The sequence below is a fragment of the Patella vulgata genome, chromosome 1 (genome assembly GCF_932274485.2).
Source record: "Patella vulgata chromosome 1, xgPatVulg1.2, whole genome shotgun sequence".
Lineage (NCBI taxonomy): Eukaryota > Metazoa > Mollusca > Gastropoda > Patellidae > Patella > Patella vulgata.
Genome location: NC_065879.2, coordinates 88,868,056 through 88,929,003, shown reverse-complemented (window position 1 = coordinate 88,929,003; position 60,948 = coordinate 88,868,056). Strand labels below are relative to the sequence as shown.

At 37.1% G+C, this 60,948-nt stretch overlaps 2 protein-coding genes across 2 annotated transcripts; one reads left to right on the top strand and one right to left on the bottom strand.

The window, feature by feature from the left end:
- Window positions 1–16,642: 16,642 nt before the first annotated feature.
- On the bottom strand, window positions 16,643–19,782 carry LOC126813656 (zinc finger protein OZF). Its single transcript, XM_050539171.2, has 2 exons — window positions 19,504–19,782; window positions 16,643–17,885 (listed from the first exon to the last, which is right to left on the bottom strand). Exons 1-2 carry the CDS (start codon window positions 19,504–19,506, stop codon window positions 16,794–16,796), a joined length of 1,095 nt encoding a protein of 364 aa, XP_050395128.1. The 5' UTR covers window positions 19,507–19,782; the 3' UTR covers window positions 16,643–16,793.
- Window positions 19,783–20,549: 767 nt separating this feature from the next.
- LOC130014015 (zinc finger protein ZFP2-like) lies at window positions 20,550–27,263 on the top strand. The gene is made up of 2 exons (XM_056102771.1): window positions 20,550–20,897; window positions 23,944–27,263. The coding sequence occupies exons 1-2, from the start codon at window positions 20,895–20,897 to the stop codon at window positions 25,708–25,710; spliced, it is 1,770 nt and encodes a 589-aa protein (XP_055958746.1). The 5' UTR covers window positions 20,550–20,894; the 3' UTR covers window positions 25,711–27,263.
- The last annotated feature ends 33,685 nt before the right edge of the window (window positions 27,264–60,948 follow it).

Here is a 60,948-nt window from a genome sequence, read left to right as displayed (position 1 = left end):
GTAAATAACTTAATTATATCATAATATCATATCAAATGTACTGGACGTTAAATTTGTTATAAACAACAACAATTAATGAATATTAGTAGGTGAAGGATGGTTGAACTGGTTTTCAGTTAGAGAATCAAATACAATTGGGCAACAACACGCAGGGTCTGGCGGGGACAGTGTACACGTTGGCGTGCATGTAAAACAATACAGACGGACAAAATGAACAAAATATTGAACAAATGGGCGTAAATCTTATTAACAAAACATGTAGCTCCACCCATACCCTTATTTACAATATATGTAGTTCCACCCATTCCCTTATTAACATGTAGCTCCATCCACTCCCTTATTAACAATATATGTAGCTCCACCCATTCCCTTATTAACATGTAGCTCCACCCACTCCCTTATTAATAATAAATGTAGCCCCACCCGCTCCCCTATTAACATGTAGCTCCATCCACTCCCTTATTAACAATAAATGTAGCTCCACCCACTCCCTTATTAACATGTAGCTCAATCCACTCCCTTATTAACCCTCGTCCCAGTAAGACCCCATATGGCGTCCCACGCCCATCCTCCCCTGTCCACCCCTTACCACGCCCACCCCCTAACCACGCCCCACCCCTTACCAAGCTATACCAGTACGAGTAAATATACGTTTATCAGTAGGTGGAGCATAGGTAAAAGCGGGTGGAATGGAACCTGGTATAGTATCCGTTGTATCATAAAAAGTGAGTCGAGGTCTGTTCTTGGTTGCTCTGATGGGAGGCAATGGTAGACGAGCTGTCAATGGTGGGTTGGCATCCAGTGTTACTATGGTAACCTTTCTGTTCTTGTGTTGGCTGACTTTGATTAGATAACACAGCAGCCCAATCACTAGAGATATAAAAAAGAGAACGCCCACAACTATGCCAATTATTTCACCCACGCTGAGCCCAGTATAAAGAAATGGGTTGTGTAAAGTGGCTGAAAAGATAAAAATAATATACATTGGTTAAAAAATATTTCATAAAAAGGCTACACCGTGATAGAAGGGCGGGACGATTTACCCAATACTACCCAATACTACCCAATACCACCCCAATACCACCTTATTATCACCACATACAACATAATGATAAAAAATAAATAAATCGATTAAAAATCGTTCATAAAAGGGTCACACGGTTATAGAGGGGCGAGACGATTTACCCAATACTACCCAATACCACCCCAATACCAACCAATATTACCCAATACCACCCCAATACGTGTGACCGGTGCTATATGATGTCACGTCACACGAGACATATACTGCACGTCACCAGAAAAGTCAGTGATTTTGTACCGTGTTAAAAGAGAGAGAGAGAGAGAAATGGGGTTTAACGTCCACTCGACACAAACTAGGTCATTTCGGGACTAGGTGTTAAAAGAAGGCCTTCGCATAACCGCCATGAACAGTTTGGTGAAACGTTTTTCTTTTTATATTATACTTACCATGAATTCTAAATTGAAATCCACGATCTTGAATGGTGTTATCCGTGATAAATCTAAGCGTCAGGTTGCTGGTCTCCGTGAAGAAACTTTGTGGGCTGCTTGTACAATATGTTCCTCTAAACACGCCACCTGTAGATTGCATAGATATATCATCATATATTTCATCAAACTGATCAGCAGTGAATTTGTCGCTAGGCCGCTACAATCACTGATAAGGATGACATCGATGCGACTTAATGAGCCAGAAATATTAACTTTATTCTTCCGACAAATTAAATTTTATGTATTAGAAATATAAATAAAGGCGTTTGAAGTATTTGTAGCTAAAAATTATTTCCTATTTAGTGTAAATGGGTATTAAAATGACTAAAAGGCAGCATTCCGCCCGAAGCAGTAATGTCTTATGTAAACAATGCACGCGCCATTCAGCCAATGATTGACGCCGAATGCTGTGACGGCACGTGTTAAGGTAGTCATCTTTGACAGAGATATTAGAAGACTTTCGTAATTCTCTGTGAAACAGATTGATATTTCATAACAAATATTTCACAACAAATATTTCACACAGTGGCTAAGTGGGTAAAACGCTGATTCGCTAGCCTGGAGGTCGGGTGTTCGATCCCTGCTTTGATCAAGAAAGTCATCGGGATTATACGACGTGGTTTCCCCTTGTCAATGGTCAGGCCCGAACCAGTCGTTCGGAAGGGATAAAAAAACTGAGGCCCCCTGTATACATTGGCATGTATGTAAAAGATCCCTTGGCAGTTGGGTTTCGATATAAGAGTAGACCATAGTGCCGCTGCCATGGCAAAATTTCCCTCATAACAAACTGTATGGCATATGCCCGTCTTGATTAGCCCAGTTGGAGCAGAACGGTAAGACGTTAAAACCCATTTCATTTTATTTTACAACAAAGACAGAGAGTAAAAAATGAAATGAAATGAGGTTTAATGTCCTACTGTTCTTCTCCTACTGGGCTAATGAAGACGTGTATACGCCATACACCGTGCTATGAGAGAAATTTTGGCCAGATAGCGGCGCTATGGCCTGCTCTTATATCGAAATTCAACTGCCAAGGGATATTTTACATGCACTCCAATGTATACACGGAATCTCGGTTTTTCGTCCATCCGAACGGCTAGACAGTTGTCCTTGTCAGGCCCTCCATCCTGCATTATTGACAAGGGGAAACCACGCATGAAAATCCCGATGAACTTTCTAGGCCAACACCGGGAGCGAACTCTCGATCCCCAGATTAGCGGGCCAGCGCCTTACCCACTGAGCCACCGTGACTCAACACACAAAGAAAGAGAGCAATGGTATTCGGTGTTTAACAAGTCACTGTCACAAAAGTGTTGAGTAAAATATTTTCATGTTCCTCTTTTTAAAGTAGCTAAATCTCTAACTCGATATCATCCAAAGTCTTCTACAGTGAAAACAAGAATTATTTGTCAATTTAAATCAACATTGATGTTGTGATCTGACCGGGAAAAGATGGGCTTCATATATCCAATATTTAAGACAAAATAAACATTTTACCATTGGTACACGAATCGTGTACCATAGTGCATTTCAGCGCCATTTGTAACAAGGGACTCGAAGAACGAGGTTAGATATATTTCATACGTCATGTCAAACGGTGGCCTCATATTCTTATCTGCAGAGCATGCGCAATACATACTATCGATACAGAGTGGAATAACCAGACACTAGCGACTTCTGGCGTATTTCTCCGAACATAACTGATTAGAAATTACAGTAAAACAGAAACGATTGTACGTAAATTAGTTTATATACATTCATATTACATTATTATATGCGTTGTGACCCATTTGTGTCATTTTCATATCCAACATATTAGCGATTTAGCTCCTTTAAATTAATTGGTTTATTATTTAAATGTTAAAAACTTAATTTCACTATATTTTAGATTATATATTTTCCGAAAGATACAAATAATGACCATCGGAATAATTTGTGTGAAACTCATTCCACAAACTCATTTCACAATCTACAGTGTTTAAACTAGCAGCCATTAGGATACAAAAGAGAAAATCAATCAATTGGAATGAAATCTAACGTTCTACTCTTCTGCTCCATTGGAACTAATGAAAATGGGCATATGTCGTACAGTGCGCTATTTTCTCCTTGACATATACTATTCAAAAAAAGTAGGGGATATTTGATTTTTAAGTGTTATTAAAGTCACCTAATAAAACTGACGAAGAAACAAATGACAAAATGAAATGAAGTTCACATTCATCGATTTATTCCAAATGATCGTTAGACTAAGTAAGGCACAGACTGACCATTATAAGGGTAAAATGATACCCGGGGTCAAACAGCAAAGTTACCACAGCATCACAACCAAGTCAGTAACGGGTAAATCCTCCTCTGTTTGCCAAACAAGCATTGATCCGACGTGGCATACTCCTAATGAGACGTCTAAGGTCATTTTGGTCCAGATTGTCCCATTCCTGTTGCAACGCAGCAGCAAGTTCTTGGACATTGGCAGGACGTTGTTGACGTTGACGTAACCTCTGTCCAAGCATGTCCCAGACATGCTCGATGGGGGAGAGGTCGGGACTCAGTGCTGGCCAAGGTAATGTGGTGATGTTTTGTTGTTGGAGGTAACCTGTAACGATCCTGGCCCTGTGACATCTTGCGTTGTCATCCTGGAAGATGAAACGGCGGCCATGATGTCGTGCGAACGGCACAACATGGACTGCCAAGATGTTGTCCCGGTAGTACTGGCCTGTAACACGCCCTGCAACAACATGTAAAGCCGTTCTTCCAGCAATAGTGATGCCTCCCCACACCATAACAGAACCACCCCCAAATCGATCATGTCTGATGACGTTAACGTCTTGGAAGCGCTCGTTTCGACGACGCCACACCCTCCTACGTCTGTCCAAAAAATCAACAGTGAACCTTGACTCATCTGAAAACATCACATTGCTCCAGCGTCGATTATCCCAGTGTTGACGATCCCTACACCAACGACGTCTTGCCTGAATGTGATGATCTCTCAAACAAGGGATCACGCGAGGACGTCGGGCGCGAAGGTGGCCCCTATGCAGTCGATTCCGAATCGTCTGGCCACTCACTCTCACACCAGTGTCTGTTTGAAGACGAGCGCTGATCTGATTTGCTGTGATGACACGATTTCTCAAGGCCAAGGTACGGATAAATCGATCCTGGGCTTGAGTTGTCGCCCTTGGTCGACCTGAGCGTGGTCTGTCCTGTACAGATTGTGTATCACGGTATCTGGACCATAGCCTGCTTATGACAGACTGAGAAACATTCATCGTCCGCGCCACAACCGCCTGTGTTGTGCCGATCTGTAGCATGCCAAGGGCACGTAACCTTTCATTTTGGGTAAGCCGACGCATATCAAAATTTGTTTTCTGGTCACTAAAACAATTAAACTGATGTTTCCACCCTGGAATTCAATGCCACAATGACTGTAACATTCAAAGTCAGAGTCGTGCAAATCTTGGGTTGGACCCCCATGATGATCCCAAGCATCACCTGCATTCCATGCGGTAGCTATTGGTGCGTTTGGGCGTCACATGTAACTGGAAATGTTTCTTCTGTTAGATTCTATAGTGACTTTTTTCGTAGTCATTTGCATATTTTAGTATTATGCCCCCAAAATCAAATATCCCCTACTTTTTTTGAATAGTATATATATATAGACTCACTACAAATGAATTGTGGTCTGAATCCACATGACACACTGATAAATGTAGTTTTCTCCCCTTAACTGTATCGTTCATGGGCGCGTTAATTGTCGCCGTTTAGCGTCCTACTTTTCTCTAGCAATATCTAGCCCTACATTACTAACAAGGGGAAAGTACGCAACTCCCCGATATATTCGAATAAATACCTCAATCATGCCTTCATATATTTATAATGTCAATACGTGTATTACTAAGTTTATCATCATAATGATAATAATAATGATAATATCGTCATTTATAAAGCGCGTTAATACTGAAGAAAACAGTTTCTAAAGTCGCTGTTGGTTTTTATATTCACTGATTATTTACAGATCAGGGTTTTGAAATAACAACGTTTTGAGTTGAGATTTGAAATGGCCCGCAGACGGTGATTGTTTTATTGATTGTGGTAGTCTATTCCATAGAAAAGGACCAGCATAAGAAAAGGCACGTTTTCCAAGTTGTAAGTTAATGGCTGGAGATTTTAGAAGATGTTTTTTCTGAGAACGGAGATTTCTGCTGGTAGTATAGGGTTCTACAAGACTTTTTATATAAGATGGAGCTTGGCCGTTTAACGCTTTGAAGACGAAGAGGAGTAACTTGAACTTAATTCTTTGCTGAATTGGGAGCCAATGTAAAGATAGCAATACAGGGGAGATGTGTTGATATTTTCTAGTTTTAGTGAGGAGTCGAGCTGCTGAATTTTGAACATGTTGTAGTTTGTTAATCTGATAGTCTGGCAAGCCGTATAGTAAACCATTGTGGTAATCTAGTTTAGTTGAGATGAATGCGTGAATGAGGTTTTCTTTATTTTCATAATTGAGATAGCGTTGGATCTTTCCAATTCGATGTATATAATAGAAGGCAGCGGAGCAAATACTTTGTATATGATCTTCAAACGATAGGTTCGAGTCTAATATAGCACCAATATTTCGAGCTTTATGGGTTAATAATGTTAATATATACGTATTACTTACTATCAACGATCGTAATTTTATCATAATGTTAATACATGTATTACCTTCCATCAGAGATCATAATTTTATCATAATGTATCACTTACCATCATGAATCATAAGTTTATCATAGGCACAGAAGTTACTATCTTCAAATTGGAAATCTAAAACCTCGACAGCGAGACGATATGAAGGATCAAAGGTTGTTATTTGCCATTTTGTGTCCAGGTTACTAAAATACAAAAGACAATAGAAACTTTTGACAAAAATAATATATAAGTGGTAGCGTGTGGTCTTTATTAAGGGTATCACTTGGTCTTTATCAGGGGTATCGTGTGATCTTTATAAGTGGTAGCATGTGGTCTTTATAAGAGGTTTCGTGTGGTCTTTATAAGTGGTATCGTGTGGTCTTTATTAGGGTATCATGTGGTCTTTGTTGGGGGTATCGTTTGGTCTTTATAAGTGGTATCGTGTGGTCTTTATAAATGGTAACGTGTGGTCTTTATAAGAGGTTTGGCGTGGTCTTTATTACGGGGTATCGTGTGGTCTTTATCAGGGTATCATGTGGTCGTTATTAGGGGTATCATGTGGTCTTTATAAGGGATATCGTGTGGTCTTTATAAGAGGTTTCGTGTGGTCTTCAGAAGTGGTATCGTTAGGTCTTTAGAAGTGATATCATATGGTATTTATAAGTGGTATCGTGTGGTCTTTATAAGTGGTAGCATGTGGTCTTTATAAGTGGCTTCGCGCGGTTTTTATAAGTGGTATCACGTGGTTTTTATAAGAGGTATCGTGTGGTCTTTATAAGTGGTATAGTGTTGTCTTTATAAATGGAATCCTGCATGTTCTGAAAAACCGCGATTATAAACCTTTAAATCTACGCGGCATGGTAGATGTCAAAGAACGTTAAACCCCATATCATTTAAATTTTAACTCTACTTGTAAACGCATTATAATCATGTTGATAATTTTAGACAATAAGACAACAATCTCATTAAAACACAGATTCTATTTTGTTTCCTTTTTTCATAGTTCAAAATTTCGTTTTACTTGTCTTTACTACGCTAGGATCTGGAAGAATTGTTATATAACCCGCGTTCTGGTTAGTGTGAGGGATTAACCAATGAAACGGTCTGTATGGGAAGTTTTTGGCGTGTGTTGCACGGAACTAGCCAATGAAACGGTTTGTTACGGGGAGCTTTATTTGTGTTTTGCACGGAACTGTGGGTAACCCAGTAAAAACATCAACACTGATTGGTTAATCAAATGTCTGATCTTCAAGTATTGTAGGCCATCGAAAATATAAAAAAGAAACGAAACGAAATATAAATCTGTATTTTAATCAGATTGAATGAAATGAAATGAAATGGGGTTTAACGTCCTACTGTTTTGCTCCGAACTGGGCTAATGAAGACGGGCATACGCCATCCAGTGTGCTATGAGGGTAATTTTGCCCGGACAGTGGCACCACGGCCTACTCTTATATCGAATTCCAACTGTCAAGGGATCTTTTACGTGCACGCCAATGTGTACACGGGACCTCGGTTTTTTCGTCTCATCCGAATGACTAGACAGCTGTCCTTGTCAGGCCCTCCGTCCTGCATCACTGACAAGGGGGAACCACGTTGGAAAATCTGGATGAACTTTCTCGGCCAATGCAGGGATCGAATAATCAGATGGTATAATTTTATACAATAAGACAAATGCTTACTATGGGTAGCTGTCTGGATAATTTGGTGACGAAAGGATCTGTTTCTCAGTCGAGACGTTCACCGGAATAACAACCAGGGCTTCAATTCCTGTGAACAAAAATAAACAGGAACGAACCTTCTTCACAGAAAACGTAAAATACAGGGTGCGACAAAAATCTGATCGTACATTACTTTTTTTTTTAAATGTGAATACTTTAATAATTTGTTTCCTTGTCACGTACAACCGGGGATTCGAAACCACGCCAGTTGACTCAATAACAGGCCTTATCATACAGCGCGCACGTGCTAACCATTCGATCCCCCCACCACCACCACCACCCCTTCAGAAAATGTCACAGAACCATGAACTATTTCTGAACACGGTTCAATCCATGCACCTCATCTCAGAATGGGTAACATCCCCCGCCCCCTCCTCCCCGGCCCCCTGTATAATATTTTCAAAATATATAACTATTTTCGTGAACACGTCACATATATGATTATAGAAACAAGAGGGGGAGAGGGAAATGAGGTGTTAATGTCAACTCGACACAAACTAGATCATTTCGGGAATAACATATTGTTCAATTTCACTTCAATAATTCACGTAGGGATCTTTAGCAATGGGAGGAAACTGGAGGACCCGGAGAAAACCCACGGGGTTGAACATGCTACCCTCCTCCTTGTCACGCCACTTGATTCAATGACAGACCTTATGATGCAACGCAGGCCTGGCACCAGTAAGAAACAAGATGCAGTGGCAATTTTAGAGGTGTGGGCACGCAGGCGACCCTACTCTTTGTCACGTAAAAACGGGGAGTCAAAACCACGCCACTTGACAAACCTTATGATTTCACGCGCACGCGTTAAACCACTAGACAATCCATCCACCCTCCCCCCGCCCATTCAACAGCGAAAGACAAAATAACCCAAAGTGTAAAATTAAAGAGATTGCCCAAAACATGGGATACATTAATATAATATACTTGATTTGCAATCGGATACAGATAGACTTACCTACGTCAATCAATGTCAACAGAATCAGGCGATGTAATAATCTGTCCATCATAAATATTATTAAATCTGAAACATAAATAGGAAATTGTATGGTTTAATGTCCGGCTTCACAGAAACCTTTAACACGTCTTCGAGGGTCGCCTGTCCAACCTCGTGGGTTTTCTCCGGGTCCTCCGGTTTCCTCCCACTGCTAAAGACCCCTACGCGCAAGCGAATTATGTAAATAAAATTAAACCATATGTTAGTCCCGAAATGACCTAGTTTGTGTCGAGTGGACGTTAAACCCCATTTCTCTCTCTCTCTTTAACACGTCTTCGTCTCTCTATAAACAGTGGAAGAGCTACGGTGGTGTGTAAGATGCAGGCTCGCTAGCCTGGAGGTCGCGTATTCAGTCCCTGCATTGGCCGAGAAGGTTCAACGTAATTTTCCCCCTTGCCAGTGGTGCAGGACGGAGGGCCTGACATGGACAGCTGTCTAGTCGTTCGGGTGGGACGAAAAATCGAGGTCCCGTGTATACATTGGTATGCACGTTTAAGATACCTTGAGAGTTGAAATTCGATATAAGAGTAGGCCATAGTGCCGCTGCCCGGGCAAAATGTTCCTCGTAGCGCACTGTATGGTGTATACTCGTCTTCATCAGCCCAGTTGGAGCAGAACCGTAAGACGTTAAAGTAGCTAAGTATCTAACTCAATATCATCCAAATTCTTCGACATTGAAAACACAATTATTTGTCAATTTAAATCAACATTGATGCCATGATCTTACCGGGCAACGATGGACTTCTGATATCCAATATTTAAGATAAAATAATCATTTTACGATTGGTACTCGAATCGTGTACCATAATGCGTTTCAGCGCTGTTTATCATAAGGGACTCGAAAAACGAGGCTAGACATATTCCACAAGTCATGTCAAACGGTGACGCCATATTCTTATCTGGAGAGCATGCGCAATAAATATTATCGGTGTAGACTGGAATAATCAAACGTTAGAAATTGACATTCGATTGAGACTTCTGGCGTATTTCGCCGAACATAACTGTTTAGAAATTACAGTAAAAACAGAAACGGTTGAATGTAAATCAGTTTAAATACATTCATATTACATTATTATATGCGTTGCGACCCTTTTATGTCAATCTCTAGGTCCCAAATATTAGCGATTTAGCCCCTTTAAACCCCATTTCATTTCATTTTATTATATTAAGCCTGTTTCTGGAAAGTTCTACAAGTATTCTGTAGTCTATTAAGGGAACAGTGACTTGAATCTGTAGTATCTCCATACTAATAAATTATCTGATTTGCATTTAAAACTGAGCTGCTTGACAACAACCGCAGAATCGGAGACAAAATGTCGCTTAGTGTGAAATAGTAACTTTATAGAAATGTCGCTTAGTACTAAATTGTAACTGTATTTAAAAATGAAATGAAATGGGGTTTAAAGTCCTATACTTTTCTGTGCCGACTGGCCAGATCATTTGCTTGGTATCCTCGTCGAAGCGTCAAATAGTACTAAACTCTGTTTAATTACGTCTAAATAAAAACACAAAGTTGGTAATGAACATACCAGATACTTACTAAAAACCTGTATGTTAATACTGCTATCCGCTATGTTCCAGGTTATAGAAATAGACTAAACCAATTTGTTAATAGCCGGTGGTTGCCCCGTGGATTAATGACGTTGGGTATGGCAAGTTATCAACTAACCCCAATGAAATCATGCCGTATTAAAGGCGATTATCTCCAGGTGTGATCGACTCGACATAGCATGTTATATCACGTTATTTCACCTGGATAAACACGTTATGTTCCGTTTTATGGACAATATAAGTCAATTAAAATCATATTTAAAGATAAACTCTCGCTTTGCAAAAAAAAAAAGAAAAAGAACCAAAGAAAAGCAGAAAAAGCAAAAAAAGAAACATAGCATATGGAAAAAATCGCTGCTTTGTACACATGTAGGATGACGCTTCTACAGGTGTTCTCTTGCCGTTATCAAGCTTGGGGTCGAAACTACGCCACTCGGAGCAATTTCAAACCATCCGAACGAGAGAGAGAGAGGGAGAGAGAGAGACAGACAGATGTCGTTTAACGTCCACTCGACACAAACTAAGTCACTTCGGGACTAACATAATGGTTCAATTTTATTTAGTTCGGATTGTCAGAAAATTCCAGATCCATCCAATAACACACTGGGGCGCGCGTTAAAGAACCCTTGGGTGTAGGCTGAAACGTCTTTGTCCGGGCGGGGGGTTGGATGGCTGAATGGTTTGCGTGTGCGCGCTGTATCATAAAGTCTGTCATTAGTTTCGTATCCCCGGTTGTGCGTGACAAGGAGTAGGGTCGCCTGTCCAACCTCGTGGGTTTTCTCCGGGTCCTCCGGTTTCCACCCACTGCTAAAGACCCCTACGCGCAAATAAAATTAAACCATATGTTAGTCCCGAAATGACCTAGTTTGTGTCGAGTGGGCGTTAAACCCCATTTCTCTCTCTCTCTCTCTCTCTCTCTCTCTCTCTTTGTCCGGGCAAAACTCCACGTTTAACCATATGTTAGTCTCGAGGTGATCAGGCTTTAAACACTCTGTTTCAATATTATAACAAAACAAAATTGAATATTACCGTAAAGAAAGAGAATTCTTCAATAATATGATAAAAATAAAATTACTGTAAATTCTGACTTTGCCCCCCCCCCCACCCACACCCACACACCCACAAACACGCGCGCGCGCGCTTAAAAAACCTGATTACCATCCAGAATCGAAATATCTAGAATAACTTGGTCTCGTATATGCTCCGCGTGGGAGAACCGAGCCCCTCCCCCTTGAGCCACTGGACTGTAGAAGGTTAATATAAACCAGTTTGACTTGATCTTGTATACTATTCTTAATGCTGTTAAATTATACTATACTAACGTAATTAATACTGTATTAAACAGAAAAAGTACGAAACAATGGTTTGATCAGCTTAAATACAATAGACCATGATTAACCTATCAAACAACCAGATTATGTCGTCACCCCACTCTTATACGTCATGAAAGTGACGCCATTTTCTGCCACAATCGAAGCATGCCATTCGATAAATTATGAGATTTTAAGTTTGTGGTTGCTATTCAAAATGTAACTTTTGTTTAGAATGAAATTGGTGGCATAAAATAATTATTTGAACTTTCTATAAAAACTGCAATTTTCGAGAAGTCTAAACAACCTCGTAATATGTGCACGGGTGTGCCCGAGAAATAAAATGGCATAGCCACTTTATTGTCAAGGATATATGTGGCCTTCTCCTGCTGGGGGATAGGTCAATTTTGCCGAGTGGGGGATAGGTTAATGAGAGTGGTTGTCTTACACAAAAGGCCAACAAGTACATCTTTGATCTTTGATTGTCGCCAAAACATATTACTTTTCAGAGATCAGACATCGGTTTCACAAAGCATACTCACGTGTGACATAGCTTTATTTAACGTCCCCTTCCACGGAGGTGAAATCGCAGCCAATGCTTTCTCAGACTTAAGTTAAGAATTTACGTCACTTTCAATCAATGTTTATAAGAAATATCTTTGATTCAGGAACACCAAACTTTGCACATAGTTTTTTTATTGATGCATTTGATATATTGATAACAAAAAATTTATAAATAAAAGGGCCATATTTTAGTTAGAATACGGCAAACAATTTTGATTAAATTTTGAGAATGTTTTATGAAACCGGGCCCTGGTGACCAACTATAAGAACTGTCGGGAAGATTTTCTCTTAGTTACTAGACTTTGAATTTATCAGTCAATATTTTAAATTGTTGCTATATTTTAGAATTACATTCTTGACATGACATTACATGGAACTTAAACATGCATTATGACGTCACATTAATAATGATGTCATTGTATTAATCATATTAAACATGCATTATGCAAGAGCAAAATCTGCTTATTACAAGTCTTTCTTTAGGCCTGAAATGTTATCTAAATTATCAATTAGACATTAATTAACTTATCCGGGCCATAATAAACTCTCGATGTGAAGGCTAGCCTTCGATGTTGGCTGGATTAGATTCCTGTATGCCGCTAACGGCTATTGATAATTAATCAATAAAAATGGATAATCGAGACTATGCTGTTTATATTAATGATTTTAGTAATGATGACCGAGACTATGCAAAAATTTCAGCCGCTTCTTTCTCGGCTCAAAGTGGATCAATTTGACTGAAATTTTCAGCAAATTACCTTTACACTATCTAGTTTTTAACTATTATAGCGAGAACTGCCATCTCTTTATCTTATCTCCCATAATGTATCTTTAAGTAGATTTCATCTAACTAATTCAATAGGAGTCATTAGATTTTGGTCATACAAAAGATAAAAAAAAACTTGCTTCACACCTCGTTTTAGCTCTATAATGATTCCCATTGATGCTTATAGACTTATTATATAACATTGTACACCCATAAATGATCACCTCAGATGTTATCTTATAATTTCATTATCAACTTTTGTTACAATAATACAATAAAATCTTATCTTATTAAAGGCTACACAAAATTGTATGCCTACCACCCCCGCCCCTTGCATTTACAAGAAGTTAGAGACAAAAATAAATAATTTAAAAAAAAAAAAAACAACAAAAAAAAAAACATTTGCACTGTACCTGAAATCCAACACTATGCACTGCCCTCTGTGAAACAAATAACGACCTGCGTACCGTAAACATAAACTGAACATACAAACAAAATTCAGAATCATCAAGAAAGTTATTAACCTATTATTTCTAAAAGAATTCCAATATCTCATTTTCTCAAAACATATAAAGGCACAAGGCTGTTGAGAGCCTCATCCGCATTTTAGAATTTTGTACTCAAAAAAAACCAAGTCTAGACTAAAAATCTAATTTATTCATAATTATCAATCTGCTTTTAATGACCTGATGAGTGACCTTCCCTCTAAAGTACAGAATGGATAATGAGGACAGCCTACTCTTATTCTGAAATTCAGTGGTCAAGGGATGTTTTACGTACATGTCAATATGGTCATGCGAGATAGAGAAAATCAATAGCCTTCTTCGTCTCATGAACTTAAACAATGTGTATCACTGTATAAATTTAAAGTCAATCGGATATTAACTTTAGCCCCGAGAGCGTCTACAAGATTTTTCAAAGTGATCAAGGCCCATAACTCTGGCAGTAATTATCGTAAATCGGTTAAAATCAATAGGCTTCTTCGTCTCATGACCTTAAACACTCTGTATAAATTTGAAATCAATCGGATATTAACTTTAGCCTCTAGAGCTTCTATAAGATTTTTCAAAGTGATCAAGGGCCATAACTCTGGCAGTAATTATTGGAAATCGGTTAAAATCAATAGGCTTCTTCGTCTCATGACCTTAAGCACTGTGTATAAATTTAAAGTCAATCGGATATTACATGTAACTTTAGCCTCTAGAGCATCTACAAACAATTGTGGACACCGGATGGACGGGGTCGACGACAATTAAAAAACGAAAAGAAATATAGATCTGTATTTTAATCAGATTTATTCCTGCTGTCCCAAAATATTTACACATTTCAATTAGTAGCCTATTTAATGTTGAAACCAGCAAAAAAGATACAAAACATAGAATTTTTACTAGCTTTCTATGGCAGGGGGGTGGTGAGGGCGTTGACTCTTTATCAATACGCGGGGAGACGAAAGGAACAGTGTTGAGTCTTTGGGATTATGATAAAAAAAAAACAGTCTTTCCTACATGTTGGCATGCATGTGAAAATAATATACCCGTGAAAATCGATAAAGAGAGAGAAATGGGTTTAACGTCCATTCAACAGAAACTAATTCACTTGCGCGAAGGAGTCTTGAGCAGTCAGAGGAAATCAGACACATACAAGCGGTGAATCAATGACAAACCTTATGATTTCATGCACACGCGTTAACTACTAGACCATCCATCACCCATCCCCTCCACCAACTGTTAAATTATATGGAGAGGAAACCGAAGGATCCAGAGAAAACCCATGGGGTTGGAAAGGCTAACTTACTGCTTGTCACATACAAGCAGTGAGTTGAAACCAATGACAGACCTTTTGATTTCATGTGCACGCGTTAAACCACTAAACCACCCCTCGCCAAGTAAAAGACCTGAAATTTTATTCAGGATGTTTTAAGTGGATCTGAACTTGCCAGGGGTGGTATGAGTACCTGCAAGGCTGGCAAGTAAAATGTCCCTAGTTGTTCGGATAGATTAAAAACTATAATCATGAACACATCAGCATTCTTGACTAAAATAGTCCAGTTTCAAACACCAGCGCAGGTCAAAAAGACCCTCTCATACTAAACTTAAACTGTCGATTAACTCCTCTTGAGAACAGACACTAAGCTACGTGACGGACATTTTAATTCCTAAATCTACGATTTTAGTCAAAAACACTTTGTAGTTTGTACATGTACATGTATAGTTTGAGAATTTTGAAAAGTATTTATTACGCTTCCATTTAATAAAATTAAAAAGATTTATTCAGTCTTTTGTGTATATAAAACAGTATACTAATTTTTGGATATGGCGGCCATTCAGGGCAGGGATATGGCGGCCATTCAGGGCAGGGATTTATTCTGTGTAGAATGCAAATATCTACTTTTGTTGCTTTACACAGATAATTTGATTGGTCAGTTAGATCATGTGATTTGACAATTTGATTAAAATACAGGGGCGGTATTTATAAAAATTCTAAGAGTTGGAACCAACTCTTAACTGTCAAAAATTACTCCTAACTTTGTAGATTTTCATAAGACCTATTTATAAAACATTTTACTTTAAGAATTACTCCTAACTATGACACATATTTAGGAGTCCTCCTGTAGCACTCCTAACTTGTTAAAAGTACTCTTATCTTGGTTAACATGGCCGTCCGTGTACGCCGCCTAAGAGAGTTTAAAACAAGAAGAGATTTCTTAGTGGAGTACAACAATGACGAGTTGATAAGGAGATATCGAATGGACATGGGTGGGATTCTTTTTGTGACAGATTTAGTTCGGCATCTACTTACGAGTCCTACTAAACGAAATTTCTCAATCGACGCTGAGATGAAGATCGCCATTACGCTTCGTTTCCTAGCTACTGGTAAAATGCAACTGTTTAGTGGTGACGATTTCGGCGTCAGTCAACCTACAGTGAGTAGAGTGATTGCATGACATCAATCCCCGGATTTCCCATGGTTACATCGCTAAGAGTTTGGTTAGAACCCAAGTCCTACATTTAGTTAAAAGTAACTCTAAGACCCTTTATAAATATTTCTAAAGAGTAACTTTTAACTAAATGTTGCTTTAGGAAGTCTTAGAGTAAAAGTTATGAAAACTCTAAGAATTTTTATAAATACGGCCCCAGATCTTTATTTCATTTTGTTTGTTACAACTTTTGGTGGCCTCCACTACACGAAGATCTGACCAGTTGTAATGGGAGGTCACATCAGGGGTTATGCTAGTGGCATTTGACCCTATGATGTCAGAGGTTTGATTAACCAATCAGCGTTGATGTTTCTTTCTAGTAGGATACCCACAGTTTCGTGCAACACATGCCAAGAACTGTTTCAGTTTCATGGCTAATCCCTCACTTCAACAAGTGTAGTAAAGACAAATGAAATTAAATTTTGAATTATAAAAAACAAAATGAAATAAGATCCGTGTTTTAATCAGATTGGTGGTTTTAATGTCGAAGTCTAAGACAAAGAAATACCTCAATTAAGTACAACAACAGATATAAAATAAAACAAAATTTATATCAGATAATTTGATTGGTAGGCTAGATCACATGACATCTGATTTATAAGATATCTGTAAATGTATCTGTTATGCTTGTTCACATGGAGGTCGCGAGTTTTGGTTTCAACTGTAATAATAACACGCACTTTAAAAATCACTACCGAACATTTGATTAGTCAGTTAGGTCACATAACATCTAAACACCAGCATGGATTTTCATGTGTGTCTGCAGGTTACCGTTCCGCGGAAACGATTTACTACAAACATCACATTTATAAGGGTTTTCTACAGTGTGCGTTCTCATGTGTGTTTTTAACGTACTGTTCACACTGAATGCTCTATTACAAACATCACATTTATAAGGGTTTTCACCCGTATGACTTCTCACATGGGTCAACAGACTGGCGCTCTGAGCGTACGATTTACCACAAACATCGCATCTAAAGGGTTTCTCTTCCGCGTGAACTCCACTGTGCGATCGCAAACCACCGAGTTGACTAAATGCCTTTCCGCAGATCTCGCATTTGTGAGGTTTCGCTCCAGTGCGTGTGTGAGTTCTCGTGTGTTTGTTGAGATTACCTCGATCAATGAACGCCTTGTCGCAGTAATCACACGCAAAGGGTTTTTCGCCGGAGTGAATTTTCATGTGTCGGACTAAATTACTTTTGTCGTTGAACGATCTGGTACAAAGTCCGCATTCGTAGGGCTTCTCCCCTGTGTGACTTTTCATATGTTTATTTAGCGTACTGTTATCAATGAATGATTTACCACAAACATCACATTCATAAGGTTTTTCACCCGTATGGGTTCTGATATGTTTCAACAAATGAAACTTTCCACTGAATGACTTCCCACATAACGCGCACTTAAAAGGTTTGTCTTCAGAATGAGTCCACATGTGTTGTTGTAGGTAGTCAAGACGACCAAATGATTTACCACAAACATCACATTTAAAAGCTTTCTTCCCAGAATGAAGAACCATGTGAGCCTTAAGATTACTATTTTTATTAAATGATCTACTACAGATATCACATTCAAAACTTTTTTCCGATTTCGATCGAATTTTGGTCTCTTTTTCAAGAACATGGTCCTCTGCTTCATTATTTTTAACTTTTTGACCAACGACCACATCACATTTGTCCTGTTCTTCAAAACCTATTCGACAATAATCATCTTCAGCTTTCTCTTCTTTAACGTGTATTTTGCTATGGTGTTCAAGGTCTTCAAATTTCTTGAAAATCTCATCACATACCATACATTGATACAACCTGTTTACATCATCAGTTTCCTGTAATATACAAAAGTTTTATAACTTCCTGTAATATAAAAAAGTTATAGTTTCCTGTAATATATAAAAGTTTCATTGGTTTCCTGGAATATATCAAAATCATAATACCACTTCTTGGCGGTTATCTGTGTTTTGAACACGAGGGAAAGAGAGATGGGGTTTAACGTCCACTCGACACAAACTAGGTCATTTCGGGACTAACACATGGTTCAATTTTATTTCCATAATTTGCTTGCGAGTAGGGGTCTTTAGCAGTGGGAGGAAACCGGAGGACCCAGAGAAAACCCACGAGGTTGGACAGGCGACCCTACTCCTTGTCACGTACAACCGGGGAATCGAAACCACGCCAGTTGGCTCAATCACTTCTTGGCAGTTATCTGATCAACCATAGGAATATAATAAACTTCCAGATTTACAGACCTCTCCACATTCTAACTCAAAGATCATTGAATGAACAGACTTTTCTTCCATAAATGAAATGAAATGGGATTTAACGTCCTACTGTTCTGCTCCGAATTGGACTAATGAAGACGAGCATACTCAATACACTGTGCTATGAGGAAAATTTTGCCCGGACAGTGGCACTACGGCCTACTCTTATATCCAATTCCAACTGTCAAGGGATCTTTTACATGCACACCAATGTATACACAGGACCTCGATTTTTCGGCCCAGCCGAACAACTAGACAACTGTCCTTGTCAGACCTTCCATCCTGCATCACTGACAAGGTGGAACCACGCCAGAACATCTGGATGAACTTTCTCTGCCAATGCAGGGTAGCGAGCCAGCGTCTTACCCACTTAGCCACCGTGATCACCCATACCCAGCAGGCAGAGTAAAGCCCGGAGAGGGAGAAATGGGGTTTAGCATATACTCCACTCAATGAAAATTGTTGTTATTATTATAAACTGGGGTGTTGGCAAGGAAGCTCAGTGTGTAGGAAGCCATAGTATAAAAATCTAAATAATTACTTTGGTGGAAGCTGACGTTAAATAAAGCTATTTCACACACAACAGCAAATAAACAAAATAGGGATTTCCAAGAAATCTTGAGACAATTTGAAAAGTAAATGGTTTGTTAAATATATGATTATTTATCCAATCAGCTGAAAAGCCATTAAAGTAAAGGCTCAATACAACTCTTGTTGTAACTGAATAATGTGTCCCAATCTTTATTCTGGTCAACAAATTGTACTATTTTACAATATTCCAATTAATTAATGATACAAATTGCATCTTAACACACCTAATTTAAAAAATTGGAAAAATTCAACTAAATGATTTGAAAAGCCTGATGTAAAGCTTTTCAAATGTGACTTGGATTTAAAAATATTTTTGAACCCTCTGGACAAGTAAAATAGGATTTAATGGATAATTTACACAACAGGTAAGACACTAACACATCTAGTACTTAGAATAAGGCTATTTTTTTATTTTCTGGAGCTGTCAAGCCAGCAAGAGTGTTATTGTCCCTTTAAAGTGTAGTGTGATGTTTTGAGTAAATCTATGGACTGCTTTAATCAAGTGTCCAGTCTACAATCACAGGAAGTGGTTGTGGTTTGAAAGTGCAAATAACAGAAAAACGTTTCTTTTCTCTAATTTTATAAATGATCTCACCATTATTATCCTTTTATTTACTGAAAGCTTTCATTCAGTACTTTTACTTTAGTCTTAAAAAAAAAGACTCGTTTTTATTAATCCTCGCCGTCGGGAGTCAATAATACCTCCCGATTCTAAGCCCTTTCTCTTGTGTGAGATACACAATAACTTGCCAAAGAGAAAAGGACCCAAATTATTTGTATGTGGGCGGATATTGGTAAAAATATCAATATTCAGAAGAATAAATGTTATTTTTTATATAACCAAAACATGGGAAGGTAATGAAAAATGGCAACACTTTCATTTCCGGTGGGATGTGCGTTAAGGTTGTTCGTAATATCAGACGTGGATCTAATCGACCTGAATAGCCCATAACCCAAGTCTTAATATAGCACACACGCAATTTATTTACCCAAAACTCCCCAAATCCAAACAAATCTACCCAATCCACCAATATTTCAAACCATATCACAATAATGTATATCGATAATATACTGCTCCCTATGCTAAATTGTCATCTTTGATTTAAAATCGTATGAATTGTTCGTTTGGAAGTCGTATAAATGTATCCAAATCCACCATTATTTCAACATATTACATCACAATCACTTATTTATTCTGTTTCTAATTTTTTTTTTTTTTTTTGGCGGGAGGGGGGGGGGGGGATATTTACCACGATTCCTTTAGCTAAATATGTCATATGTATGACACGAATGTATGACAACTCATCCCAAAGACCCCAGTCTTCTTGTGGCAATACATGTTTGCCTGGTCGTGTATAACTCGTGTATATCCTAGTTCTTCCAGTTTTAAATTCACTGCATCCGAGTCTCGCTAAGGACAGAAAGAGTATGTACTCTAAAACACACAAGTCTTACAAAAAATGTATTACTAGCAATATTTGGTGAAATCCGCCACCCTTGATAAGATCTGCAAAAGAGGTTTATTTTTCGATTTACGAATTACTCGCGTTATGTAGGTCCATTTTGAAAAATAATATACAATTACAACTATAACCAATCAAGCGACGCCAAACTCACCAACAGCGCCACCTAGAGCTGTGACCCTGATTTAGAATTAGCGGAAACGCTTTCAAGAAGTCAATGAATTATTCGACCACTATTACTCAAAAAAATTCTTCGTAGAGATTACAGAATCTTTCTACTACTATTTTAGATAATATACCAATGGCGAACTAATCCCGTTGTTCAGTGTAGGACAGACTATGAATTCTAATTAATTCGTTGATATCCATTGACCATGCCTAGTTCCGTATGATTGATGATCTCATTCAATCATTGAGTTGACGAAGTCACATTGTTGTAACATTTACATTGTTGTAGACAGAGACAGGAAGTATTACATTTTACTACTTGTACAAGCTACAGTACTACATGTAACCACAAACAATGGTGAGTATATAATCCAGGGAATAAGTCCTGTGTATGAAAGATTTTGAATTGTCAGTATTAGTAGGTTTGGGGATCGATATTAGGATATATTGTTTTTTCGGTATATCGTCACTTTATCGTGATAACCAAAATTATCGCTATGTGATAATTATCGTAACCCAAATTGATTATAATACACGTGCTATCATCTTCTATAAACAAGTGATGCTGTAGTGCACAGTAAGCCTACAAAGTCAAAATGGCAATGCGAGATGTCATGATTGATGCCAGGACTCGTAATCGTTGAACACTTAGTTGTTTGGCAAGGTCAAGGTTGGACAGTATTTACCCCAGATGAACTGTCCCTGTCTTGTAAATATCAAAAAGTAGATTTGAGAACCCTGCCAGTTACATGTATGTTTACATAATATTTTACTTTGACTAACTTGGATGACAATCTATTAATAGAATTGAATTCAACACTAAAAACCGCATTATTAAAGCTGAACTCCGGTTACAAAAATACCGAACTAATTAAATAAAAAAAAAAGTTAACACCCCCAAGCCGCCATACTTGTTTCCAATTTATGAAATAAATATGGCGGACATTGAGGCTTATGACCTGGAAAGGTTAGCTGATCTCACTTCCAGTTTGTTTCTTGTCAGCCAGCTGTACACATCCGGTTTTATTCTCTACACACACTTCACCGAATGCTCTATATTTTCCCAACAGTATACCAACACACACTATTGTTAACTTTTTTTTATTTAATTATTTCGGTATTTTTGTAACCGGAGTTCAGCTTTAAGTACCAGGGGCCTGTTTTATGAATTTTAACTAAGATAAAATCCAAATTTTAATAATTTGATTGGATAATATTAGATTGATTTTAGTGCTTAGCCAATCAAAATTGAAGTACATGTATCTATTAAAATTTGGATTTTATCTTTAGTTAAGATTTCGAGAAACCGGGCCCTGCTGTTCTAGGGTAAATCCCCATCATGGTGTCTACTGATGTTAGCAACAATCATTTGACATCAAGCGACAATTTTCAACTCAGGTACATGTATTCAAAATTTGACTTCTTAAGACACCTGTATAAATTTTCACGATAATATCCTTGATCGTGATATTTGATAAATTATTATGATAAATTATTATCACAATATATTTTTTCATTATTGCCCAACCCTAATTGTTATACAATCATACACATGTATGAACACAAAATTTTTATTGATGAAATTATTTGACACAAAAAATGAAAAAAATTGAAATGAAATGGAATAGGGTTTAACGTCCTACTGTTCTGCTCCAAACTGGGATAATTAAGACGGGCATACACCATACGGGCCTACTCTTGAATCGAATTCCAACTGTCCAGGGATCTTTTACGGCATGTCTATGTGAACATGTGACCTCGGTTTTTCGTCCCATCCAAACCACTAGACAGCTGTCTTTGCCAGGCCCTCCTTCCTGCATCACTTACATGGGGCAACCACGTCGGGAAATCTGGATGAACTTTCTCAGCCAATGCAGAGATCAAACACCCGACCTCCAAGCTAGCAAGCCAGCGTCTTAGCCACCATGATTCCCATTTGACACATAGTCATCATTTTATATACAAACTGTTTATAGTTATTTACAATTATTAGTAGTCAGAAAGTTCTCATTAAGTATGTACATATAGGTACACGTATTATGTCACTAAAGTGTTAATACTGTCACTGTTGAATGATATACATGTAGGTCTTACAACAGGCTTCGAAATTAGCGGACGCAAAGACGCAAAAAGCATGCTAAAATATGAAAATAGTGTGTTAGATTTGAACTAAAACGCAAAGTTTTGCGTTTACAGTAATTTTGTTTTAAGCAAATTTTAAAACTTGAATTTTTCTATAGCTTAATTCTATAGCGTAACTTAACCAATGAAATAACAATACGTCACCTTCCCGACAAATAATATATACAAAACTGAAACCATGTGATGTTATTGACCAATCATGTTATCCCTAACTGTGTTGAGCCTAAGAAGGCGAACAGGCCATTTCACACGGTTTACGCAACCGTAACTATAATACTACTGACGTAGTATTTTGGTCTAAACGATGATTACCACATTTTGTAAACTCAAAAACCAATAAAATACACATTTGTGAATAAGTGGTAGTTAAATGGACAAAGGTCCAAACGATCAAATTCTGTTCCAATACTTCCATTTGGCACCAGGCAGAAAAATGTTGTATCAATTTTAGATTTACAACTAGAATTACTGAAAGTGTTTGCTTGTTACACTCAGTTTTTGCTTCTAATTTTAAATCTTACAAGCAAAAAATTGCTTCTGGTATTGGAAATAAGATTCGAACCCTGCTACAGCATTATTGTCCTGGTTTGTGTATTCAATGGAGATGGGTATTACCACTGTAACCCAGGTATCATTTAATCTTGTGTATTTAGCACTAATTTCTTTCACTTTCGTTTAATATCCAATCTGTGTTTAAAAATTCGTAAAAACTGTTTAAAATCACCATAAATTTAAAGCTGACCGTTCAATTTTGATAATGAGTGTCCAATTTACAAGTGTTTAATTTCTCAATCACTGTTAAAAAATAAACAACCCAGTTGATTAATGACGTATAATGATTAATTTTTGAACAGTGGTCAGGAAATTAAATACTTGTAAATTGGACACTCATTATCAAAATTAATCAGTCCGCTTAAAACACGACTTAAGTACAAATTAGATGTTTTTTTGGTGATTTTAAATGATTTTTACAAATTTTTAAACAAAGATTTGATATTAAACGAATGTGAAAGAAATTAATGCTAGATACACAAGATTAAATGATACCTGGGTTACAGTGACAATTAATCATGCTTTAAGTCGTAACATCTTTTACAGCTGGGGAACCTTACAGCTAGCTCTACCCTTGCTAATTAAAAACTACATGTAGGATTCTTAACCATGTATGTACTTGTAAGTGGACATCAAACCCCATCTCTCTCTCTCTCTGTCTCTCTCTCTCTCCTTTAACAATTTAAAAAAGTTAAACTTTGTCTTTGCAGGAAACTGTGGAGAATGTTACAGATGTCCATCGGTGTATAGAATGTGATGAGATATTTCAACTGTATGATGATTTACTTAAGCACAAAGAATTACACAAATATGTTACAAAAAAACGCAAAATATCACAACAGGTTGTTGCAGAAAAATGCAAAATATTAAGTGAAGATGTTACAGAAAAACACCCAAAATTACACAAAGATGTTGCAGAAAAACACAAAATGTCCGACCAAGATGTTATACAAAAACACAAAATATCCGACCAAGATGTTATACAAAAACACATAATGTCACAAGAAGATGTTATACAAAAACACAAAATGTCACAAGAAGATGTTACAGAAAAGTGCAAGATATCAGAAGAAGATGTTACAGAAAAACGCAAAAGACGCAAAATATTACACCAAGATATTGCAGAAAAAGTTCCTGTAAAACTTAAAAGTACAGATACTGAAAATGATTTAAACCAAATTATTGAACCAGAGTCAGATCCAAACAGTCCTGAACCAGAGTCAGTCTCAAACAGCCCAGAACCAGGGTCAGACCCAAACAGCCCAGAATTAGGGTCAGACCCAAACAGTCCAGAACCCGAGTCAGACCCATACATTCCTGAACCAGAAGTGGCGTTGAACAATCGGACAAGCCCTAAAAAGAGTTATAAATGTCATGTTTGTGGTAAATCATTTAATTGGAGGGGCAACTTGAGGGCCCATAGTGCCATCCATACGGGTATAAAACCTTACGAGTGTGACATTTGTAGTAAAGCATTCTCTCGTCTTGATACGTTACAGAGACACGTCCGATGTCACACGCGCGAGAAACCTTATAGATGTGATATCTGTGGTAAATTATATGCCGATAGCAGTTCTGTATCAAAGCATAAAAGAATGTGTCATGGAGTGGTCAAAAAAGATAAAAACGTTCATGTTCATTCGATTAAAAGTCGCGATGTTGAAAAGAAAGAAACTGGGGATATTACGGACCATCGCTGCAAATTGTGTGATCAAGCATTTGAATCTTCAACAGATTTAGAAAAACATTCTAGAATACATGGTAAAAAAGATGAGTCTGTTGAAAACGCTTCACTTCAAAGTAAAAGTAGCGAAGGGGAAGATTTATGTAAGTCTGATCAGATTACTGAACCAGGAACGGAGACAGACACGCCTAAGAGAAGCTTTAAATGTGATGTTTGTGGTAAATCGTTCAATTGGAGAAGTAACCTGAGGGCGCACAATGCTATTCATACGGGTATTAAACCCTTTCAGTGTGATGCCTGCGATAAAGCATTCGCTCGTCCGGAATCGTTACAGCGCCACGTCCGATGTCACACCCAGGAAAAACCTTATAAATGTGATGTTTGTGGTAAATTATTCGGTGATAACAGCTCTTTATCTAAGCATAAAAAAATTCACGATGGTACTCAAGAAACGCCCTACGAATGCGGTGTTTGTTGGAAAGCATTTGGTCAGAGCAGTGGTCTACAAAGACACATGAGAATTCATACCGGTGAAAAACCCTTTGAATGTGGGATTTGTGGGAAATCGTTTAATCTCAGTCATACGTTACGAACTCACATTCGAACTCATTCCGGAGAACGACCCTTTCAATGCGATCTTTGTGACAAATCGTTCCGAGAACGAGGCGTTTTAGTCACTCATATCAGAACTCACACAGGTGAGAAGCCGTTTAAATGCGAGCTCTGTTGTCGAGCTTTTTGTGATCGCAGTTCTGTGGGCAGACATATGAAGTCATGCAAGATGAAAACTTAAAGTAGCCAAGTCTTTAACTCAATATAATCCAAAATCTTCGTCATTGAAAACAGAAATGATTTGTTCATTTGTTAATTTACATGTAAATCAACATTAGTGTTGTGATCTTACGGGGAAAAGATGGGCTTCTGATATTGAATATTTAAAATAAAATAAACATTTTATCATTGGTACATGAATCATGACTCAAAGAACGAGGCTAGCATATTCCACAAGTCTTGTCAAACGGTGAAAGCATATTCTTATCTGGAGAGCATGCGCACTAAATACTATATAGAGTGGAATAACCAGACGCTAGAGATTGCCATTCGATTGAGACTTCTATCGTATTTCGCCGAACATGACTGATTTGAAATTAGAGTAAAAACCGAAACGATTGAATGTAAATCAGTTTATATACATTCATATTACATTATTATATGTATATGCTTTGTAACCCATTTGTGTCAATTTCTAGGTCCCAAATATTAGCAAATTAACATGTAGCTCCTTTAACAGGTTCTCTATTTTCTGTCATTGAGTCCAGTGGCTTGGTTTTGATTCCCGCTTGAACATACTTTGTAACAACGATCAGGGTCACCTGCCCAAATTGGTGGGTGCTTGTGTTGAGTGAACGTTAAACCCCATTTCTCGTTCTCTCTCACAGGTAGATCCAAAATGTCATGGGTTGTGTACATGTACATATAATAAACCCCTTTTCATTCCTCTCTCTCTTCAGGTTGGATTTGATTACATGTAGATATAACAGGGCAGTCCGGAAAAAGATTTTAACCAGCACTAATGCTGTACATGTGTAGATAGTGTTGACTTATTTACATGTACATGTATCTATATTGTCTTTAACTGAGTACATTGTAAATACTCAACTGAATTCATCGATTTTTAGACTGATATTTCTTGTTGAGACTTTCGCAATATGTACGTGTATTCCTTAAAAAATCAACAGGGCCGGGTTTCAACTTGGTTTAATAATTATACTATAATATGTACATTCGTACATGTACAGTGCAGGTATAAGAAAACCCTTAAAGGCTCAACCAATACCACTCTTGTTGTAACTGAATAATATGTCCCAATCTTTATTCTAGTCAATAAATTGTACTATTTTACAATATTCCAATTAATTGATGATACAAATTTCATCTTAACACACCTAATTGGAAAAATTCAACTAAATGATTTGAAAAGCCTAACGTAAACCTTTTCAAATGTGACTTGGATTTAGAAATATTTTTGAACCCTCTGGACAAATAAAACATGATTTAATGGATAATTTACACAACAGGTAAGACACTAACACATCTTATACTTAGAATAAGGCTATTTTTTATTTTCTGGAGCTGTCAAGCCAGCAAGAGTGTTATTGTCCCTTTAAATAGGATGCTTTCTTTGCAGAAAGATAACATGCATCTTTAAGTAAACAGTTGGGGTGCTTATCTGAAATTTCAAAATTCCAGAATTGCTGTAATTTAATCTGGCTTGCATAGATTCATGCCACTTTCAATTATATATGTACATGTATAACGTGAATTATGTTAAAAGTTATTAAAATTGGATGAATATTATTTAAACCTTGCATCATTATGTCTCGGGTTTGCTCCCAGTCTTCACGGTGAAGTTTCTTTGCATTTTCTGGCGTGGTTTCGCCTTGTCAGTGGCAAGGACAGCCTCTAGTATAGTAGTTAGGAAGGAATAGAAAACCAGAGAGATCCTGTGTACAATTGGTGTGCTTGTAGAACAACCCCTGACAGCTGAAATCCGAAATAAGAGTAGGCTTTAGGGCCATTGTCCAGGCTAAATTTCCATCAGTTTATCAAAAAGAAAGTCCTAACATGGCAGCAAGAAGTGTCACATAGCACAGGACCAGAGTTTTGCCCTGTTGGGGATTCCATTCTACATGTATGTTGTGTGGGTGGGGGAGGTGTGATGTTTTCCTGCTGGCGCTTGAATCTTCTTGAAAAAGTGACTGTATATTGTGCTTTCTAGAGGATATCCTGATGTTGCAATCTTAACCCAGTCATCAAATACGATATAGGTGCAGACTTAAAACATAAGAAAAGCCTACAATTTAAGATAAGAGACTAGCTCCTCCCCTTCTCTCCCTCCTCTCTTCTCCCCCCTCCCCCGAGCAGAACAATAGGACGTGGGGTATATGGCCAGCTTCGAATGACAAGAACATATATAAGTTTGAGATTTTATTTACGATTTATTACGTAAAATTACCATGTATACAAAAATCGAAGAGGTTTACATTACAATATAACTATAATGGCAATTTAAATTTATGTAGGCCTACCGGTACTTTAAAAATTCATGGTCCAACTCATGCATACACTAAAGCAAGCTATTGTCAGATATTGCTCCGTTTTTGGTAGATATCGTTCAACGCAACCGCAAAAAAATTAAAATAATAAGAGGTAGCTACGGAGACCGGAATAATCACTATCAAAGTTAAAATCTTTGGTGGTCTGATTCCTTACAATATTTGGAGTTAATTCCCTTTAACTATATTTCCTCGATTTTGGTTGGCTGATTCCGTACAATAATTGGAGTTATTTCCCTTTAACTATATTTTCTCGATTTCGTGTAATCTAGATCATCATGCCTTTCTGTTGTTATGTAATTCTATTAGATATTGATTACTGGATAGGTCGAGGGTAAATTTGCGCCATTTTCATGTCGTCTGCTATCAGAATTTTCGCCGAGTGCATATTAACGTCAGCGTCTTACAGAGCAAAGTCAAGATAATATAAACTTTTCTCATCACATAAATTATATTTATAATAGTATTTATTTGTCGAATATAAATCGGTGAAAGAATAGAGAAAACTACTGGTCAGTGACACAGTTTAGATCTAGAATAACTAGATTTTGTCCTAGGCCTACAGTCACAGACTCCAGAGTACAGTCGAGGCTAGAACTAGATGAGTAGAACTAGGCCTAGAAGTTAGATATAGGTGGAAAAGGTGATTTTGAGATTATGATTATACATATGTTTTTATTAGCTTTTCATGTAGATCTCATCATTCTTCTCACAAAACTTTTTACAGATTCAAAAATCGGATGAAATTTTTTTTTTTATTGAGGTTCAAAGTTGCGATTTTTGACTTTTCGCGGAAGAAAGGTTTTTCAACACTTTGAAAAAGTCATTTTTGGTGTTTTTTGTGATGCCATATTTCATTTCATATCAAAACTATCAAAAATGTAGGCTAGATGTAAATTCATGAAATACCACTTCATGGCTAATTATGTTTCAATTTTCACATTTTTGTAATAATTACACCGAATTCCACATGAACTGGAAAATACCTAAGTTTTCTCAAAAATTCCATTTTCTCAGAGCGATTTTGGTCAATTTTTTCATCAAAAATGGTCTTGTGCATGTTATATCTGAAATATTGAACCTGGTTGTTATGCATTTTAAAATCAGTATCTATCAAGTAAGATTAACAGAAAAAAAAATAGTAAAAATATCTATATGATAGTATATGCCTTCTTTGGGGCGTTTTGGTGACCTTAGTAAAATAAGAAGGAATGGAGATAGGGAAGTGAAATTATGGGAATATGTCAAAAAGTTTGTGATTTTTTAAAATTACATATTTCCAATCTGCCATATATTATCGATTTTGGTTGTCATAGCAACCAAAATGGAACAAATGCAATTTTTGACCATTTTCAACGCTATTTACCATAACCCAAAAGGTGATCACCACTTTTAAAAATAAGCATTTTAAAATATTTGAAACCCATGTATTATCAAATGATATGGATTGTATAAGTTTGAGCAAAATATTAAGGAGTTTGAGTGGTTACCATAGCAACCACATTTATTTTTTTTCCGAAAACCATTATTTTCCAATAATCATGACATCAATATTGATAACTGTATTATTTTAAAAACAGAAGCTATTGGATAAGATTTTAAAAAATAAATAAAATCAGAATATTTATATGTCTTCTCCCAAGAGCTGGAAAGGAGTTCCCTTTTTTAACTTGAAGAACATTCTGCAGCAGCTAATTGTCTATTTTGGACATTATTAAGACATAATTATAAATAAAATATGAAGGAATTAAGATCTTGAAGAGAAATTTTGTTTACATGTATTTATGTTTGTGAATTTTTAAAATTACTTATCTTTACTCTTGTATATTACTTAACATTTGGTTGTTATAGCAATCAAAACGAAAACAGACACCCCAAAAAAGGCAATGTTATTCCATTTTCAATGGTGTTTACCCTGACAAACCAATTGATCACCACATTTTAAGTATAGTAGCAGAAAGCATTTTAGCATATATTTATAGCCCATGGCATGTAATATAAAATATTAAGAATTGTATAATTTTAGTGAATTATTAAGGATTTTGGATGGTTGTCATAGCAACCACATAATTTTAAAAAACGGACAACTGTTGTTTCATTATCATTGTTCTCAGCATTCGTTTCTTACATTATTGTTAGAATTCTGCTTTTACATATTATTTTCTACTCAGAAGATAACATTGACCAATAAAAAATTATTCTCTAAAGACTAAAGAGTAAAAGTAGGTTACTCAGTTACTGATAGGCCATGGTAGGCCTAGTCATGTTTATATTATAAAGGCCTAGGCCTAAAAGCTACAATTTAACTCAAACTACAAAGAATTGTTGTTTTTACTTCACTTTTGAATATTTCTATTATTCCTTCAAATCGGTATGTAGCCTATTGAGCAACTTCCTTTTTTGTATATTTTAATCAATGTATTGTAAATAAATATCAAATCAAGGCCTAAAGGCCTTACGTTTGTCGGTTCTTTCAACTTGTTTAACTGGCCAACAAATGTGATACTCGAGGTGTTAAATATAGTTTCCTAAAAAAACAAAGAATTAAAATTATAATAATTAGTATGACAACTGTTATATAATGCTAAATTATTTAATAAAACGTTTTGGGGAAAATTGGGTATCCGTATCGATACTGAGTGATAGTAATTATTAGTTACTAATATTGTCGACATGACTGACCTAATTGAAATTCATAATCTATGTCGGTTCCATCATCTCAAACGAAATGTTGTAAATCGCCAACGGCAAATCCAGAAATTGAGCCATTTTTCAAACTATTTCAGCTAGTGTTAATTCTTTTGTTATTCCAACTTTATTTGGGTAAAGTTCCCTTTTTAAGTGGGTAGAAATCGATGTACTAATTATCAGTAGTACTATACTATCTTCCTCACGGCTGCGGTCGGCACCGAGACCCGTGTGGATATTTTCTGGTTTCATTTCCATTCGTGTGCACAGAAATGGTTTAAAATAGGGCTTGAATAATTCAGTGAACAGCGAATTTATGATTTCAGTGCATTGAAACATTCGTCAATGTTACGGAATTTTCAATTCTTGAAAAATGTTTGGTGTTAAAAGTAGAGACGTGTGGTCTCTGGGATGAAATTTCCCTTCGATTTATTTATGTCCTGTCACATGGTTATAAAAGCGCGCGAAGATGAGTCACGTGATGTAAACACAGTCGGCCCTGCGAAAGGCGTGAATAAAATGGAATTTCTATCGTTATTTATTTTCAGGCAAGTCATTTATTCATATAACATAACGATTTCTTCATAAATAAACATCGAGTTGCATTTCGAGCTAAATTTACGGCGAATATGAGTCACAGGAACTTGGATTGGATTTTTCTTCTCGTGTAGAAATGACGTCATAACAAGGCAAAACTACGCGATTTATTTTTGACAAAATTGCCCATTGTATACAATTTTCAAATGCTCGGCGGCGGTTCTTAAAATGCTTCGATTTTGTTGATTTTAATAGCATTGAAACGACAATAAAACGAACTTTCGATCGGTCGAGGTGCTATATTGGCAAATCGCCTCACAAAAAGATTACCTGAATTGAAGCGTTCAACTTGCAAATAAGGCACCCCCGACCGATCGAAAGATCGTTCAATTAACTTTTCTAATGATATTAAAATGAAAAAAAATATTAAAAATAGGAACCGCCGCCGAGCACTTGAAGTGGTGTACCCTCATTTCAAAACGTGACAAAAAATTTCAGCGTAACGTCAAAACACGGGAAATTGACGTTTTTCAACTTACGTTTATGAAATTAATAAAATGAACACATATATAAAAATTATACTAAGCAAAAGAACAGGATATCGGCTTCCAAAATATTTTAAAATTATTACAAAATATTAAATAGCCACCGTATGACGTTAAGTTGAAAAAGGGTTACAAATCGGGAAAAAATTATTTTCTTCCAACGCGGGCAATGGAGCTGTGACACCTATTAGATAGGCCCTAATTAAATACGCCTAGCGCCGTCAACATTTAAAATTGAACAAGTCAAGAACTCCTAGAGATCTACTACATAGAAGTGTTGAAGAAAAGTAGGGTGCAGACCTACGTATACCTACCTAACCCCGGTAGTTTACCCAGCAGAGACGTAGTCGTAGGCCTATGCAGACAGCCCAAAAGGGTCTAATGACTAGGCCTAATCTCTAGGGAATAGGCCAAGAAGGGCATGTCCGAACGTACAGTGGATCTCCTTGCACCGTCGTCACTAGTTCCTTTAGGAATCAGGAACGCTCTTTTTTGGAATCTTTACCGACTATTTTTCACCGTGATTCTTCTTTGTTCGCAAAAAGGAATCGTATTTCTCGCCACATCGGACACACTACACATTCATTTAGAATTCAACACTATTTTCAAGTTGAGCTACTTGTAGCTACACTTGACCTATATTGGTACTACTACTAGGGCCATGGCGACTTGCGTCCGATGCGTGAACTAGGGGAGGGGGGTGTGCATGCGAAGAATTCTAGTTCTAGCGAATATTTTTAATTCACTGCTGATCAGTAAGATAGTATGTGGATCACGCCTAGCTAGGTTTAGGCTACGACAGTGCCACCGCTGACTGTAGCTATATCAATACATTACAATCATATTACATGTGATTTAATTTGGTGGAACTTGCGACGATTTCTGTTGGTGACCATTTTTGACGTGCCTTGCGTTTGGGTGAACTTCTCAGTTCTGTCCTATGGATGGAATAGGTCTAACAATGAATTAAATGTATATCATTGACATTAATGTTATTATAATTAATCTAGAAAATAGGCTGACCGAGTAACCTAGGATTTTCACAAGTTATTTGCCCTGGAAAAAAATACCATGTTGTTATTCAAAGGGTTTTTTTGTCAATAATAATAAACAAATGTATCGTCTAGTGGGGTAGCTTTCCGGAAGCGAACTGTGTGCTGACTCGAATTATCTTTCACCACTAATTATTATTATTAGGTCGACCCATATTTATTAATTGTTTTTTTTTTTTGGGGGGGGGGGGGTCGGCAATTTTTTTACCTGGCTGGCCCGGGCATGCTCAAATAGTAATAAATACCCTTATGACCAGCCGCCCCTTGAATTATCTGTCCGGCATATGATAAATGCCGGGAGGCGTCGTATATTTCTGACTGAGTAATGCTTAAGTATTCCGGTACTGGTACCTTACGGCTAGGCAAGACGTAGAACGGACAGTAAAATGCATACGTAAATAAATGCAGTACCGTACTTATAATAAAATGTTACGGTCAATAGAATGACATTCTCAACGATGGCAAAAACCCCAACGAATAACAAACCGCCAGATCAGTGCAAATCTGGAAGCACGGATACATCATTTTAACAAGACAGTAGGCTTATTCCTTGGGTTTTTTACTGCAATTTCTGCTTAATATTAAATATTCAGTATAGTATTTTGATGTTTATTTTATAATAGGATCAATCGAAGACTGCCATTTGCAGATTACCGTAGACGAAGTAATTTAAGATAAAAACGGAAGTGTATGAAGTCAAGTAATGGAGTTTTTTGTAAGTTCACCACATTGGTTCCTTATTATAATTAGGCAGAATAGTTAGTGAATTCATTACAATTTAAGATTATGAATCTGTTCTCATGTCTTCAAAAGCTTTTAACTTCAATGGGCCGCCCACCTGGTACGACGAAACTCTGTGGCCAAAATTGTGTGCATGATTTACAAATATTAATGTACCGGTATAAGGTTATATACCGTACGTTGGTTGACTCAGGATGTTCCGGGTCCAATCCCAGTGTTGGCCAAGAATGTTACTTAGATTTTTCAGTCTGATGTCCGTTGTGGTACAGGACGGAGGGCCAAACGTCCGGAACAATACAGGACGTTAAAGACCCTCTGATATATGCCCGTCTTCATTGGTGCAGAAAGGCAAGGTATACCTCAACCCTATCGCATTTCATTTCAAAGTATGTTAAATGATTAATTATTTCTTGAGCATCTAAAATATTCAGAATAATTTTCCGAAAATGTTTTAAAAATACTGATAATTAAATTGCTACCCTTTTTTATTATTTCAGAATAATTTTGATTATAAAAATTTTGATAAAGACGTACCTGATGATGTTGACTGTTTCTTCACAAAACAACAATTGGAATCTATGTCTGATTATGAGAAGAAAAGATATAAAAATTTACGTCAGAATTTTGAAATGATGAGATTAATGGGTAACTGATTTTTGAAATGCCATATATTTGATTTAAATTCCGATAACACCAGTATCGAAAGATACCTTGTAAATGTAATGTTCTTGTCTCAACTTGATTCCTCATAGTATTAAAATAGACACTGAACACGATGCGGAGCTGGAAGAAGTTCTTGGATTTATTTTTTATTGGGTTTATGAATACAGCCTTGAACAATACAGTGGACTCTGTCACATCCGACATCGTACGGGATCGTTACAATAATTCGGATCACACAGCGTTTCGGAATACCGAGCTTTCTCCAAAACCGGAAATACTGTAACTTCGAAAACCGGAAGTATTTTTATATTGTAGCTTCGATTATACCCAGATCTAGTGGTTGTAATATTGATGTAGTATTTGGTGGCAAAAATTGAATATTTACTTTGCTGTACGTGTCACAGATATGGGACGGTGCATTGTCCATAAACAAAAGAATGTTACGTCGTTGACGCCTCATTTGACAATTGAGTTTTTTAAGCCAATCAGTGTAAATGGCACCTGTCATCCAAGCTTTGCGATTGGCCGACCAATTGACTGGCAGGTTGATCTTGTCCACTCCCTTAAAACACCCTTTGATGTTAAAACGTTCTTTCCACGAAGAAAGCCAGCCATCCGATGCTTTAAAATCATCACAATTTATTTCATTCGCAAAAAGTAACGCTTGACTCTTAATTATTGGACCTGATATTATTGGAATGTTTTTACTTCTGGCGCGTACAAACCACTCATGTGTCACTGTGTTGACGTCTTCAAATTTTGAGTTGGCGTAAATTCGTTTCTTACTGCAGTTTAAATTATCGGCAAACTTCTGTTTAAATTAATCTTTACGCTTTAATATGTCTGACACTGTAGCTCGGCCAATTGAATACTTAACGGCTAAATCCTTCTGCGCAGGTCGTGGAACTTTCTCGAAATCTGCTATAAGTTGCCGCTTTACATCTAATGTCAAATTTGTTCGGGCACGCTTTGCAGGACGTTCAGACATTTTGAATACAATAATGTATAATGATTCTTCAATCGCGGCAATTTTTATATAATGTCCCGGTATTTGACATGAGTAACTAGAATCAAATACCAAACGCACTCTTACAAGAGATTATAAATTGTAAAATAATCAACAAAGAATTTATAACATTACCGGTATCAAAGTAATCAACACAGACCGACTGGTGATTGCTTGTTAATCTTTTCTGGCTTCACACCCATTGAGTTTTAATCTCACCGATAATTGGGTGCTTCACACCCACCGTTTGAAGTACGGATTGTACGGTGCCGATTCAATGGAAATTATGTGACGGGACGGCTGATTGATGTCGGAATCCGGAACATACATAATTCGGATTTACCAGCGATTTTTTGGCTGAAGTAATAAGGAAATAAATCGGGACATGAAAATCATGTCGGATGTCACAGCAATCCGGAGTGATCAGAGATCGGATGTGACAGAGTCCACTGTACTTGAATACACTGCCACTGGGCCCCATGAAAAACTATACAGAACTGTAAGGAATTCTGCGTTTAATTCTCTATTTATTGGTCACATAATTCAATGTCCATGTTCAGGGTATCCCGAGGTCCGCACTCGAAATGCCTTATGTTCGTCAAAATCTAAATCCGGCCCTGTATTTGTAGAGCAAATTTTTAAATTCAGTAAGTTTGTAGACCACCCGAATTCTTAACACTTTGAAATTTAGGTTTACCAGTAAAGAAGCCAGCCTTTATGACGGCCAAATGGAAACGTAAAACAACTGTAGAGGAATCAGAATCAGATAGTGATGAAGAATGGAAACCCAATAAACGGAGTAAAAAGACTAAAGGTCGATAAGTATTCTTATATACAGTCAGTAGCATGCAGCATGTTTGGTGATACCAGGGGTCAACTCCTTAATTGTAGGTCCTTAAATCTTGAAAAGTGAAACATTGTAAATATGTGAAAACAGATCAAATACGTTTTTATTCAAATTAAGCAGAGCGTCCTTTGCATAAAATGTTAACTGCGGTGCTAAGTTTATAAAAAATAATTTCAATTTCACTCTTTGGATGTCTTGCTGAAAATAATGCCCTCTTACCACCAGACCTTCCCTCTTAGTGCTCACCACTGCCTACAATGTTGCCTCTAAAATCTGCTTATAATATAATGGTTGTTGTTCTTACTCGTACCGTTACGAAATGTATGAGTAGGACCCAACCGCATCCATCACACATAATATTTAGCCCTTACAAGAAATCCATAAGACAAAGGCACAGACATCGTAAGCTGTGAAAGAACTATCCAATTAAGTGACATATTTTGTGCATTTGATTTTTTAACTTGAGAACGACAAGAGGAACTTGTTGACACGTAGTGTGGAATAAACTCAGTGTCAGTGATTGCTTAACATATAAATTTATGTTGTATAAGGATTTCATGTATACACCACTGAACACATGTATGTATACTGTACTAATATTTGTCACTGTCATTTGTCTGTTTGTCTGTTCAGGGATGGCGGCTACACTAGGGCTGTCCCGAGACTGAAATTTGGTGTATAGGGGTAGCTCAGACCGAGGAGTAACATAGGCCTGGTGACGTTTCGGAGTTATACTTCTTTCAACCCGTGCAGTGCCGCCGGACCATTCGCTAATTGTAGATTTATTTAATGTTGTAAAATAAAATCATTGCATTTCAATGTTTTATCAGATAAATTCACACCATACCAACCACCTAGGAAAGTTTTTCCAATATTCGAACCGCCGACTAAAACCAAAACACGACGTAAAAGTCGAGCCTGTGCAGCTACAGTAACCAGCCAAGTAAGTTATTTTCACCCAGTCTGATGCCGATTGTCTACAATCTTTTGAAAAGAAGAGTCCCTTACAATCAGATTTTAGTGAAACTTGCAGAGGGGTGTTTTTGAAGTTTTACAAGTATATTTAAAATTTACAGTATTTTAGTCCAATTTTATTCAAATATGCTCTCATTTGAACTTTCTTTACGCTATCATCGACACGGGAAGCGAACCCGAGACCTCCAGATTAGCGATAAGTGTTTTACTCACCGAGCCAACACGACCCCTACAGTGACCGAATAATGACAGGATTATGATCTAAAACGCACGCGTTTCAATGACACATCAATCCACCTCCCCTGACAGCAGGAGTTAATATTTATTCATTGTTAACACCTTGTCCATTCTGTGCGGTTTTCTTCTTGTGTTGTTTGGGGGGGGGGGGGGGTCCGTTTGACAACATTGTCCATATGCATTAATTGTATGAATTTTATTTCCAGCCAGTTGAAGATAAAGAAAACCGGGAAGAAAGTAAAGAACCCAGATATCCCTTAAGACAGACATCACGTACAACCAGTTTTATGAATGTTGAAGTTCCTGATGACGATGAATTTCTTTGTAAGTTTTTTTAATTTGTCTTATTACACCCGGGCGTGATTTGAGCGATAATGAATTGCGTGCAAACTACGATATTATTGTAAAAGTTCAATATCGGTCCAAAAATAGTTCGGTTCCGTCAAGTGTTTACAAATATATGATGAACCAAAATGTCTCTTACACTTTACTTTTTCTATTTTGTCTGCTCGCTTGTTTATCTTGACAGAAACTGTCGACAAAACAGGTCTATATTTCTTCAAAGTTGAACTTTCGGCCATTTTGCCATCTACGGTAGTCCAATAGTCAATCACAAGATCTGTTTATTGTCGAATGATTTCAGGACATTATTGCATGCCCGCAGCTATCTAAACGTATTCGCGAAATTTAATTGATGGAGGTGTTTTTAATCTAATTGAATCGAAGCCGGGTGATTATCTAGCAATGTAATTTTGGTTTCTTTGTTTTCTTAATTGAATGTTAAATAATTATTATTGAATGCACCGCTCTTGATGCTCCCGTCAGACCGAGGTGCCGTCTTTACTGCGTTGCTGCGAACGTACGACGTCCAGAAAATGCACAAGGTCGCCGGCAAACGGGCACATGACGCGAGAAAATGTCCCAAAAAAATTACAAACTTGAAAAAATGCGCGCTCGCTCGTTGGCTTGGCAACTGAGATCATGGGGTTCTTACCACACGTCTTCTACCGTGTATCGCGATTGCACGTGCGTTTCTACCACGTGATCACGGCAACTGTATAAGCTGGTCAGATTTTTGGAAATTTCAAGATGAAGACATGCACGCTGATGCAGGAACTTTGAATCGCCACCTCGGTCTGACGGGGGTATGACACAAAAGTTTACAATGCATTACACATTCAAACGTTTCACGACATACTAGGTAAAATTGTGTTCTCGTTTATTTACCCTTATCAAAGGCGGATCCAAAGGGTGCGCCCCCCCCCCCCCCTAATTTTCGACAGTGCCCTTTTTTTCTGCTGAAAGTGCCTTTTCTTTGACCCAAATATGCCCGTTCCCAACCCGTTGCAGGGATCCCAAATGACTCAAACCATCAACTCAAACACACCAGTCTGGTCTAATTAATGCTTCCACTTTCAAACGAATTCTTATTGTTTAGCTGACGGTACCCTAATCCTATAGAGTTACTATAGACAGACATCAATGATAGCATCTTGTGGAATCGGCGGCGTATACACTCATGCCCATCCCCGACGCGCATGAGGTAAACTTGATGTAGCATTGTTTCATGTGTGGACAGTACACCGTACAAGTTACAAGGCTTAAATAGTGAAGTGGCTAGGGTATAGATTCGTCTTTTTACCCATCATAATGCCTCGCTCACCTTGACAATTTTCGAGTCGCATGTTCAACTGGCTTTTTTGCTCGATTTTAAGGCTCTTTTTCAACGATTTCCGAACGTTTACTTAGACGAAAATATCAGCCAAATAGCTCCTGGAATGGTTACAAATGCAAGGAAATGACGGATAATTTTCTCTGCGTGACCCCCCCCCCCCCCTCGCAGCGGCGTGCCCCGTCTCCGAGGTCAGTGCCCTTATTTTGCGCGCGCCCCCCCCCCTTCAAAATTCCTAGATCCGCCCCTGCTTACAGATTGTCAATGGATGTGGTTGGGCGTGTCATCGAAACGTGACGTCTGTCACTATCGGATAAACTGGGGGAGTCGCGTTGAATAAGACACTGGATCGCTAATCTGGAGGTCTCAGATTCTCTCCCCGTCGGCCAAGAAAGTCTAGTTGTTCGGATGGTACAAAAAAAATCGAGGTCCCGTGTACACATTTCCGTGCACATAAAAGAACCCTTGATAGTTGGAATTCGATATAAAAGTAGGCCGTAATGCATCTGTCTAGTCGTTCGGATGGGACGAAAACCGAGGTCCCATGTACACATTTGCGTGCATATAAAAGAACCCTTGGCAGTTGGAATTCAATAAAAAGAATAGGCCGTTATGATGCTGTCCGGGCTAAAACACCCCCATAGCACACTGTACGCACGTCTTCATTAGCTCAGTCGGAGCAGAAACATAGTACGACAAAGTGGCGTGGTTTCTATCCATAGCTTCGTGGGTTTTCTAAATTACTTAAACAGAATTGTTAGTCCCAAAATGGCGTACTTTGTGTCGAGTGGACTTAAAACTTCATTTTTTTCTCTCTCTCTCTCTCTCTTTCAGATTGTGAAGAATGTAATAAAGAATATCCTGGTGATTGTCCTGTTCATGGAAGTTATAAAATAGTAGAAGACACATTGGTAAGATTGGGTTACTCCATGCCAATCACCCAACGACTTTAATCCGACCATCTAAGATTTCGATCAGACTTCGTTTATAGCGGATGCTGTGCTAAAAAGTCAAATTTCAGAGTTTCGTCTCGATCGTTTTTTTGACACATATATGCATCTGTTTTTGTCTCTTTTTTTCGCATATGGTCTGAGACAACTCCCCCACTCCCTTTCTTAAATAGCCGTATCTCCTGAAGTACTGGCTCAGTTGTAGTGATCTAGGTGTTACTGTGATCGGAAAAAGATGACGAAATAAAACATTTAGACTTAATACTTTATGTTGACCCCCTGGAATAGGTGACATTGACTTGACCTTCATCCTATATTATTATAAATTTCACCTCACCAACTGCAACATGCATGAAAACCAAAGAGGTGTTAATTATAGTTGTCTCCCTGTCTGTAATCTTACACGTGTTAGATTATAGGTCATCTCCCGGTTTACCACGATGCATGTTTCTGAACAGGAGACAGGTCTTTTATAAAGAATGTTTTGAAACTTGGCGTGATTCTTTATTGTAACTAGGTTGAAGCTACAAGAAAACCTGATTCTACAAGATGTCTGAAGACATTACCAAATGGTATAGAAATAAAACAATCTTCAATACCCAATGCTGGACAAGGTGCTTGGACAACTAAATACTTTTCTAATAGAACAAGATTTGGACCGTATAGAGGAGACATTGTGAAGGATTTCGAGAAAGCTCAGAGTTCTGGTTACTGTTGGCAGGTAGGAATTTGAGTGGCAAAACGAAACTATTGATCTTATTTCTCATAAAGCAATCTTATAAAAATTTGATAATCTCAGAAGTTATTATTTTAAAAGATGTAGCCCCATGCCAGTTATCTTGCAGTTGATATTCTATTAGGTAATTAAAGAAATATACATAAAGTGTAATATTGTGTATTTATAATGGGCACAATCCATTAGTGTATGCTTATAGCTACTTCCTTTAGGAGCTGTATCACGTGGCTAAGTGGGTAAGACGCTGGCTTGCTAGCCTGGAGGTCGGGTGTTCGATCAATGCATTGGCCAAGAAAGTGCATCCAGATTTTCCTGCCTGGTTTCCCCTTCCCCTTGTCAGTGATGCAGGACGGAGGGCCTGACAAGGACAGCTGTCTAGTCCTTTGGATGAGACGAAAAACCGAGGTCCCGTGTATACATTGGAATGCACGTAAAAGATCCCTTGACAGTTGGAATTCGATATAAGTAGGGCATAGTGCCCTGCCCGGGCAAAATTTTCCTCATAGCACACTGTATGGCGTATGCCCGTCTTCATTAGCCCAGTATAGGAGCAGAACAGTAGGACGTTAAACCCCATTTCATTTCATTTCACTGATCGGACGATGTCCGACAGTTCCTATCCGTCCCTGTATAGCTGCAATATGAAAATACGGTAAAATACCGCTCTTCCCCACCTCTGTTATCGGGCTATTTTTCAACTCTTACCTTCTATTTTTCACCTTGATTCTTTATTTTTCGCTAAATGAAATCATTTCTCACCATATCTGACAAAATTCAACACTATTTTCAAGTAGAATTTAGCGATTAAATAAACATGCGGTCTGCGCATGTTCGTGTCTCGTAATGGCTGCTCAGTTCAAATGTATTTTGTGTATGTTTTTAATCGCAAAATTCTACTTGAAAATAGTGTTGCCGCGAATTATTATAAATCTGTGTCAGCTGTGGCAAGAAATCATTCTTTGGCAAACAAAGAAGAATCACGGTGAAAAATAATCGGTAGGGGTTCTAAAATACCCTTATAACGGAGGTGGAGAAGAGTGGTATTTTCATATTGCAGCTCTATAGGGACGGATAGTAACTGCCAGTGGACATCGTCCGATCAGAGACAGTTCCTAAAGGAAGTAGCTTATTGCGCGATTGTCAGCTCTGCACAAATAACAGAAAAAGCAAATATTGTGATTCTTTATTTAAGAGTTATAGGGTTGGTACCATGTTTGAGAAAGACTCTTTGACTAAGTGATTTGAGCCTTAACAGATATCTGAGGAAAATTGGCCTACCTTGCTAATTTTTTTGAGTTATTCGTCTTAAAATTCAGATATTTCAAGATGGAAAACATGAGCATTTTATAGATGCTCAGAATCCAGCCACTTCAAACTGGATGAGATATGTAAATTGTGCTAGAACAGAACAAGAACAGAATGTAACAGCTTATCAGTATAAAGGACAGATTTACTACCGTGCATTTAAAGATATTCAACCTGGAACAGAAATTCTTGTTTGGTTAGTACATCTAAGCCAACTCTCGCTCAAGAAATATATTTCAAATAGAATAGATATAAATTATATGGTTTTATTACGAACTGGCTATGTATTATTAAATAAAATAAATAATATTTAAATTTTAAACTACACCAACGTTTCAAGCTGGTCACAGAGTGGTGGCTGACATAAGTGAACCTAGTCTTTCGGGTGCATGTAAGAACCCTTGGCATATAAAATACCAGTATCACTGCCCGAGCAAAATGTTCCCCTCTAATTAACCGAACTTTTGTGTTCCAATTCGCATAAGAAAAACGACTGTATGAACAGACTCATCTCTAGGACGTTATTGACAGTAACTTAGATTGAAAAATTAGCTGAATTTTAAAATCCTAAAACGAAATTTAACAGTCAGTCAATGAAAAGGCTGCATCCTAAAACTTTTTGAGTTTTTTTGTTCGTGAATAAGGCTCCTGAACCCAAGAAACACAAAATAGAGCAAGTATTCAGAAAATATGATGGGTGGATTCATTTGTTGAAATGTCTTTTTTGTAGGTATGGAAGTGAATATGCTGCCGATCTGGGAATAAACAAACCATTATGGTCCAAGTCAACTTTTGTTGCATTCCACAATCAGACCAGTAGAAATAATACAACTGATAATTTATTAAAGCAGATGCCATGGCGATTAAATGGATCAAAACCAATAATTCCAGGTATGGTTATATGTTTTTTCTGAAATACTATATGAGCAGCATTTTAATAAAGCTGTTGAGGCATACTGCTGTGACTAAAACTAGTTGACTGGTAAACTCTTGAAATGTTTATCATAGCGCCCAGTAGCAGCGTAAATATCTGAAATTTAAAAACATATAAAGGATCAGTTTTACGTGTACTTAGAACGGCGACGTGATCCAAGCCGACGCCTGCAGAAGTTCGTAAAATTTGCAGATATGAGGGTAACCCTAAATGCAAATTACAAACCATGTGGAGTAATCAGTTGAGTTAAAAACATGACACACGTCTATAACAATGTAGGTATGAATACATTAAAAACAAAAATTATGCAATGAGAATAACATGATGATAGCAGTATTTCAGGAGACTGTCGGTTGTCTACTGTATAAAGCTACAGCAAACCATTCATCAAGGCCTATGTAATCAATAGATTACTTTGAAAATTTTGAGAATAAAATAATAATAATATGTCCATTTATAAAGCGCTATATCCATAAAACGTGCTCATGGCGCATAATAACCTAATAATATAATTTAAACAGATAAGTTTTCAGGTCTGATTTGAATTTATTAAGTGCGGGTCTAATGGTAGTTTGTTCCACTTAGTAGATGCAGCGACTTGGAAACAGCGACCACCGAATGACTTTAACTTCCACTGAGAGGAACACAAAGTTTTTTCTGATTAAGTGACCGTAACTGTCTAGAAGTATTTATTCCGCTTCAATTTTTATATTTCATGAAATTGAAAATGTTTATTTAGTTTTCTAAAGAAGTAAAACGCATTTGAACTGCTAACAAATTGAAAATAGTACACTATTGGGCGTCCTCGCTAGAGATATAGGGACATAATTTATAGGCGAGGCGGTCCCACGTGACCTCGTTGTTTAGCACAGTTTTCCTGTACATTCATTACGAACTCGCGTGTTGTCACACATTAGTTTTTGACGTTAATATGGAATTTAATACCGATACGGATCTCTTACCATCGATAAGGTCACGTGGAACCGAGTTTTTACTAGTGACACCTGGTGGGAATTCCTTCAGCGAGGACGCCCATTAAGATGGCGGCCATTCAGGCAGAGATCTATCTCATTATTTCAAACTACAAATTAATGCTAATCTTGTTATTTCAGATGCATATCCATGTCGTTTCTGTTCAACATCATATGCCTCGTCACTAAATCTGTTGAAACATTTATACCTTCGACACTTTGAGTTATTAAACATAGACAGACTATTCTCCATGAAGGTAGATTGGAAGGGTCTAAATAAATTATCTGAACAAAATATAAATGAATTAATTGATGTCGGTCTGACACCAAAAGAAATAACACAACCATTTGCAAAGATTAGAGTCACAATGAACCAAAACAATCTACCTAAAAGACGTGATAAACATCGAATTCATACTGGTGAAAAATCTTATAAGTGTGATGTTTGTGGTTATTCATCTAATCAGAGTTGTCATCTACAGACTCACATGAGAATTCATACTGGTGAAAAATCTTATAAGTGTGATGTTTGTGGTAAATCATTTAATCAGAGTCAACATCTACAGAGGCACATGAGAATTCATACTGGTGAAAAATCTTATAAGTGTGATGTTTGTGGTAAATCATTTAATCAGAGTCAACATCTACAGAGGCACATGAGAATTCATACTGGTGAAAAATCTTATAAGTGTGATGTTTGTGGTTATTCATCTAATCAGAGTTGTCATCTACAGATACACATGAGAATTCATACTGGTGAAAAATCTTATAAGTGTGATGTTTGTGGTTATTCTTCTAATCAGAGTTGTCATCTACAGACTCACATGAGAATTCATACTGGTGAAAAATCATATAAGTGTGATATTTGTGGTAAATCATTTAATCAGAATAGTGATCTACAGAGGCACATGAGAATTCATACTGGTGAAAAATCTTATAAGTGTGATGTTTGTGGTAAATCATTTAATCAGAGTTGTAGTCTACAGACACACATGAGAATTCATACTGGTGAAAAATCATATAAGTGTGATATTTGTGGTAAATCATTTAATCAGAATAGTGATCTACAGAGGCACATGAGAATTCATACTGGTGAAAAATCTTATAAGTGTGATGTTTGTGGTAAATCATCTAATCAGAGTTGTCATCTACAGACACACATGAGAATTCATTCTGGTGAAAAATCTTATAAGTGTGATATTTGTGGTAAATCATTTAATCACAGTTGTAGTCTACAGAAACACATGAGAATTCATCATAGTTTGTAACATGAAGTAAAATAAATTTGTGATAAATGAAATAAATAAATAATTGTATTGTATGAGTTTTATACATTCTACAACTTTTCTAATCTTTAATAAAACAAAACAGATTTTCCACATAGGCCCTAATACTTTTATTAGTTTCAAATTATTTTTAGATTTACATGGCTAACCTTCAATTATTTCTAAACGAAAAAGAATGTTGAAATGAGAAGGAAAACGATTATGGAAGAACTGCATGGACTATTTTCCAACTTACAGGAACGTAAAGTTTTTCCACTTAAAGCCTGATAAATCACATGATATTATATAATAATTGGTGGTGTGTCTTCACTTTGACCATTTCACGGTTCTCGGCAAAGTGTTCAAGGTCGGTCATTGAAATGACGTAGAAATAGTCGCCATGGTTAACAAACTCTCTATGTGACGTCATATCGTCAAATGACGTCAATATTATCTGTGTGCAGTTAAACCCCGTTTTGATACACGTGTCTCACTCCAGGGTCTTCATTGAAAGTTTTATGATAATTCTCTTGCTGTCGTACTTTATAATACAGACGTGCTCCAGTTTTAGAGTATGTCATTGACTTACTAATCGGTAGGTCCCGTGTTCGATCCCAGTGTTGATCAAGGACAAGTCGTTATCAACATTGGCGTGAATATATGAAATTCAAAGAAGAATAGGCTGAAAGTGACCCACCCACCCATAACTGCATGGCTTTTACTCGTCTTGATTAAGCAGGAAAGTGGGACGTTAAATCTAACTTCGATTTAATTTGATATGCAGAAACAATGCTTTGTAATTTTATTATACGTCCACATTCATAATGTGAACGTATTATGCCGTCGCCCCTGTCTGTGTGTGTGTGTGTGTGTATGTATGTATGTGTGTGTGTGTGTGTGTGTGTGTCTGTGGTTCGCCTACAGGGCGCAATTCTTCATGGATTTTCTTCAAACTTGGTATACTTATTCCTTATACCCCAAGGAAGATCCCTATTGTTTTTGGTGCATGCCCGACCCCCCGGGGCAGAGCCACGCCCATTTCTAGTATTTGTTTGTTTGTCGTCTACAGGCCACATTTCTTAACTAATAATCTTGAAACTTTGCATACACATTCTTTGTACCCTAAGGAACATCCCTATCGTTTGGGGTGCATGCCCAACCCCCAGGGGCAGAGCCACGCCCATTTTCTTTTCGTGTGTCTTTGTGTCGCCTACAGGGCGCAATTCTTACTGGATTTTCTTCAAACTTGGTATACTTATTCCTTATACCCCAAGGAAGATCCCTATTGTTTTTGGTGCATGCCCGACCCCCAGGGGCAGAGCCACGCCCATTTCTAGTATTTGTTTGTTTGTCGTCTACAGGCCACATTTCTTAACTTATAATCTTGCATACACATTCTTTGTACCCTAAGGAACATCCCTATCGTTTGGGGTACATGCCCAACCCCCAGGGGCAGAGCCACGCCCATTTCCCATTTTCTTTTCGTGTGTCTTTGTGTCGCCTACAGGGCGCAATTCTTACTGGATTTTCTTCAAACTTGGTATACTTATTCCTTATACCCCAAGGAAGATCCCTATTGTTTTTGGTGCATGCCCGACCCCCAGGGGCAGAGCCACGCCCATTTCTAGTATTTGTTTGTTTGTCGTCTACAGGCCACATTTCTTAACTTATAATCTTGCATACACATTCTTTGTACCCTAAGGAACATCCCTATCGTTTGGGGTACATGCCCAACCCCCAGGGGCAGAGCCACACTTTATATACTTATTCTTTGTACCCTAAGGAACATTCCTATCATTTGGAACATCCTTATCATTTGGAGTAGGCCCTACATGCCCAACCCCCAGGGGCAGAGCCATGCCAATTTTCTTTTTGTGTGTCGCCTACAGGCCACAATTCTAAATCGATCATCTTGAAACTTAAAATACATATTCCTTATACCCTGAGGTTGGTCCCTTTTCTTTTGGGTGCATGCCCGATTTTGGGGAGATAACTCCATTTAACAATGTCAAACTCCATTTAACAATGTCAAACTGACGTGATATGCTTTAAATAGTTGTCACCCATGTAACATTCGGGTTTTTGTGAGTGGTTTCTGAGAGCCTTTGTTCAACTTATTTTTCAGAACGCTTTGTAAGTGTTAGAAGTATTTATACCGGTTATTTGTTGACGTTTCAAACCACCGTTTTCTCCCCCTTTCCTCCCACTGCTAAAGACCTTTTGGTACTGCAATGACAATGTCTCTCTCTCTCTCTCTCTCTCTCTCACACTAAATAAATTATAAATTCATGTAACTGCAAGTACATGTGCGTTTTCAGGATGTACATTTTTAAAAAGTCTTATGTTTGGGTGTCATTCGTTATTATAATTTAGTACCAAATTTATTATTAATAATTTGTCTTTTAAGAATATTAAGTACTTTTGTCAGATTGGGATTTAATTTCAGACTTCGGTTTCACTTGGTTCGGAGGAGATAACTCCGTCTAACAATGTCAAACTGGCGTGATATGCTTTAAAGAGTTGTCTCCCATGTAAAATTCGGCGTGATATGCTTTAAAGAGTTGTCTCCCATGTAAAATTCGGGTTTTTGTGAGTGTTTTCTGATAGCCTTTGTTAAACTTATTTTTCAGAACGCTTTGTAACCAGAGAAAATTAATAAGTGTTAGAAGCATTTATGCCGGTTATTTGTTGACGTTTCAGAACGCTTTGTAACCAGAGAAAATTAATAAAAGTGTTACAAGCATTTATACCGGTTATTTGTTTGGGTGTCATTCGTCATTAAAATTTAGTCCCAAATTTATTATTAATAATTGATTAATAATAAAAATAGCAAACCCCAACGGACAGTAGAAATTGAAAAGTTTAGACTAGATCAAATTACCACAGTTTACAGTATTTTGAGAAATGCAAATGCATTTGACATGTGTAGACTCCAACTATTTTTTCATGACTTTGGCAAGGTTAAGTCTATTCATTTCGTTTCGGCGAAACGTCCGGTACCCGATACTTCTAATTTTAAGCGGAATACAAAACGTGCGTGAAACCAAGGAATCTCAGTCATCAAATGACACTTTCCTTATTGTACATCATTCGCAGTTTGCACTTTTCGGCAGATCATCTGAGGTAAGAATCGATGTGTCCCAAGTACTTTATTTTCAAATCTTTCACTACTGTCAATCTTTTAAAGGACTGGGAGTGAGATTCAGACAGACAGGCGTGCGTGATATATCTATCGTCATCCGGATCGGTTAGACCGTGGCGTAAGAAGACTATCGTTGCACATGCTCTCAATATTTAGACCCGTAAAGCCTATACGTATATTGATATAAATAAATCTAATTCTCTACTGTTCAATACGCCTGGTTTTAAAATCTGTTGGTTTTTTTTTAGCTAAATACTACACGTTATTCGCAAATGCTTTCACGAACGTCCGCGCAATGCATTTTTCACTGACTGGGGTGGGTGTTGTTTACGCAGGTCTTTCTTTGTGTCTAAAATATTATGTGAACTATTAATTAGTCATTTATTAACATGAAATGATCCTAATCAACTCGCTATGTCATCTTATGTGTCAGATTTCCATTGGATTTGAATCCAATATGCTGTTGGTGATTAAACACAAAGTTGGATAATCGAGACTGTTAATTATCGTGACAGCGGTTACAATTACATAGATTTTAAAATATAAGCTTTTCTCTGCTCGGAGTGAAGCAATTTGACACAAATTTTATACTTTTAAGACAAATTAAACATATCCAGTAGAAGTTTCTGATCACGTGACTTTAGCGTGAAATCGGACTGCCAGTTTTTTTAATTATTATTTTTTTAAAATGTATTCCTAGCAATTGTATTGTAATAGTTTAATATCATTCTCAATATCATCAAAGATTCAGACTCAAAAATTATCGAAATATCAGCAAAATTACCACTTACATGAGACACTCGGTGGAAAATACCGCTCTGACGTCACGCGACCGGGAACTTTCCATTGCTACGACTCACTTCATTGGTGAATCCGCACCTTAGTTTCCGGTGGATTTTGACATAGAACCAATCAAACGATATATAACATTTTTGTCATTATTATGGTCCGTGATAGGCCTACCCCGAGATCCGACAATTACAGTCGTAGAAAACAGAATTTATCTGTTAAATTTGCTAAAGTTCGACTAAATATAGCCTACGTTTTTGTAATATCATCCAGATTATAAATATTTGTGACATTATCATTCAAATTATTCGATTTTAATCGATCTTAGCTGACAATAACGTGCGTATTTCAGTTTTAAAATAGGTACTAGCGATTCTGATGGGAAAATACCCATATGACGTCACTCAGATATGACTGAAAAGCACTTATTTTATTGCCATGCTCTCGACTCAATAACAGACTTAGTTATCAAACGCGCATGTCTGAACCATTCGGCTACACCCCACCCACCAAACCAACCAATTTATTTTGTTGTTATGTTCTTATTTTACAAACTAGGCCCCAGATGAAGAATGCCTAAAACTAAAAAAGATAGTTATGCTAAAAAGTTAAGGAAGAAAAGAGACATTATGGAAAGATTACGATATGCGGATTCTGTTAAAGGCGGACATGATCATGGAAGTAATCATGCTAAGGATGAATTGAAGTATGATGAATGTGCAAATGGAGTACAAAATATTCTCGACAGCAATATTATTTGTCCAGAATGGATGTCAGATAATGACTTAGACATGAAGGGAAGTTCTAATAAAATGACAGAAATGTTAAAGAGATATTTCCAGTTTGAACAAGATGAAACTAGGGCAAAGAATGCAAGGATGACAAATGAAAATAAATATAGATTGAAAGAAAAAGCAAAAGATCGGAAGGCTAGACAACTAAAACGGAAAAGTATGAATTTAAATGATCAGAAATGCGAAAAGGAATTGAATGCATTGGCAATGAAGAAACGTAGAGACAGTGAGGAGTATAGAAGTGGGGAGAGACAGAAGAATTTAGCCAGAATGAAACAAGGTAGGCAATGTGAAGAGAACAGAGCTAAGGAGAGACAGAAGAATTTAGCTAGAATGAAACAAGGTAGACAATGCGAAAAGAACAGAGCTAGGGAGAGACAGAAGAATTTAGCCAGAATGAAACAAGGTAGACAATGCGAAGAGAACAGAGCTAGGGAGAGACAGAAGAATTTAGCCAGAATGAAACAAGGTAGGCAATGTGAAGAGAACAGAGCTAGGGAGAGACAGAAGAATTTAGCCAGAATGAAACAAGGTAGGCAATGTGAAGAGAACAGAGCTAAGGAGAGACAGAAGAATTTAGCAAGAATAAAACAACGCAGACAAATTGAAGAGAACATAGCTAGGGAGAGACAGAAGAATTTAGCCAGAATAAAACAACGCAGACAATGTGACGAGAATGCAGCTAGAGAGAGGCAGAATAATTTAGCCAGAATAAAACAACGCAGACAATGTGACGAGAATGCAGCTAGGGATCGACAGAAGAATTTAGCTAGAATGAAGCAAGGTAGGCAATGTGAAGAGAACAGAGCTAGGGAGAGACGGAAGAATTTAGCTAGAATGAAGCAAGGTAGGCAATGCGAAGAGAACAGAGCTAGGGAGAGACGGAAGAATTTAACCACAATGAAACAACGTAGACTCAGTGGGAAATACAGAAAGTTGGAGAGAAAAAAAAATGCATCAGCAATGAAGAGACGAAGAAATGTAGTTAGTACAAAAATTGATGGAACTAAATCAAATTACAGGAATGCTGAACGTGCAAAGGAATGTAAACGGAAATTACTGAGGCGAAGGCAACCTGGAACTGTTAATCAACTTATAGAAAACTTTCACAGGGCAATAAATACAGGCCCAGTATATGTTTGTGAGTGCTGCAATCAGTTGTGGTTTAAGCATAGCGTGAAAAAGTCTGCTCGTTTGGGAAATTTAAATGATACAGCACAGAATTGTTTAACCCAGGGTTCTAAAGGTTGGGTGTGTGGCACATGTGAACGCTACATTAGAAAAGACAAGCTTCCTCCAATGTCAGTAAGAAATGGTATGGAGTTTCCGGAGAAGCCAGATATAATGGAGCTATATCCTCTTGAATGGCGTTTGTTGTCTGCAAGGATTCCCTTTATGAAAGTGTATGCTGCACCACGCGGAAAGCAGAAAAAGATAAGGGGTAATGTAGTAAATGTCCCAGCAAATGTAGTTAACACTGTGAATATGCTTCCAAGAGCAGTGGATAATAGTATGACGATTGCTGCAAAGTTGAAAAGACAATTGAAATATACCCATGCTGTAATGACAGAAAATATCCGGCCATATAAAATTAGAGAGGCAGCATCTTGGCTAGAAAAGCATGGAGAGTTGTATGAAAGAGAAGGAATTTGTTTTGACTTAGAATGGAATAAAGAAGAGAGTGAAAATTATGTTTCCAATTGCTTGCAGGGGGATAAACAAGATGATAGGGATGTGGATCTGAGTAGTTCCAGGGAAGAAAGACATAGATTGAATCATTTGAAAGGAAGTTGTGATGAATGTATCGAAGAAGAAAATGGCATTAATAAATGTATGCAAGATAATGAACTAAAAGAGGAAGATACTGAAGTGAAGATTTTGTGTACAAATGCAGAAGGAAAGGGCTGTAAGAAAGTTGCTGATAAACTTGATAGTGATGATGAATGGAGTGAAGACGATGAAAATTATAATGTTGGTACAAAAGATACATTGTTGACATCTCCAGAGTTTATAGAGAATAATGAAAAAGACCGAATTCATGCATTTGCTCCTGGAGAAGGTAATGTACCAGTAAGTATATTTATGGATGAATTTGCGGAAGAACTGGCATTTCCCAATATATTTATGGGTAAAGGCCGAATGAGAGCTTCAGAAAGAAAAGCAAAGGTATACTATAGTGAAATATGTAAGTCGGAGTTAAGGAGAAGTGATAGAAGAGCTGCTAATGATGTTGATAATATATTTTTCAAATTGAAAAAGTATCAAATGAAAAGTGTTCTTGGAAAAGTCCAGCTTGCATTAAGGAAGAAAAAAACTGGTGGTGAAATGGTGACTGCTGGAGATCTATGTAAAGCCGAGAATGTTGATAGATTGATTCAGTTTAATGAAGGATATATGATCCTGAAGAGTGTAAGAGGATCACCCCCATACTTTAAGAAAGCACAGAGTGATCTGTTTGCTATGATAAGGCAGTTAGGACCAGCAAATTTTTTCTGTAGCTTTTCTGCTGCAGAATCAAAATGGAAACATTTGTTAAAAATGCTTGGTAAAGTGCAAGATGGGAAAATTTATAATGACGAAGAGCTTGAAGAAATGGACTGGGAAACCAAGTGTCGGTTGATTTCATGTGATCCTGTAACTTGTGCAAGACAGTTTGATCATCAGGTACATAAACTGTTTAAAGAACTGTTGCTAAAAGAAAATTCACCTATTGGAAAAGTGACGGACTATTTTTATAGAGTGGAATTTCAACACAGAGGTTCACCACATATTCATTCATTGTTGTGGGTTGATGATGCTCCGGTATATGGGGAGAGTAGCAATGAGGATGTTATAAAGTTCATAGATTCTACGATGACATGTAACAAAAATGTAGATGAAGAATTAAAGAATCTAGTGCAATACCAGTGGCATTCACACTCGCATACCTGTCGAAAAAAAGCAAAGAATGTGTGCCGTTTTGGTTTTCCAAAGCCACCAATGAAGCAGACAGAGATACTGGATCCCCTGGAAAAGACAATGGATGAGAAGGAAAAGAAAAGGCACAAAGAGAATTATAGAAAATTAAATGAAATAATGGAAAGTATGAAACAAGGTGAAGATATAACGTTTGATGAGTTTTTGGAGAAAACTTCATTGAGTTATGAAAACTACATATTGGCAATTCGGTCGTCTTTAAAAGATGATGCTGTATTATTGAAACGAGAACCAAATGCATTGCGTTTAAATGCCTTCAACAATGATTTGCTAAGAGCTTGGAGGGCTAACATTGACATTCAGTTTGTATTGAGTGTATATGGATGTGCAATGTATATAGCATCATATATAATGAAATCTCAGAGAGGCATAAGTGATTTATTACGTAAAGCATGTCAGGATGTAAGGAAAGGCAATATGACTGTTCGTGAGCAAGTAAAAGAAATAGGAAACAGATTTTTAAATAATGTGGAGATCAGTGCCCAGGAAGCAGCATATGTCCTCTTGCAGTTACCTATGCGAATGTCATCAAGAGAGGTTGTATTTATCAATACCTCACCCCCAGATGAAAGAGTGGTGCTGATAAAAAGTAAGGAAGAACTGGAGAAAATGGAATCCGACGATGGAGATGTCCAATCAAGTAATATTATTGAACGGTATAAGAAAAGACCTCAATCGTTATCTAAGTTGACTTTAGCAGATTACGTTTCAAGATATGACCAGAAAAAAAGATATTCAAAGAGATCAAAAACTGAAAAGGATGGCACACTGAAGGAAAATGCAGAAGAGCATAATTCAGATGATGAAGGCATGGAATCCGAAAAAATTAGGCAGAGAGCAAGAGTTATTAGGTATGTCCACTTTAATGTAGATAAGGATCCAGAAAAACACTATAGAGAGTTGTTAATGTTATTCACATGTTGGCGAAATGAAGAAGTAGACTTGTTGCATGGATGCGAAAGTTATATTGAGAGCTATGAGTTAAATAAGAATGACATTGAAGAGCAAAGGAAACAGTTTGAAAATACAAGAACTGAGGTTGATGCTGCCATGGGGGCAGACTTTAATGACCAGGAAGAAATTTGGGATAATCAAGCACCCCTAACACAACAAGTAGATAAAGAAGATGAAATGGAAGAGCAGACTGAGAAAGACCACACTAAAGAAAAGGGAGAGGATGTTCAATATGAGTATGATATGAGCAGAGATTTAGGGATTCCTAAATTGGAAAAAAGCGATGAAGTAACACTGTATGAAATGCCAGATGAGGATTATAGGAAGTTAATGAGATGTCTGAATGAAAAACAGCAATTGTTTGTATTTGACACACTACATGTATTAAAGACTACTGAAAGACAAGTTTTCAGATTTTTGTCTGGTGGTGCAGGAGTAGGAAAAAGCTTGGTTACCACAGCTTTGTATCAGAGCTTGTTAAGGTATTATAAAAGTAGAGCAGGAGATGATTACCAAACAACACGCTTGTTGCTTGTCGCTCCTACAGGCAAGGCCGCGTATAACATAAAGGGGAACACCGTGCATACAGCGTTGAGAGTGCCTGCATGCCAATCATTTGTCTATAGAGCATTAAACTGTAGTAGCCTGAATACATTAAGGACAGAACTAGGAGGCTTGAAAGTAATATTCATTGATGAAATATCAATGGTTGGAAATGGAATGATGAATTTTATCGAACAACGTCTCCAAGATATAAAGGGGTGTCCATTATTATTTGGTGGTATTAGTGTCATTGCTGTTGGTGATCTATTTCAGTTAAAACCAGTATTTGATGGGTATGTATTTCAGAATCATAAACATGGATATGGTCCACTAGCAAGTAATATTTGGCAAGATAATTTTGAGCTTTTTGAGCTAACTGAAATAATGAGGCAGAAGGATAGCAGAGTATTTGCAGAGTTATTAAATAGACTCAGGGAGTGCACTTATAAAAGTGACAAAGAGAAGGAAAGTGATTTTAATCTCTTGAAGACCAGAATGCTCGAAAGAAATACAAGTCATTATCCGTACCAAGTACAGCATTTGTTTGTGAGTAACCGGAAAGTAGAAGAGTTTAACATTGAAGTGTTTAATAAGATAGAGAGTAAAAAGTTTATTATCAAAGCTAAAGATAGTATTGTTGGGACTGCAGCTCAAACGGTGAAAGAAATGGTCTTGAATAACATTCCTGATGATCCGAAAAAGACTATGCAGTTAAGCACTAACCTGAAGATAGCAGTTGGACTAAAATGTGAAATGTGTATAAATGTAAGAATAGATGATGGTATGACTAATGGAGCTAGTTGTGTAGTAACGCATATTGAAACATCAAGTCAAAGTTCAGCAGTTGGAAGCGTTATTTGGGTAGAGTTTGAGGATGAAGATGTCGGGAAAAGGACACGGGAGGAATTGAAGACCTTGTTCAAATGCAATATTAAACAAAAATGGACACCTGTGATGCCAGTTTCACGACAAATTCAAATCGGGAGGCATAAAAACGCTGAAGTGATGAGAACGCAAATCCCTCTGAGACCATCAGCAGCCAAAACAATTCACAGGTCACAGGGCGATACATTGGATGAAGTAGTGGTTGATTTTGAAGGCGTGAGAATTCCTCACATGCATTATGTGGGTCTGAGTAGAGTAAGAACATTACAGGGTTTGAACATATTAAACTTAGCCGAAACGAAGATTAAAGTTAGTCAGGATGTAAAACTTGAAATGGACAGGCTAAGAAAAGAAAGAATGTTGAAGGTGGAATTTTGTACTTTGCCAGAGTTTTCTCTTCATAGTCTAATGTTTGTTTATCATAATGTAAGGTCACTGAGAAAGTATCTAGACGATGTCAAATGTGAGAGATATTTTAAGCATGCTGCAGTGGTATTCTTATCTGAAACACATCTCAAGTGTAAGACTGAAAATACTTTACAAATAGAAGGATTTTCCTTGCATAGAAATGACGCAGTTACTGAGAATGACAAAGGGCACCATGGAATGGTTGTTTACATAAAAAAGGAATTAGAGGAGATGAGCAAAGTTCAGAACTGGAACAAGGATGGAATTGAAATGTCAGTGGTTAAGACAAGTATTCAGAAAGGCGACTCGGTGAAAATCTTAAAATTGGTAGGTGTATATAAACCACCAAAAGTACCTTTGCCTGTTCTGTTGGCTACTATACAGACCTTGTTGGCTGATTTGGGTGAAGAAGAGAACATTTTGGCTCTGGGGGATTTTAATATACAGAGAAGCAGTAAAGAGTATGAAAAATTGTGTGAAACGTTTAAAATGAGGCAGTGGATAATAAAACCAACAACAGATTCTGGTACATGTATAGATTTTATATTCAGTAATATTGAAGAGAAGTACATGGAAGCAAATTGTCTTGAGAGTTATTACTCTGACCATAAACCTATATTATGCATTATTAGGAATGAAGCTAAGAAAAAAAGAAGCGACTGCTTAATTAACCATGGATTTGTAGAGAAAAAAGTTTTAACGGATGATAAATTAAATGAATGTAATTCAAATAAAGTACAGGAAATTGACAACTTGCGTAAGGCAAAATTGAAGAAGGAAAAGGGAATAAAAAATGTACAGAAAGCTCTGAACATAGACTGTAAAAGAGAAGAACTTGCAGTTGTACCATATCAAAGAATTATATGTAGAGGTTTTGGGTATGGTTTGTCAGAAGAGGATTTAGACACACTCAATACTCCACACTGGTTGAATGATCAAGTGATAAACTTCTATTTGAAAGCTGTAGAAGGAGAATCACAACTTTTGGGCAATAATATTAAAGTGTTGGACACATTCGCATATGTAAGAATAGAAATGAATTGCACTGATGCTATAGAAAGTTATGCAAACTGGAATTTATTGAACTATGAAAAGCTGTTGATACCAGTACACACCCCTGGACACTGGAGTTTAATAGCAGTGTTTGTACAATTGAGAACAGTAAAGTATTATGATTCAGTTCATCACCCTAGAACGGGAATCAAATGTATGAGAACTGTAAAGAAGTTTTTAAAAGGAATTGATGTAAATAGTACCAGAGACTGGGAATGTGTATATGAGAAAAATGTTACACAACAAAATAATAGCTTTGATTGTGGGGTACATATGTGTATGAATGCAGAAAGAATATTGGCCGGGAACACCCAGCAGTACAGTACCAGAGAAGTAGCGGAGTACAGGAACATAATGCTTAGCACAATAATGAATCTTGGATGTTAAATACACACGAATACAAAAGGGTGTATTGTTATCTGTACATCTAAGAAGGAATTGCTAAATCACATCATGAAACTGAGGTTTGAAAATTAGGTGGACATTTTGTAATGTAGAGTCAGGATTGACATATTTTCAAAAACATGAGCAGAAGGAAATCGCATGCAGATCAAGAATGTTGGAAGTATGGTGATTGTGTAGTTAAATGTCCATGGAAAAGAGAACATTCGATGTAACGATTGGAAAGTTAGCAAAGTAAATCATAGCCATGTAATGAATATAACAGTATGGAGTTGCATAAGCAAATGGATGATAGAATGAACGGAATTTTTGGGGTGATAGTTTTTCACTTTTGCAGAAAAGAAATCATGGAACAATTATTTCATTTATATGTCATAATGCTACGTTTATAAAAAAAAATGTCAAAGCAATGTGCACTCCACTAAAAAGTAAAATTTAAAAGAATCCAACAGAATTTAGAAAAAAATGGTATTGGCAATTTAATAAAGTTTAAAACCACGCCCTAGGAATAGGTAGGGAGCAGTACAGGAATCCTTTCAATGAGAAACGAAATTGCTGTTTCACAACTTTGATCACATAGTTTAATATACATTTTGTATCTGTAAAACATTTATATCCAACTGCAGTTTGTCACTGTTATTCATTTCAGGATACCATTATCTGTTATTTAAATATTGAGAAAATGAGTTTGGTAACCTTAAGCAAAGAGCTGCTTTGGAAATATATACAAAAAGTAATCTTCTATTTCTAATATTTGGGAAAATAAGTCTTTTAACTAGGGATTCCTGCATTGTTGTTGGGGGTGGGGGAAGGCTACAAATTTTTTTTCAGGGTCTTAAAAGTTCTAACAGAAAGTGTATTCTGCAAAACCTCTGGACTTTTAAAAGGGGTAGATGTATAAGAAAAGGAAGAAAGATTCGTTCTATGGTATATGCTGTAAGTAACGGAAATTAAGCGTTCCCACTAAGACACAATGTCTCAAACAAATGCTTAAATGTGGCTGCTTGTAGACATTTCATATTTCATTCTCATCATTTAAAAAAAAAACCACCATGTCATTCATCTTAGGAATGTTGACGTATATTTCCAAAATTAAATGAAATGGAGTTTAACGTCCTTATGCTGTTCTGCTCCTAAACCTGTGCAAATAAAGACTGTCGTTTTTCCAAGGTTTTCAAAATAATCTTTGAGTTTCCTAACCAATGAGTTAAGAGGTTAGATTTATTGATTGCTTTCTGTAATGGTCATATAGAACTGTCCGTAAACAGGGGCGGATCCAGATGGGGTGGGGGTGCCAAATCCTACCCTGCTCAGCACCCCAAAAAAAATAATGCCTTGCATCAATGAAATTAAATCACAATATGATCCTTCATCATTATAAAAGAAAGTGATTTCACTCTTTAAAAAGCTGAATTTGTATGTATGCCTTGGGCGCCGATTCCGACTTTATTGCCAACTCAAAATATATACTGAGCGCCATAGTAAACGCATCACTTAGTTTTTCTATGGCGCTCAGTATATATGTTGGGCTCTATAAATATGACAAACTGGGATTTATTTCTTTTGTAAACTTTGAATTGATGCTGAACTCCAAATATATATGACATCTAAACTTGGACTTGAAGCTAAGCTCAAGATTTATATATGATCAACTCCAAATATACGACTTTCTTCTTGTATAGATGACAAACTAACTATAATATATTTGGAGTTGATCATGTATATTAATTTTGAGTTTACCATCAAGTCTAAGTTTACATGTCATATATACATTATATGCGGAACTTTCTAAATACAAGTTTCTCATTTTGGTGTGTTTCACATCAAAATAAGAAATAACGCGTCCGAAATTGACACACGGGATCACATGCTAGTGACTTTGATTGCGGCTCCACGTACTTGGAAACTAGGGCATTATATTGCCGCCCCAACACTCTGCTGCACCCCTACTTTTAAAATCCTACAATATCAATAAGGCCCTGTACACCGCACTACATTAACGTCATCTATGGTCCGAGTCCAGTATTGCCGACGCATAATATTATTGAGTCTTTTTAACTGTGGTTTAGGATTATATACTACGGTCATGTTAGACTCAATTTGGATCCAATAACCTCTCATCGTCATCTATATTTGACGTCAAAGCCTTACAAGTTATGGGTCGAAACGATTCCAAGACTCCAATAACAAAATAGCAAAATTTTAAGACCAGTAATCCGAGTCTAACTTAGCACGTATTTAGAAAGTTCCGTATATAATGTATATATGACATGTAAACTTAGACTTGATGGTAAACTCAAAATTAATATACATGATCAACTCCAAATACATGACGTTCTTCTTTCAAAGATGACTAACTAAATAACGTATATATGGAGTTTAGCGTCAATTTGACCAAAGAAATTAGGCTAGGTTTGGCATAGTTATAGAGTTTGACATATATTTTGAGTTGACAATAAAGTCGCAATCGGCACCTCATATATGCCTATGTAATTTAGAGACGATGATGCCTGATTTCCTTAACCGGCAGGAACCTGGCAAACCCCCTCCTGGGGATTCCTGGATCCGCTCCTGGTAAACTGGTTTCTTATTTTCAAAACATCGGCACTTATTATTTAGCACTCAAACTAAATGCCAGATTAATATAGCCATTCATAGTTGACCAAGTTTTCAGTTTCTTTTTTTTTTTTCTTTTAAATTGATTTTTAAATGGTTATAACTTGTCAATTACAACATGACCATTTATTTATTGACTATAAATTCGAAAAACTAAGGCGCATTATTGTCTTAATATTTGAAGATAATGATTTATAGTATACGACACGCTGTTATGGATGTAAAATTATAATAACGCATATGTAATGCGACAGCGACGAATCTTTTTCTCGAAACGTGACGTCAGTCGATTACTCTATGTCGTGAGACCATCAGTTCCATGTTCAACACTACTAAGAAACCCCAATTAAAAGCTACTGATTATTTTCCCCAATCGCTAAAGTTTCCAGCCAATCAAAGAATGCGAGCGCGCTGGCTCCGCCTCCCAGCTCATTATTTATTTCGCGCCGTTTTCGTCACGTGATTCCCAAATCTCGTGAATTCTGCGACTGATTTATACTCACTGCTGCCATTTGCACATTGGCGTTACTATTATGTAGATATCAGTGATTGCAGCGGCTAAACAAATTTTCAACTTTATTTATTCAAGACCTAATTTATCATCGGAAACAAATATTGGGGTAAGTACGCTATTCTGATAAACCTACTCATATAACCGATTTATCAAATGAAATGAAAACGAATAATGTACAATAACTTGTCTTGACTCTTAATTAAATAACCGATTAACAACGACAAACCCCACATCAAAATTTGAATATATAAATTGGATTACATTGTCGTGTTCAATCGCTATAATAATAGAATTATAAAAACCCGGGCGACTGTCTTTTAAAACTTGATCTGTTGTGTTACGTATCGGTAGGCCTATTGGCTTGCAATACATGTAGCTATTGCTGAAACGGTAAACGGAACTTTGAGAATATAATAGGACCTCACCTAATCTAACTAATGTAGTCTTTATGCATAAAACACTATGCCAAAGCTAAATCTGCCTCAACCGAGGCTAATATCTTGGTTTAGGGTGTGGCAATTTTACTGAACATTTCAGCATATTCTGTTAAAGTTATCTTATTTAACTATTAGTATAAGGAGAACTGTCAACTTTTTATCCAATCTCCTTTAATCCCCCTTCAATACTTTCCCAATATTCTCATGCGTTACCGGTACTAGTCTTTAGTCCTGATGATAACATTAAATTATTAGGCTGCTGTGTGCACTGTGTAAAT